This window comes from Cheilinus undulatus, linkage group 9 (genome assembly GCF_018320785.1).
Source record: "Cheilinus undulatus linkage group 9, ASM1832078v1, whole genome shotgun sequence".
Classification (NCBI taxonomy): Eukaryota; Metazoa; Chordata; class Actinopteri; order Labriformes; family Labridae; genus Cheilinus; species Cheilinus undulatus.
This window is the reverse complement of record NC_054873.1, coordinates 6,124,349-6,185,296: the sequence shown is the minus strand read 5'-3', so window position 1 is coordinate 6,185,296 and position 60,948 is coordinate 6,124,349. Positions and strand designations below refer to the sequence as shown.

General features: G+C 38.7%; 2 protein-coding genes across 3 annotated transcripts in view; one reads left to right on the top strand and one right to left on the bottom strand.

The window, feature by feature from the left end:
* Positions 1–315: 315 nt before the first annotated feature.
* Positions 316–37,623, top strand: LOC121515500 (GRAM domain-containing protein 4-like). The gene is made up of 19 exons (XM_041796302.1): positions 316–561; positions 10,216–10,451; positions 11,914–12,019; positions 18,041–18,161; positions 18,248–18,315; positions 18,656–18,788; positions 18,925–18,950; positions 19,117–19,208; positions 21,390–21,481; positions 22,848–22,896; positions 23,725–23,796; positions 23,885–23,928; positions 25,097–25,206; positions 25,797–25,951; positions 30,254–30,401; positions 31,413–31,506; positions 32,454–32,544; positions 33,217–33,285; positions 35,017–37,623. Exons 2-19 carry the CDS (start codon positions 10,266–10,268, stop codon positions 35,122–35,124), a joined length of 1,764 nt encoding a protein of 587 aa, XP_041652236.1. The 5' UTR covers positions 316–561; positions 10,216–10,265; the 3' UTR covers positions 35,125–37,623.
* Positions 37,624–46,735: 9,112 nt separating this feature from the next.
* LOC121515435 (cadherin-related family member 5-like) overlaps positions 46,736–60,948 on the bottom strand; it is a 17,564-nt gene continuing 3,351 nt past the window's right edge. Inside the window, exons 5-15 of one of the 2 annotated variants that reach the window (XM_041796203.1) lie at positions 60,373–60,465; positions 59,824–59,931; positions 56,868–57,047; positions 56,664–56,754; positions 56,469–56,569; positions 54,229–54,432; positions 53,764–53,874; positions 53,621–53,687; positions 50,650–50,898; positions 47,998–48,167; positions 46,736–47,633 (exon numbers count right to left, since the gene is read on the bottom strand). In XM_041796203.1, coding sequence (XP_041652137.1) covers positions 47,121–47,633; positions 47,998–48,167; positions 50,650–50,898; positions 53,621–53,687; positions 53,764–53,874; positions 54,229–54,432; positions 56,469–56,569; positions 56,664–56,754; positions 56,868–57,047; positions 59,824–59,931; positions 60,373–60,465 — 1,887 coding nt within the window. In that variant the 3' untranslated portion in view covers positions 46,736–47,120. The remainder of the gene's footprint in view (positions 47,634–47,997; positions 48,168–50,649; positions 50,899–53,620; positions 53,688–53,763; positions 53,875–54,228; positions 54,433–56,468; positions 56,570–56,663; positions 56,755–56,867; positions 57,048–59,823; positions 59,932–60,372; positions 60,466–60,948) is intronic. The other variant, XM_041796204.1, reaches the window with a different exon arrangement.

The window sequence follows — 60,948 nt, the reverse complement described above, 5'->3', positions numbered from 1 at the left end:
CCTTAACTTTAACTTCCACCTATGTACATTTGAACAAAAACTATACTTTACAGTTTACAATGTATGCTGGAATGTATGTTTTATATGCACAGATACATAACATTGCTAAATTTGACTAATATAATTATGCGAGTAAGAACTGGTTTTAAAACGAGGCAAAAGAACCAACTCGTATTACTGCGCCGAGTCAAATGATTCGATTCATTAGAACGAAACGAATTTCTCATCCGTAGTTCCGCCTTCCTGAACCGAGACGTTCGTTTTAGAACGTAGCGTGATAGCGTCACTTCCTTGTTTGTCCGTCGCTAACAACCCCGCCCACAGCAGTGATTATTGTGTCAGGTAGCGAAACTCGGTCGGGTTTACCCCCTGTTACCCCCTTTAACCCCGAAGATCTTTGTGAATCGTTGGGACAGAGCGAGAAGGCGGGTCTGGAGAGGATCTGAAAGGGGGCCTGACCCGGTTTGAGGCGGATTTGACCCGGTTTGAAGCGGGTTTATAACGGAGCTGTACCGCTGGGGGAACAGAAGGAGGGAAAGTTTGCTTCAGCTTATGATCACGGTGAGAAATCCTTCCTCCCTTCACTTTCTTCAGTCCTTATATTACACTCAGTTCACGTTGGTCGTCTGAGGTGTGTTCAACCTGAACCCCGCGGACTTGTTGGGTTCCCGTTAATCCTCCTTCGGGTCTGCAGGTGATCAGCATGCCATTGGCTGTAACTGGCACAGGTTGCTAACAGAAGCTGGTGGGGACTATTTTCTGTCAACAGCCCCAAATCAGACGGGCAGTCTGGAAAACAGCAAGTTAGCAGCCAACCGGAAGGCAAGCAATCATTCCATTAATCAGTCAGTCAGAAACAGACTATTTGTCTGGCTCTCTTCATACAGTTGAATTCATTGCCAAATTATTTACCTCAGATAACCCTTACACATCTAGAGACATGTGTAACCAGCCTAAAACACACCTAGAAATAACAGTCATAAATGCAATGAAAGCAGCTCATGTAAAATAGTTAATCGGTGAGGAATAGCTGTTTTTACACTCATTGTTAGGGCTGTACTTATAGTCTCAACTCACAATACTGCAGATATTACTTGTCCATATCACTGCCAATATAGAATGTGTGTTTGATTTTAATTTAGTCAATTATTTATCAATTGAAAAATGTTGACTATTGGTTGTTTGCAATCATGTGATCCCGATTCCCTTGGGGCATGGGCCTGGTGCAGGCAGGAGGCCGGGACAGTACAGGACCAACGTTGAAGGCGAAGTACGCAACTGGGATATGTTCCCGAATGTCCGTTGGGGGTCAGAAAGTGGGAGAAAACAATTAGGAATGAATGAGAATGCAGGAAAGTTAGTACTTTACAGCTCTAAATGTACCTGTGCACTGCAGTTATTATCAGAAAATAAATACGATCCCTGCACATTTGGAAAAAAATGATTTTTACCACAGTTTAACCGATCTACCTGGTGTGGAGGCAACCAGTAGCACAGTTTACTCAGTCCTGAAGACCTTCAGGTGTCTGGTCTCATCTAGACAGATGAAGGTAGGAGTCTAGAGGAGTCTTGTACTGACTGAGAGGCTAGCTGAGATCCTTTAACATAGAAAAATACCCACTTTGTCACAAACATGCTTTAATTTTATTTATTTTTAAGATATACTTTGGGGCTTTTCTCTTTATTAGAGAGAGAAAGAGACAGTGGATAGGGTCAGAAATGAGTATAGGAGAGTGAGGAGTGACATGTGGTGAAACAGCCACAGGCTGGCCTTGAACCCTGGCCGCCTGCGTACATGGGACGTGACCTAACCACTAGGCCATCTGCGCCCCACGCAAACATGCTTTTCATTGATATGGTGGTGCGCTATCAACCAAATAAACCTTGTGGGGTGAGTGATCGAGCAGTGATGTGCCATTCACAAATGAGCCTGCTCTAACAAGCAGCTTTTAAAAGTGAGCGACGGTAGCTAGGTCCTGTTTGAGTGCCAGTTTCCTTTCCTCCATATTTTGTCGTTATTTAATCCACATTTAAAAAATGAAGAGCCAGTTTGGAGCCAAACTACCAGCCTTACTGGGCTGAGCCAACTGATCTGGATCTCTTAAAAAAGATGGATTTCCCATCAAAATGAACAAAGGTGTTTGAACATCAGCTGAAGAAACAAAAGAGCGAGATCAGAGTTTAAGTGTGCTAAACCATGGCGATCTGTACTGAAGCAAACCAGACCATACACCATTGTTGTGTGACATGTAATTATGTTTAGGTGGAGCCTTTTTTATTTCTTGCCAGCTGCCATTGCCTAGATATTTCACTACTTTTGGGGCACAAAGGTAGCTTAAGAATATAGATTTTTCTTATTTTCGTACTTGGCGTAGTTGCTCAAAACATGGGCTTTTTTGTGGCGTTTCCACTGCTGTGTAACAGCATCTGCAAAAAACCTATATTCTTTTATTTCTTAAACAATAAAATGTAAAATAATCTTTATTTTTAAATAAATTTAAATAGTACTTTCTAATTTTGAGGTTGCACACTAGTGTTATTGCACTAATGCTGATGCAATTAAGACATACATTTGTAAAGCACATTTGTGCTATTTAGCCATTTTAGGGGCATCAGGTGATCCAGTAGTAGTTTATTTAATATTCAAGTTTGCAAAGCACGACTGCAGCTGAATATTACTTGACGTAATATCTTTTGGTCTAGCTCCTTTGAACAGCTTAATTCATGTTAAAAAAACTCTCAGCTCAGTCAACAAGTGAAAAGTGATCTGCACCCTGTGATACCAAACATTTAACTTTTTCCCTTCCACTTTGAATATTTTCATTATCTTTTCTATCCGTAGCAAGTTCTTTTTCCTTGGTTTAGCTAATTTCATAATATTTCATAATATAAAGATGATTTTCAGAATGTGGCTAACATTATTAGCGCTAGCACAGCAGGCCTTTGATACTCTTTACAGGTTAATATCCATGTTCCTGGGCTGAATACCGTCACTCAATGCTTCGGTTATATGTGAGTGTAACCTGACAGCCTATGGACAACTATATCCTCATTTTCTAGAACAAACCTGCAAGCTGAACCTTGCTTTCCTCCAAGATTTTATTGGAGCCATAGTAGTTAGTGGTTGTTGACATCTGGTTACAGAATACTAGTGGTGGGCAGCTGTTTTATAGTCTACTCTACAACTCTGACCGACTTGTAATTCTGGTGCTCACTACAAAAGGATCTAAATTTCCACACATCCCTATTTTCAATCTGACAGAAGTTGCTTCTTTTCTTTAAAAATTAGAACAGATTTTTATCTAATTAGGAAGAAAGTCGCCCTTAGCTGAATTACATCATGAATTACAAAGTATTAACAAAGAACAATTTATTGAGAAAATCTCTTAAAATACTGTAATTGTGAACAGTTGTTAGCTACACAGAGAAAGCAACTCAATGAAAACTCCTGAAAAGTGTTAATTGTATGACATTAACCAGGGATCAGTGGACATCAGTGAGTCATTTTGTACATGCACTCCTGCATATTTCTAAAGCCTAGTTCTGACTAAAGCCTGATGACGTGACGCTGTCGTTGACCATTCGAAGTTCTGCGTCAAGGGAACGTGTCGCTTTGCAATTCACCGCCATGCCGCTAGGGGGTGTGGCTGTGTGTGTGTATGTGTGGTTTCATCCGAATCCTTGTTTATCTTCGGGTCACAGTAAACAATGGCCACCAAGGTGGAGTGGGTGTGTTTGGAGTCGGAGCTCATCGATATCGATGAACAAATTCTTTTGTTGCAAATGTTGAAGCGCAGGCGTCAGGGAAGACGTTTGCAGAGGTGGTCTGTACGACCACTAAACGAGTCGAGGCTGAGAACGGGTGAATTTACCACGCTGGTTCGCTCACTGAGGGACCTGGATGAAGAAATGACATTTTGGGCGGACCAATCACAGCCCTTGCGGTCTGCATTGCTGTGATGTGTAGTTAGGATTTTTTTGGAGGTGCGCATTAGACATTGGCGTCGGGGTCTGCGTCGATGCAGAGGGCTACGCGTAGCTATGTCGTCGACGCGACACAGAAGCATAGGCTATATCAGGCTTAAGGATGTTGCTAGGTGTCTGTTTCCCCATTCGGCTAAAGGCACCATTAAACTGTGTCTAACCGACTTGTCTAAAGAGGAGAAAATCTTTAGAAAACAGTCAAATTCATCACAGGGTCATTGTGTTAATGGGTGTGATGTGTGCCTGATATACTCTGTAGGGTGTGGCTAACATTAGCAGCTAGCTTAGTTCCTCTGTGCACATTCATATCATGCTTTGATAGGTGTTTTCACTTTGGTACAGTAGTTTTAAGTTCAACCCTCGACAGCCTACAGACAACTTTATAACCATGTACTACTTAAAAAACTGTTATACCGCACTGTTCCTACTACAGGCTAACCGCTAAGCTACCGCTAAGCTTCTCATATTTATGTCTGGTGAAGTGCTGTGGCAAAGCTTAGACAGGAAGGCAGCAGCTGTTTACTGAAGCTACAGTGACCTCTAGTGGTGGGAGGTTAGTTACAGTTTAAAGGAGCATTATAGATCGATCGATTTCAAGCCCATGTTCATAAAAAGTCATTGGTAATTAGTTTAACTGACTTGTAAATCTTGTGTCAGCTAATTTGATACATAAATTTAACTGTTTACCACGTGTGCCCCTTGATCAGACCAAAGTAAGTGACAAGACAAGATGAAACTCTCAGCTGCTCGCGGGGGGCCACTCTGCAACATTCTGAAATTCTGTCAGTTCACACCGCTGCGACTGGAGGACACAATACATCCCTTACAAAGAAACATCCCTCACAGGTTCTAAAAAGTCTTGCAGTTTTTTTTTTTCACAAATCAATGTAAATCGTCCATACTTGTAATGATTTCTAAATGCTTTTCAAGGTTTTGTTGGATCCCAGTGAAAGAAATTGGATTAATGAAAAGGACCATGACTAAGATTTTTTGAACTTGTTAAAGGACTTTTAAAGAAATTCTGAAGTGATGAGTAGCCAAAACTTGAACTTAAAAGCTGGGGTAAGGTGTGATTTGTTTGGCATTAACACACCTCCAGCTGAGATTTGAAGTGATATCATTGAGCCGTGGAGCGCTGCAGTTGTAAATCCTGCAGGTAATAAAAGGCAAACATCAGTGTCTCTGTAGCGACTACAGACGCAGAAAAATCCCTCTCTCATTCTCTCAGTGAACTCTCAGTGGTTCAGTGAGTAAGAAACATCCTCTCTGTCTCCTCTCGCTCCGTGAACTGTCAGTCAGACTCATCAGTGTGTCTTACTCTCAGACAGTGATCTAGGAGGCAGACACACCAGTGGTTCTCTTTGTTTGTCAGTCAGTCAGTAAAGGCTGTATGATTATCTTTGGCTTTATCAGGTAAACAGTTAGTCCAGCTCATTCAGACAACGTGGGAGAACCCGACTAAAATCATTAGAGGCAGTCAGACCAGTCTGTCCGCTCAGTGATGATCAGAGTAAACGCCACCTTCATTCATTCCATCAGCAGGCCTGCGCTAAAGCTATCGCTATATATTGGTCTTACTCAACGTGTGGCTCTTTCAGGTCTTAATTTGAAATATTATTCCCCCAGAAAACCTTAAAAAAAGGGAAGCTTTTACCTCAGAAATGATCCATTGCAAGCCACATTAATCGGTTTGTTTCCAACGCTTGTACAGTAGGCTTTGATTGGCAACTGTTCATCAAAAAGCCCATTTTAGCCCATTTTTACCACTTTTGTCCTGCTTTTTTGCTTTTTACTATTTTTTTCTCCTTCTTATGCCATTTTCCCCCCATATCGGCTACCTTTTGCCATTAAATGCCATATTTTTCCAAGTTTTGCCATCTTTTTACAGCTTTTTGCCCATTTTGCCACCTTTGAGTTGCTTTTAGCCCATTTTAGTCACCTTTCACTGATTTTGCCATTGTCTGCCACTTTTTGCCCATATAAGCTGTCTTTTGTCATTAAATGCCACTTTTCCCCCTTTTTGCTCTTTTTTTCACCACCTTTATGCTGCTTTTTGCCTGTATTTGTCACTTTTCACTGATTTTTGGCTATGTCTTTGCAGCTTTTGACCATATTTTGCCACCTGTTACACATTTTTTTTGTCACTTCTCACTCATTTTGCCCATTTCTGCCCATTTTCCCTACTTTTTCTACCCATTTTTAACCCTTTTCACCCATTTTTGCCACTTCTTTTTGCCACTTTTTGCCTGTTTTTGCCTCTTTTGTCCTGCTTTTTTGCTTTTTACTAATTTTTTCTCCATCTTGTGCCATTTTTCCCCCATATCTGCTGCCTTTTGCAATTAAATGCCATTTTTTCCAAGTTTTGCCAACCTTTTTTTGCAGCTTTTTGCCCATTTTGCCACCTCTATGTTGCTTTTAGCGCATTTTAGTCACTTTTAACTGATTTAGGCCGCTTCTGACCTGTTTTGCCACCTGTAACTCATTTTTTTTGTCACTTCTCACACATTTTGCCCATTTCTGCCCATTTTCCCTATCTTTTCTCCCCCTTTCTGCCCCTTTTCATCCATTTTTGCCACTTCTTTTTGCCACTTTTCACCTGTTTTTGCCACTTTTGTCCTGCCTTTTGCTGCCCCCCCTCTTTGTCATTTTCTGCCACTTTTTGCCCATATAAGATGCCTTTTGTCATTAAGGGCCACTTTATCCCCATTTTTGCTCTTTTTTAAACCACCTTTATTCTGCTTTTTGCCTGTATTAGTCACTTTTCACTGATTTTTAGCTATGTTTTTGCAGCTTTTGATCATTTTTTGCCACCTGTTACTAATTTTGTGTCACTTCTCACACATTTTGCCTCTTTCTGCTCGTTTTTGCTATTTCTCCTCCCCATTTTTCCATTTTTTTGCTGCTTTTTGCCCATTTTGCCACCATTATGTTGCTTTTAGCGCATTTTAGTCACTTTTAACTGATTTAGGCCGCTTCTGACCTGTTTTGCCACCTGTAACTCATTTTTTTTGTCACTTCTCACACATTTTGCCCATTTCTGCCCATTTTCCCTATCTTTTCTCCCCCTTTCTGCCCCTTTTCATCCATTTTTGCCACTTCTTTTTGCCACTTTCACCTGTTTTTGCCACTTTTGTCCTGCCTTTTGCTATTTGCTATTTTCCCCCCTTTTTTGTACTTGTCTGCCACTTTTTACCCATGTAAGCTGCCTTTTGTCATTAAATGCCACTTCTTCACGTTCATCCCTTGGTTTTGCATTCAATATCTTATGAGGGATCTTTGAGGGATGTCATTGAAACTCAGCTCAAATATCAGTTCTGGCTCAAGGATGAACTCAATAGATTTTGGAGGCACTAGGCTGAGGTCATTGGGCCTTGCCTGTAACATTTCTGTGAATCCCTCCACCAGAAAAACACCACAGCCCTTCTCCTTGACCCTCCACTGTACTTTCCCCGTCCTGCAATCGGATACGACGTGGGGGCATATCACCCCCAGACAGTAGTTCTAGTCTTACAGCTGGGCTCAGACAGACGGATCATAGGACCTGATGAAACATCTCCTCCGCCCTGAACAAACACTATTTTGACATCACAGAGGATCATCTGATTGGCTGCTTCACCTGTTTGCATGAGGGGCAAAGGTGTCGACGTTCTCTGTATAAATAAAGCTTATTATGAAGTGTTGAAAGTGAGTTTTCTCACTGTCAGATTGCTGCTGAAGTCTCTGAGGACGTTCATGTGTGGAATCATGTCAAAGGATTTAAATGAACTGTGGCTTAGAGCTGGTGAATAATACAAAAAGGAAAAGAATCTTGGTGTAATTCGATTTTTGGTTGGTGCTATGGGCGTCGCTCAGTCTTTATAGATCTTCAGTCAAACTGAAATATATGAGAGACTGCCGGGGGGATTGACAGCAATTTATTCTTAAAGCACTGGTGGCCCCCAGAGGATAAAACACCATGAAAAGCACCAGTATCAGATCAATGTATGAATGCACTTTAAAGGTTTATAATGTTTAGAGTGGTGGGAACTTAAAGATTGCCAGTTATGCCTCTTTCTTTCATAAACATCCCTTTTTAAACAAGATTTACAGATATGTTCCCATTTCAGTACCTGTACCTGTGTTGATCTCTGATCATGTTTACATTTTGCATTCGCAAAGCATTATGGGCATTCAGATACTGTGTGACTGCACTTTGATGTGTGCATCTATACTATGCTTTAACGATGTGTCTTCAGTGACAACCGGGTGTCAGAACTTTATGCAAACAACTAGACAGAAACAGATCGGCGGATACCGATTATTAGTAGTTCATGAGACCATTTACTGATATTTGGGAAAAGTGAATTTGCATGAGGAAAAAGGAATACTAGGACTGCAACAGCACTGAAGGGCCCTTGCAATTGCTCGCCAATAAAGAAATGGCCCAAGTGTGCTACTTTCTGTTACAAGTAGGGGTGCTACATCAAAACAATGACATTAACCTCTGATTATGGGCAGACCTTGATCCTACATGTAAAATTTGAATGCAATCAGATGTTTGGTATGAGATACTTCCTGTCAAATTGTCGAGATATTGAAAAGCTCTCCATCACCAGTAAGACATCCTTCAACGAAGCATATCTGTGCTGTGGCCAATTATTGAAGCTTTTTTTTTTTTTTTTCCAAAAATCAGCTCAGCTGGTTAAACACAATAAGAGGAATGAAGATATAACCCGTTTGTGTCACTTCCTGTTGCGTAGGGGGGCGCTTTAAGAGATGTTTGCATGTGGGCGTGTTCAGTGTGATACTGTTGTTTTGCAAGAAAGAGCATCTATGTTCACAGAATATTGTTTACTAAAGTTATAATAGGTTGAAGTCATTTAGTACCATCAAAAATGCCTTATTTTGAGATTGAGGTGAAGCTGGTGGACTTCCTTTTTGCATTTGGGCATGGCTCCAAGAGGCTTTTTTGTAGGTTTTATGATGACCCATATGCAGACCAAAAAACATCAGCCTAGGCTGAATGGTGTGTCGGGGCTGAATATTTAGAGGAAAACTTAACAAAACAGAGGCAGAAATGTTCCATTGCTAGGAAAGGTCACTTTGACAAAGTAATGACATTGATGTATGAATGTATTCAGGATCAGTGTGTGTTTATTCCTATAAAGTTTGGTGATGATTGACACGAGCATTAAATAGGTAGAAGGCATTATTGGTGTATTTTCACAGCAAAAATGGACAAAAAAGTAGTTTATGTTTGGGCTCTGGTCACGGCACGACCCTATGATAGAAACTCAAAGTTAGCACTGCTTTAGATTTCACGGTTGTCTAGTAGGAGCAGAAAAAATCTGGAGTCAATTGGCTTTAACCTCGTGGACTAGTTCGTTAAAATATGAAACGTGAATCCCCCTAAAATGCCAAATTTGCCACTTAACTGTTTGTTGTGCACTTCCTGTACATTTAAGAAGACGGCCCCAAGAGACTTTTTTTTCATCTAGTCCTGATACATATGTGTGCCAATTTTCATGCACATAGTTCTTACCAAGTCCCCTATCTCCTGCGCAATGGACTTGCACAATTCAACCAAAACACCAAAATTTCCACTGGGGGACAATTTTCTGCAAAGTTTTGTGAGTTTTTGAGCATTTTAAGGCCTCCAAATTAGCGATTCTTCTGACAGAAAAATAAGGCATACAGATACAATAGGGTCCTCGCTGACCCTAGGTTGGTGCTCAGGCCCGAATACACAATTTATACCTCACTTTGTCAGCGTGAGAAATGGCACAAAGCAACACGGAAGCAAGAAAACAGGAGATGATACCATACGGTTACTGTGCCAGGTGTACCCAGGCTTGAGTGCTGATTGGCTGGTACTTATGGGACTTCTAGCCAATCAGATGTGCTGTGTAAAGGACATTCGTTGTGGCTGTGGAGAGAGGAAATCGAGCAAGAGGGGACGGCTTGGAACCAATTAACTTTATCAATTAAAAAATTAAAATAAAATGCTGAAAGCCAAATGCCAAAAATTGGCATCAATAATCGGTCAGGACGATAATCAGTCAACCCCTACAAAGGCAATACATTTCTCACAAGATACAAAAATGTGAATTTATAAGTCAAAATAGTACTTTAGTCTGGCCCAAGCAGAGCTGCAGGTTCAAATAACTGTGCATGTTCATTTTTCAAAAAAGAAATTACTCAGTTTTTTTTTGCTCAGTTTTTAGATTTCCTCTCTGCTCTTTGTCTTTGCAGTTCCGTCGTCAGCCATGTTGAGGTAGAGATCGACTCCACGGCGCCCAACCATGCGGAGGCATCTGGAAAGAATCCGGTTCCGAGGCCAGAGACGGGACGAGTTCCTGGATCTGGCCGAGTCGCCAAACACGTCGGACACGGAGAGCACCGAGGATGGCGGGCTCAAGCCTCGGGTCTCTGTTAGAGAGTCAGAGGAGCTGAGGGAGGTGGAGGGCGAGCAGCAGAGTGAAGCTCAGGTACATAAACTCACCTGGTGGGGAAATTTAGAGAACAGAATCAGACATGGGCTTAAAGAGGAAATGTTACTGATCCTGAACACAGCACAGGCTTACTGGTTTCCTGAAGATGCCTGCTGCTGCAGGGACCTTTGATGAAGCTGCTGATTAAAATGTCACCATTAAGTCAAGGCAATCACAGAGAAAAGGTGCAGAACAGGCAGTTAAAGAAAGCAGGGAGTGTCCTGTAAGAACTTCACGTCCTTCAGAGAACTTCTGGTTGAGACGTTTCCTGCTTCCTGAACCCCACTGTTTCTGTTAATTCAGTCTCTTTCCTGTTGACCTTGTCTCTTTGTGTGACCACTGATAGTTTTCCAGCTGCTGTCTGCATCGTCTTAAACCTTCAGCACAGAAATGTTTAGACTTTCCTAATTTTACAGGAGTATTTAAATTCGATTTGAACAACAAAGCGGTGTAATGACAGTAAATGTAGTCCAGAAACTGTGCCTCAAAGTTGCTCTTGTTGTTTAGATATTCAGACATTAATCCTGGCCAGATACTGGCATTCAGTCATGGAGTTTTCAGTATTTTTGACTTTGGTTATGTTTTTCGCATATTTACTACTGGTAATTGAATATTTCTCATCTTATATGACCTTAAAATAGGTTTTGCTGGCATGATCTTGATTTTCAGTGAGTCTGAACTCTCTGTAAGCATTTGCTGTTCTTCTTAAATGCTAAACTTTTACTTCAAATACACAATCCTAATGATGTCAGGAAATCCAGGGTCAGTATTTTGATTTGTCATCATGTCTCAGAAAATAAATTCTCTTGAGGTTCTTGACACCTTAATCCTCTTATTGTGTATTTATACATTATGTGGGCATGTAGCTGTAGCAACATGCAGGCTCTGAGACTCTGGCGGTTGCGTCTCTGCATTTTTATGAACCACATTTGGATCAAACGTCAGAAAAATATTCATGTCAAGTGTTTTATTCATTTTCTATTTAAGCATTTCTATTCACCATGTCACCCAAATTTAACACTTACTTAATCAAAGCTTAATCATATAAAGAAACTTAATTCTGTCCTGAAATACTGCATCTCATTTTTAAAGAGGCATGGTGGAGCGCAGTGGCTAGGTCGCCCCATGTGTGCAGCCTGTGGCTCCTTTCCCACATGTCTGTCCCCACTCTCTCATCCCTGTTTCTGATTATCTCCTGTCCTCCAAAAATACCTTATAAGAGACTACTGTCAACCTTTATAAAGTTTCCCTGTTCAATTTAAATATAAGTTACAGTGAAAAAGTGGAGGACTCAGGGTTGAACCCTGTGGATCTCCACTTTGAAGAAGAACAGTGACCCTAGTCTTCAAACTGGAACAGATGATACTTTTTGTTCCCTTTGTTTATTTAGTTGTTTTTATAATAGTTTTTCTTTTCTGCCCGTTTTTAATGTTCCTCTATGTTTGTGTTTGTCTCTCAGGCTGGTCCGAGCTCATTTTCTGCATCTCTCCAGGATGAGGCCAAGACGGATCTCAATGAGGTGAAAGGTCACCTAGAGATCGCTTTGTTAGAGAAGCATTTCCTACGTGAGTATTCAGACCTGAGCTGCAGGCTAGTCTTTGTTTCTCTGTGTTGTTTTTGTTTTTCGTAAACCAGAAGACTTTTAAATAAGCACTTGTGATGATTAAAACTGTTTAGTTCTTCTTGCTTAGTTTGGTTTTAGTTGATTGTAAAAATTATCACATGCTTTTGGAAGAAAAGGATTTTCTTCTTTTGATATTTTATAGACACAAATTTGTTTATGATCATTTGAATTTTGGATGTTTTATGGTTGGGTTTCTTTACAAAATCTTGAAATAATCAATTATCTAATAGCTGTGATCAAGTTTGAAGTTGATTAAAATATTTTACCTCAAAAAAGAGAGACAAATAAATTCTTTAATGTTTTTATTGCAGTTATTGGAAATGCCAGTTTTGTCCCTAATGGCCTCATTGTGCCAAAAAATGATATCTGACTGCATAAAATCAAATACTGAATCTAAATTAATCTGAATGCTAATCTTTGACATATCTAAAACTGTAAATAAAAATATCCCTCAGCATGCCAACATTTATTAATAGGGAAAAAGTTATAGTTTCTGTCAAAAACAAACAAATAAACAAACAACAAAACAGTGACACACTAAACCAAACTGGTATTTAAAGGGTTAGAATCATTAAAATGTTTGAATAATTGTTAAATTAAATTAAATTTTGACCCGTGCCAAAGTTTTTGAGAGATTTTACCCAAAAAATTGGGAGAAAAAAAAACTACATTTAAACATTTTTTTTAATCTACCCTCTATAATAACCTAAGTTAACCCACAACCAAATTATTTAAAAATCATGTCCACAAATGAGTGATTAGTTTAAAGAGTAAGAAAAAGAATTTTCTTCACTTAAGGTCATGTACCCCCCATATTTAATTTCCTTATTTCTTGTTATATTTATCTATGTTTAGTTTTTTTTTTACATTTGAAATTACACTTATTCAGAAAGTTGTCAGACTACCTTCACTTTTTTATTTTTATGTTGCAGCCTGATGTTAAAGTCAACAAAATTCTCATTGATCTACACTACAAGTAACAACATAATTTGAGAAATTTTTGCTATTTTTAAAAAAAAAAAAAAAAACCCTGAAATATCACATTGACATTTAAGTATTCAAACCCTTTGTAAAACTACTGTAAATGTAGCTCAGTTTCCTCCCATTTCTCTGATCTTTGCTGAGATGTTTCTACACCTTGATTGGAGTCCACCTGTGGTAAAATAAACTAATTGGACATACAACACAATGCGATACAATGGGAACATTTGTCTTGGACTCCAAGTGCTGCGCACATTCACCATCACAGTCATAATAGTAAATTGGAACAATAAACACAACAATCCTTCTGTATACACAAGATCCACAAGTACATGGATTAACACAAACCAATGAAGAAGCACGTACCAATGAGAACCAACAGTTCACATATATTGCACAAGATAGGATAGAAATATGTATATTTAAAAAACAGTAATGCAGTAATGTCAAGTCACAATAACGAACAAAAATAAAATATAAAACGATAAAGGAAAACACAACATTAAGATATTGCATGATTTAGAAAGGTACAAACCTCTCTGTAGAAGACCTCACAGCTGACAAAGATATCAAAGCAAAAACCAAGCCATGAGGTCAGAGAGCTCGGAGACAGGATTGTTGACAGGCACAGATCTGGGGAAGGCTACAAAAACATTTCTGCTACACTGAAGGTTTCCAAGAACACAGCAGCCTCCAGAATTTTCAGATCTAAGAAGTTTGGCACAACCAGGACTCTTGCCAGAGCCGGTCGCCCGAGGTGACCAAGAACCTGATGGTCACTGAGCTCCAGAGATCCTGTATGGAGATGGGACAAAGCTCCAGAAGCTCTCAGAAGTTTAAGTGGACTTTTAGTCAACGAAGACTCGAAACCATTTTAGTCTTTGTAAATAAAAGGTCTTCATATTTTATACATTACTTTTAATTAAACAGTTATTTTCTTTGAAATGCCATATTATAAAATGAATATAAATATAAAACAGTCGTATTTATGTTCTATTTATGCTTTAATTTCTATAGAATTTACTGAAGGAAATACTGAAAAGGTTTGAATACTCTTCCCCATTTCCACAGTGGAGAAATATTATGGATTTTGAACATCCAACATTCCAGCACAAACATTTTAGTCTCATTTTAAAACTACACATCAGCGTTCCTGCAGATCCATAAAAATTCATAAATTCACTTGACAAATTTAAGGCCAAAGAAAGTCTTAAAAATCTTGTTTTTACCAATGAGTGCTTTTAAATTTTACTTTAACTTAGGGATGTGTCTTTTTCCAATATTTATCCACTATACCTACATTTATTCAATTTTAATCAGTCTTTTTAAAGTATATTCTTGTTGCGTATGTTATGGTAAATATCGCTATACTATACATTGATTAAAAAGAGGCATAGAGTTACCAAAAATAATCAAATTTAGGTGTTTTTGACAAAAAAGGTCTCTTTTTTCTCTATCACGTGACATTTCATTTACAGTGAATAAAACCAGATAATTGATCTCTGTCTGGTGTACCAGGAAATCTCACATGCCTTTCATTTTGAAACATTTGCAGCACAAACTATAGTTGAATATTACTCAGGTCCTAAAAAAGTGTAAAGCACAAAGTGTGCAGGAACACTGAAACACAAAGATCTATTTTTAGCTCGTTCTAGTGTCGTCTTCCTCATAGAAAAAGAGGTAGTCAGCAATCATTTTTAAAGACCCTGTAAAGTGAAATCCAAAATTTGTGTCTTAATACTCTAATCTGGTTGCTGTAAACATGTGAAAACACTGAGATCTACATGTGACTGAATTCTGGATTTAGACAGTTCCTTTCCTGGCTTGGTTTCGTGTGGGCGGGGCAAATATGTGGACTGGTGATGTCACTAGTCCACAGAGAGGAATGACCCCGCCCCTCTAACACTACAATATAAAATCACAGAGCAGTTCATCTCAGTCCAGTCTGTTGTTAGCTGATGTCACTGCCTTTATTGAAAGTTAACAGACAGTTAAATGCTGGTTTTTTTTTTTTTTTTGTTCATTGTGAGGTAAATTAGCCAAATCTATCAGCCACAGTGGTCAATGGATCATTTAAAGCATCAAAATAGAGATTTAAGACAGAAAACTGACTTTGTCTCTGTTCTGGCACAGAGCCAGACAGCTGCGCTCTGGTGACAAGCATTTTTATTTAACCTGAGAGGATTATATTTCTCCTGAGTGGGCGTGGCTTCAGCTCATTCAACAGACACGCCCACACCATCCTGGAGCAGATTTTGCTGCCTCATTTTTCATGATTTTGAAGCTTAATTTATACAATTTGAGATGTTTTATTTGACTGAATTTGACTTGGTGGTTCAAAACACAGTGGTCTGTCATACAACAACCCTAAAATAAAGATTTATTGTCACAATACAGGCTCTTTAATCATAGTTGTAGTCGATGAAATTAACACTGAAGGAAATTAGGTTTTTGTGAGACTTATGAAAATACAGCTGTTTATGGGTGAAATCTTGTATGCATTTATTTTATAAAAATCTTCTCCTGTAGCTGATAGGAAATAATCAGGAGAGAAATCTTGTTGTCGGGGTGTAAACAGTAACTATGTAAGATTCATGGACTTGGCTGACCTTGAAAGTGAAATATTTTTAGATCTGAGAGGATGCCAGTCTTAATCCTTTTAAAAAGTCTTTTTTACTTCTTTAGAGAATCACAGGCGTTTGACAAATCAGTAAAAATGTTATCTTCTGGAACAAAATCTCTCCGGTCCTCAGGTTTGATTTAGCTCTGAGCATCGCCATGGCTGTTGAAATAAAATGTGAATTTGATTTTTATTTTCAATTATTTGAAAAGTTAGTGTTTGTCTCTGAGGTTGTGCCCTAAAGAATAAAAATCTGTGGTCATTACTTTAGTGTATTTCCGTCTTCTGTCCTCTCTGTGTCAGCTGATCAGACGAGTTAAAGCCAGCGGGACCCTGAGTTAATTTTCTGGCTCTAAAATAGAAATTATTCATCAAAAAAGAAAAGGGTCTCTTCTAATCTGTGCTGTAAGAGATTATGTCGATTGGGTCATTGTAGCTCCTCTCATTAATGTGGAGTAAAACGTCCCACAGCACAGCAGCATGCTGGGTAATCCATCAATATCTGCCTGTCAGCTTTATGTAACACAAACACACATGGAGCTATTAATAACCCTGTTGAACTCAGCAGACACTCGCATACATAATGATTCAATTAGGAATGTGTTTCCTTAAATACATTTATGTCTCTCCACTCTTAGATGTCATAATCCAGGCAGCTGATTTCCTCCAGTTTGTTATGAGACTGAAATGTTCAACACTCATGATGCTCAGGGACATTTTATTATCCCAGCAAAGATTCTCTCATGTCTGTTTCAGAAAATCTGGCACATTTACATACTAAGATTTAAATTTAATTCATTCACATTAAGAAATCAATATAATTCATGAAAAAAGTAAACATTCTGTTTTTCACACCACTGGTTAACATTTTTATAGTTATTTGTAATCATGAATGGTGTTAATAATAATTAAAAAAATTCTAAAAAAATCCCACTCAACCTATGGGATGAATTTCTGCTATGACTTCAGTTTATTGTCTTTATAAATAAATAGTTTTATAGTTAATCCATTCAGAGAAATCCAAACAAAAGTGGATATTACACTACCAGTTTTCAATTAAAGAAATTTGATATTAAATACTTAAATCTATTATATTAGAGATATAAAAATGTTATTTCAATTTAGGCTTTTGTCTTTTTTACTTCTTTTCTTTTAATTAATAATTCACATATATTAATGTATGTTAATTGTTCAATTATCTTTCAGCTATTTTGATCTCAGCAACAAATCCTAAATCAAAGCTTTAATGATTTAGATTTATATGCAGTTATCTTGACATTTAATTCTAATATTTATTTTTTATTTTGACATTTTTTTATTAATCTATCTTAAAGTTTTAAAATGAGAAAAGTGAGAAAATACATAAATAATAAATCTAAGTATTTGCTGTTGTTAAAGTTGGTTAGATTTGGTCTCAGTGTACAAAAATGTAACATTAAATATGAAAAATAAATAAAAGGACAAATGTACGAAAATGTAGCTGCATTAACATGAATAATAATAATAATAATAATTATTATTATTATTATTATTATTATTATTAGCAGCAGAGATGTTATACATTAAACAAAAGTCCTACTTTTTTGTTGTTTTTCTTCTTAAATATGAGAATGACATAATAATTATAACTCCCTTCAATACACCAATTCCTATCCAATTTGCAATATGAGTCAAAATCATCAAGATTAGATATTTTTCAAAATTGTTCACCTCTGGTTTGATCTAATATTGTTTTGGTTATGATATAGAATGATTTATTGCTTGTGTTTTTTGGTAGAAAACAGAAAATAACGAACTAAAGAAATAATCACAAGTGAAATACTGGGAAAAAAAATTGCAGTTAGATTATTTTCACAAATCGTTCAGTCCTAATTCAGACAAGAGGGAAAGAAAAGAATGTGAACACTTCTGACATTTAAGAGAGGAAGTGAAAAGAATTTGATTTCTGTGATAGGAAAAATGATTTAAGAAATGGAAGAGAGATTTGAGTATTTATGTTTATTAGATATTAGCATTATTTTCAAACTTGACATTTAAATAAGAAAAGTGTATCTTAAATTTGAGTTAACAAATTTAAGTAAAGAGACAAACACAAATTAGTTTGCCATTCAGACTAACACAATAAAGCTATGCACCGCCCGATGCATTAAAAGTGAAATAAATTGTGCTATGCAGGTACATACGTCTTGTCGCCCAGTCTGCATGTATGTTATTTAACAAGAAGAAGTGAATCCAGACTAAGACCTGGGGCCCCGACTCCTCCAGATGCCACACCTAACATAAAAACTTAGAGGAAACTCTGCTGGTGAACTTCATCGTCAGTTCATCTCCTCTCATCAGCCGTCCTCTGTTTGTTTTCAGAGGAGGAGCTGAGGAAACTCAAAGAGGAGTCAAACATAGAAGCACTGAGACAGGAGCTAGAGAAGGAGCGCAGCAGGTGTCTGGAGCTGGAGCAGAAGGTCAACGAAGTCCTGAGATCCAGGTGATTATTTGGGGAATAAATGAAGATCCGACTGGGTTTTCTGTGGTTTTGTTTCCTGACTCAGGTGTTTTTGTTTCCTTCTGCAGCCTTGAAGACTCCCCCTCTCTGTCACCCAGAGCCCCGCCCCCTCCTGCATCTGCTGCCAGTGGCACAGGTATGTTTACCTCTAACCTCTATTTTCGTAAATACTCAAACTACAGAGTTTTATAATTACTAGGAAGGTTGGAGCACTCATTCTGACAACCCATTCATTTTTTGATATTAGAATAAGATATCCTGAGTAAATACTGAGAAATATTCCTCCATAAATCAGACTAGGTCGATCATTTCCAGCTACAACAGAAACAATCTTTGTGAGCAGATATCTGCAGGTGATTTTACAGTTTGTTGATATGCAGTGGTTTTTTGTTTTATAGATTTTGGTCAGAGTTAAATTGAACATTGGCGTTCAAGCAGGCTTTAAAATTTGTCTTGTTGTTTGCTCTTATCTCTAGAGAAACAGAAGGACACTCTGTTTGACAGCTTCCTGAAATGGCTCTACGATCGCTTTGGCGTTTATATCGAGGACTTTCGCTTCCAGCCGGAGGAGCATAAGGTGGAGACGGAGGAGCCGCTGAGTGCCAAGAGGTGAGGAGGAAAGCCCAGATTTTTTCATTGTTATAATGCCTTCCAAAAACAGTCTTTAGACTTTTGTATATTCATATTATCATTTCAAAGTTGTATTTATGCAATTTCTGAATAAAATCTGTTTTCTAAACCACAGGTTGACTGAAAACATGAGACGTCTTAGTGAGTACAAACCAACTAAAAACATCCCATTCACACCTCTGATGAAGCAAATATCTCAAACTAGGGTGTCCACAAATTTTTGGCTGCTTTAGTAATAACAGTTCCCTGTCATGATAAGCTCATGGTTGTTCGTGATTGGTCAGTTGTTTTGTCCTCATCTTTCCAGAACGAGGATTCAAACCTGTGACAAACTTCATGAGGAACCTCTCTGCCTTATCCAGCTGGTACTCCGTCTACACGTCAGCCATCGCCTTCATTGTGAGAAAACACACAAACTGTCTGCAGCTTTTCAGTGAAATATGAGTTCAAGGCTTTTTTTTTTTATCAAACCTATTTCTTTTCTGAAGTAAACAGAATAGTAATAGTCACACAAAGAGGGAGAGAAGCTGTTGAATGTGGCCTTCCTGGTTTGTCCTTCCAGTTACCCACAAAGCATTCTGGGATTGATTAATCCACTCTCAGTACCTCATGATGACAAAGTGAAATCAGGATTTGAGAAATTTTGCAAATTGATGAAAAATAAAAAACTGAAATATCACATCGACAAAAGTATTTAGACCCTTTGCAACAATGCTAAATTTAGCTCAGGCTCCTCCCATTTCTCTTGATCGTCAACCTTGACTTGAGTCCACCTGTGGTAACTTTAACTGATTGGACTTGATTTGGAAAAGCACACACCTCTCTATAGAGGGCCTCACGGCTGATGATGATATCAGAGCAAAAACCAAGCCATGAGGTCAAAGGAACTACCTGCAGAGCTCAGAGACAGGATAGTTGACAGGCACAGATCTGGGGGAGGCTACAAAAACATTTCTGCTACACTGAAGGTTCCCAAGAGCACAGTGGCACCCAAAATTCTCAAATGGAAGAAGTTTGGCACAACCAGGACTCTTCAAAGAACTGGCTGCCTGGCCAGTCTGAGTAGTCAGGGAGAAGGGCATTAGCAAGAGAGGTGACCATGGCCACTCTGAGCTCCAGAGATCCTGTGTGGAGATGGGACAAAGTTCCAGGAGGACAACCATCACTGCAGCCCTCCACTGATCTGGGCTTTATGGCAGAGTGGCTAGATGGTAGTGTAAAACACATGAAAGCCTGCGTGGAGTTTGGAAAAAGCACCTGAAGGACTCTCAGACTGTGAGAAACAAGATTTTCTGCTTTGATGAATCCAAGATTGAACTGTTTGGCCTCAGTTCTAAATGTTATGTCTGGAGGAAACCAGGTGCCACACATCACCTGCCCAATACCATCCCAACAGTGAAGCATGGTGGTGGCAGCATCATGCTGTGGAGGTGTTTTTTAGCAGAGACTGGGAGACTGGTCAGGGTTGAGCAAACGCTGAATGGAGCAAAGTATAGAGGTATCCTTAATGAAAACCTGTTCTGCAGCACCCAGGTTCTCAGACTAGGCCAAAGGTTCACCTTCCAATGTGACAATAGCCCTAAGCACACAGCCAAGACAGCATGGGAGGGACAAGTCTGTGAATGTCCTAGAGTGGCCCAGCCAGAGCCCAGACTTGAACCTTGTCAGTCATCAAGTGTCCCTCCACCAACAGTCCACATTTAGTCTGACTGATCTTGAGAGGATTCAGAAAGAAGAGTGGCAGAAAACCCCCCAATCCAGGTGTGCAAAGCCTGTTGCTTCATGTTCAGAAAGACTCCAGGCTGTAATCACTACCAAATGTGCTTCAACTAAGTACTGAGTAAGGGTCTGAATACTGATGTCAATGTGATATTTCAGTTTTTTTATTTTCAATAAGATTTAAAAAATCTAAAATTCTGTCTCCACTTTGTCCTTGTGAGGTACTGAGAGTAGATTAATGACAGAAAATTGAAATGAATCGATTGTATTATCAGGCTGGAACAAGTGAAGAGGTCTGAATACTTGATGAATGCTCTGTAGATTTTAGGGAGTTGCAGATTTGCTGACTAGAGTCCCCAAGTCCCAGAATGCACCAGGTTTTATAGAAACATAAACCAAACAGTATTAGCCTGTTTTCAATATTTTTCCCAGAGAGATTTTGTGGGAACTGACTCTTCTTCAGGAGTTATTTTAAAAAAGATTTCAGTTTGAAAGTTTCCTTTTGCTCTTATTATAGATTAGATTAACTACTACTGATGGCAGCCTTCACCATCAGTGAGTGAATACAGAGTGACTGGTTGTTAATGGTTAAATGTGGCCTGTGGTTTAAAGCATTAAGCTGTCAGACCGGTAGAAAAGCGCAATACAAACTCAAGCTCATTTACCATTTAGCAGTTACCATGCTTCATTATCATTATGATAATGTGTAAGAAGTTGTGACGCCACCCCCCAGAGTAAAACATATAAATACAAAAAATACAAGCCATAGTAAAGTCTTGATAAATGATAAAAATCTCTTTATTTACACGTTGATATCAGTTATCTGTGAAACGTTCTACATGTATGTTTGTTTCTGCACAGGTCTACATGTACGCCGCTTATAACGGCTGGGTCATACCCATGTTCCTGTTCCTCGCCATCCTCCGCCTCTCCCTTAATTACCTTATTGCCAGGTCAGTGCAAGCCCCTCCCTCTTTCTTTGTCAGCCAATCACAAGGCTCGAATCAGAAAATGTCCTAGCTGATGCTGCAGCAGATTGAAATCTTCTGTTCTTTTACTGAGTGTTTAAAGTTCCCTATTTTGCCCTGTTTTCTCATCAGTGTAAAGTGCAGTGGTTCCTAAGTGTTTTTTTGTTTAAAATACTAAAAAAAAGTGTGTACTTTGTTTCCTTTTTTTGTATAATTTTACTGTGTAGTGACAGTGTTGGTGGTAGGTACATTTTTATTGAAAAAGTTGGGAATAGTGAGTTTAAGCTTCAGCCTACAGCAGGGGTCGTCCACTAAATTCAACAAGGGCCAGCTTATGTCTATGCAGACACCGTTTGTGCTGTTAATACTGTTAAATAAATTAAGATGAAGAGAAATTTTTGTTCATTCAATATACCATTGTTTAGATATTTTGAAATATACCTTATTTCCAGCCTTTTGCTCAGTCCTTATCACCTATACTCCAGCCAGCAGCAAGGGAGCATCTGAGATATTTAAGCCACATATTTCTGGGGCTGCCATGAAGTTCCAAGCAGGAAACCGCTCTTTTGTTTTCTTTCTTAGCCAGTGAAAAATACACTCTGCTATTAATGGCTGGCAGATGGATATTTGTCAAACTGATAGAAGATTAAGGCAATCTTACAAACATTTGTTTAGATTTTACTTATTTTGGAAAGTAATTTGATATCTGTGATGATTTTATAAAGTAAGAAAGAAAAGATTGTTAAATTTAACTTGAATAATCTCTTGATTGTGCTAGAATGCCAAAATGTGTGTTTTTTTTTTTATTGAAGGCTGCATTAGAGACAAATAAATGATTTTTTAATGACATTTTAAATAGTGATAAACAAGGCAGTGTCAGAGCTACACTAACAAAACAACTGATTTAATGGGTAATATCTAGTTGGAAATGTTGAATATTTAAACAAAATTTATTCACTCGATACTGAAAAGTATTGTCTTTGTTTGCCGGAAGTTTTTGTTTAGTCATTTTGCACATAAACACATAAACATGTTGCTATCCACACTAAAACCTTTCTCACAGAGGTATTTTGTGGTAGAAGGAGTGTGGCTCTCTCCACCTTTTAACAGGTTAGAGTAGAGAGCGACGTATGTCTCATCGTATTTTCATGACTGTTTCTGGTGTAGACCCACTGCTAGCTACATTTTCCTGGAAGTCCTCTCACCATCCTTTGCCACCAGTCCAGAACAGCCCCCATAACAGCTTCAGGCTCCCCCTCAGGAGTCATGGGAACCACCGCGCTAACAGATGTTTGTCTTGTTAAATAATCTCCTTTCTTCCCGTGTGTTTCCCATGATGCTCTGCTCTCAGAGGCTGGAGGATCCAGTGGAGTATCGTACCTGAAGTCTCCGAGCCTGTGGTGAGAAAACTCTACTTGCATTCACTCCTGTCAGAAAGGGGATAACATGAAAGAGATCATTGCAAAAAAAGATTCTGACACCACGCATGGAGCAGTTTTTATATACCTAGTATTTCGCATACTGGGAGTTTTTCTTCCCTGTGATATTTTCAGCTATTATAGGCCTGTAGACATCAGCACAATCACAGAATATTCAAATATGTTGCTCTATGAGAACTTTTTTAACTGAAAAGATTGCAGAAAAAATGCTTGACGGTGATTGAGAGCGGTGGAAATTAACTGGTCTAGCCTCAGGACTCACTACAACAACCTAAATGACAGATTGTGACCCACATTTCTTACATTTTTTGATGAAAAGGAGGCGCTTTGGACTTGAGAGGGAGCAAAACATGAAAAAGCAAGGAGATTGAGGCATTTCCTTTAAAATAGAAACACATCATAGACTTTTTCACACATTTTCTTTAAGGCACAGATCTCTGACCCACTGAAAAAGGCTTTAGCTAAGGATTAAGAGAGAGTATGACTGCCAATCCTCAGCACAGCTATTATGAATATGATAATGCTTAATGATTTTTAAAAAGTTATCTAATGATTTTGGCATCATCTTTTTAATTGTATAAGAATTACATGGTCATCATTTATGTTTTATTTCCATGACATCGCATAAATTTATAATGCCTGCTACCATTGTGGTAACTGTTGAATTATTCAACTTGGAAAATGGTTTTGGTACGGACTGTGAAAGTCCCGTATCTGCAAGGGTCTGTTTATGATGGTGTGCAGATAATGTTGGGTGTGTTCAACATCGTTTCCTCCTGTGTTTGTCAGGAGCCGCCTAAAGAGGATCTGACTGTGTCTGAGAAGTTCCAGCTGGTTCTGGACGTTGCTCAGAAAGCTCAGGTGAGAAATGATGGACAGTCAGAGGCTGAGACGCCCTCCTGGCAGGTTTCAAAACAATAATAATAATTTTTTTTTTTGTTCCTTACAGAATTTATTTGGGAAGATGGCAAACATCCTGGAAAAAATAAAGAAGTGAGTTTCCATTGCTCATGATTTGTTTAATGTCAGAGACAGTCAATGATCCATTTATGTACAGTGCCTATAAAAATATTCATCTTTTACTGATACTATAAATCAATCATGGTCAACATAGTGCTGGTAGTCTCACAGTTAGTGAGAAGAGGATCACCTGTGTGCAGTGACTGTAGAACAAAGACACCTGTGTTTGGAAGGTCCAGTCACTGGTTAATCAGTATTCCTGGCTACCATTACACCAGGAAGACAAAAGAACACTCCAAGCCGCTCAGAGAGGCACTGAACATCCCCCAGAGTTCAGTTAAATCCATCATCATCAAATGAAGGAATATGGCACATGTATAAATCTGCCTAGATCCGGCCGTCCTCACAAACTGAGTGAGCGTGCAAGAAGGAGACTAGTGAAAGAGGACACCAAGACACCTATGACTACTCTGAAGGAGTTCCAAGCTTCAGCAGCTGGGATGGGAGAGACTCTGCAGACAACAAGTACTGGTCGGGTTCTTCACCAGTCAAAGCTTTATGGGAGAGTGGCAAAGAAAAAGACACTGTTGAAGAAAACTCAGATTCAATCTGCACATAAGCACAAAGACACCATCCCCACTGTGGAACACGGCGGTGGCAGCATCATGCTGTGGGGTTGCTTCTCAGCAGCCAGCCCTGGAAGGCTTGTAAAGTTAAAGAGTAAAATGAATGCGACAAAAACTAAGATAATGTTGGAGGATGATCTTGTTCAGTTTGCAAGAGAACTACAGCTTTGAAGAAGACCATGTATTTTCCAGCAAGACAAAGAGCCGAACCATGCAGAGAAAAATACACAGAAATGGTTTAAAGACGACAAGGGAATGTTGTGGAGTGGCCAAGTCACAGCCCAGACCTCAGTCCAATAGATTCTGCCCAGTCAGGCCTGATTAAGACCTATCGACACAGACTCAGAGCTGTGATTGCAGCCAAAGGTGACTCTACTAAATACTGACAAGAAGGGGGTGAATATTTATACAGTCACTTATTTAACATTAATGTTTGAAAAACACATTATTTTGACCATGATTAATTCATAAAATCAATAAAAGGGTAAAACATTTAAGGGGATGAATAGTTTTCATAGGCACTCTACATAAAGAATATGCCTTTAATACTATGTGTTGTATTTTTGTGTTTTTAGTCTCTTTATGTGGGTTCGGCCTGAGTTAACTCAGAAGTTGTACGTTGGTCTGTGGGTGGCCTTCATCTCTTCCTGTCTGCTGCCGTACCAACTGCTGGGATTCATCATAGGTACGTCATAAATACACTCTCTTCTGTAAACGGTAGAAGTAAGAATAGTAGAAGTGAATTACTGTGGTCCTGTGTGAAATGTTTTGCAAAATTAAAAGAAAGACTTTAATTCAAAGAAAGTTGAAAATTGACCAAAAAAGTGTAGTTAAAAAATAGGGACAGGGGAGGGGGTGATCACAGCAAAAATGTCCTCTATGGTAAATAAACACAATAAAAAGCCCCCTTTATTGCCCTATCAGTGGAAAAAAATTAACTAAACGCCCTCGAAATGAACATCACTTGACTTAGTGTCCTCTAAATGGGCATTACTTTAGAAAGTGCCCTACTTAGCGGTTGTTTGCTAGCACACTGCCATAACGTCCCTCTGAAATCTGCCGCAATAGTTCAGTTTTTTTCAACATACTCGCAGCACGTTCCAGACAAAAATGTAACAGAGACATCAGACATCACAGAGATTCCCATAGGAATGAACAGACTTCCTATAGACTTACCTCCGTGGAAACAAGGCATAACTTCACTAAAACAAGACACAGCTGTTAAACCTAAACTCACTGAGTATCTCTGAATACTGTCTTACTTGTCTTTCTCAGGTGTTTACGCAGGTATAAAGTTCTTCATCATAGACTTCATCTTTAAGAGCTGTCCGAAACTGAGGCAGCGCTACGACACCCCCTACATCATCTGGACCAACTTACCCACGGACATGCAGCTGAAGGAGCGCAGCAGCAGCACCATGAGCAGACGGGTCAGTTCAAAAGATAGCTCTGATCTGGAATCAGTTTGATATAAAAGTTCATTAAAAATGTTCAGTAGCATTTTAAAACCAAGCTCCTTTACATTCGTCAGACTCATCACTGACAGTTTAAACAGAGAAAAATCAATGTAGCTGAACCAGATAGTCTTTTTTTAATTCTTTTCAATTAAACCCTGAGCCTAATCTACCCACAATGCAATTCTATCACTGTCACTTGTTTTAGAGATACCAATGGTTGCTAGTATTATCACAATACCACAACTTTAAACTTCAATACTATTATCCTCCGAGTTTCCTGAGTTGAGAGACCTGAGTTTTCATTTGGAAAGCATTTTTAGTTTTTCCCACTTATCTGAGATAAGTAGGACCTGATAACTTCAAAAATCAGCCAATGAACCAGAATTTTTGAACTTTTTCATTTTCCAAATTACAAACATGTTACCTAAAATTTTAAAGAAATTACCTAAAATTTATTTGAAAATTCTTAAATAAATTTTTAAAGTATACCATAAAAAGTGCCCCAAAATTGATTTATATAGTTTTCAAATTGTCCAGTAAGAGTATATCATAAAGCCCAAAATTCCAATTAAGTGTTTTCCTAAAAGAATCGTGCAAATTCCTGAATGCTTTCAAGCAACTTTCCCAAATTTCAAAGAAAAGTTTCCGTAAAATTTTCAAGCAAATTCTTAGGAAAAAATTAAAACAAAAACTTCTCAAATTCCAAGAAAATGATGTAAACATCCAGACAAATTCCCTGAAATATTTATGAAAATTTCAAAGAACAACCCCTACTGCCAAATTGCCCATCCAGTGTACCTGAATTTATGACTAATTTCTCAAATTTCCACGAAATACCAGATGAAATTCTCCATAGAATCATATTCCCTAAATTCCCATGGAAAAAATCTCCAAACAGCAAAACATTTCCCAACATTTCAAGCAAATTACTTGACTTTATTTACGTACTTTTATTTATTAAAAACTGCAGGGAAGCTCAAAACATTGTGAATATTTAATTATTTATATATTTCTGAAGGTTTTTTGCAATGTTCTCCCTCTGTATTTGTTTAACTTGTGGTAGCTGTGAGTAAAAAAAAACAACTTAATATCTGAACTTTTTTAAAGTTTCAGTTCTTTTCATCACTGCTGACCATTGAGGTAACAGAGATTGTATTGATTTATCTGAAGTTATGAAGTATTTAGAAACACGCTTTAGACATCTAGAGGCTCTCTTCTCTTTTACTTCACAGCTCCGTATTTCTTTAAATTTTATTCTAAGACTGTAGTAAATTGATGCTGACTCATCGTGGATAGTCCGTCCTGCCCTGAAGCCACAGCAGCTTCTTGTCTTCTTCTAAAGAGTCTGTCTGGTCCGAGTGCTTCGTCTCTTCTTCATCTGTTTTCAGTTCTTTGTTGTTGTTTTTCTTTCTCAGCTGTCTGAGTGTGAACAGGTAGGATCATGATGTGTGTGTGTGTGTTTTTACAGGTCATTAGTGTGTAGTTACAGTCATAGTTGTGACATCACTGATTGTAACCAATCAGCTGCTGTTATTCTCCTGACTGACAGCAATGATCATAAGTGATTGTGAGATATCCCAGTAAATGTCCCATCCTACTCTCCAGAGGATGAACCCTTTAGATTTATTATTACCCCATTATACTCCTCTAGCGCCCCCTTCAGGACAAAGGTCAGTCAGATCCTGCTGGATTTACCCACATTGTGGAGTTAATACCTAAATTTTCAGGTTGGTATCCAAATATCTAAGTCTGTAACCATGATAAGTCTCTATCTTTGGAAAAATCAAAGTTTTTTCTCTGTGAACTGATCTGAAAATTTGGGTTTTTCTTGCAGTCTTTAACTCCATTTTCATGTTGGATCAATCAACCTTAATGTATTTATCTATGAATACCTTAGGCTTGCAAAGTTTTGTGTTCGAGTGTAGATGATGCAGGTGTTTATAGTCTGTCAAATAGAGGCCAAATTTTAAACTCAAGTTTAGCAAGTCTAACCACCTAATTTCCCTCCATTTTTCAATTTTTTTAATGTTGACAATTAAAAAGTCCATCTGTCCATCAAATAACTATTAGAATATACATACAGCACTTTTTTAGATTTAACATGAATAGTTTTGCTCTTTGGTAAGCAAACATAACATCACATAAATGAAAGAGAACTATAGATAATGAATGGAAATAACATTGGTAATGTGCATTGAAGATTTATATCATAACATCATTCTGGCCCCATCTTGAGGACCAAACTGTCCCCAAACTTCAGGTTTGTATTAGGGCTGAACGATTAGCAAAAATAATGTGTGATTTTTTTTCCCCCAAATATTGCAATTGTGATTCAATATGTGATTATTCTTGGGGTAATTTTCTGTATTTTTGACAAAGTCAAGCAATAAATAATTCCATAAATAAGACCATGTGTATTGAAAACAATGAAGTTATTTCAGAAGCAATTAATCCATAGTGGCATAAATCTGAATATGAGGGTGCAAAAAGCTTTCACCTATAAAAGAGGCAGCTGGGGTGGAGGAGGTGAGGCTGGCCACTAGCCGATCGCAGCTGGGGTATGACTTCTGTAAAGTAAGGCTAGGCTTCATCAGTTTTAAATAGAATGAGATAACTATTTTTGCTCGTATTGCAAATGTGATGTCATTTGCTTTGTTTGAGGGCAATATCATTTTCATGTCACTCATTTTGATTCAGAAAAACGTACATAAAACGCAAAAAGGAGGATTTTTGTAAAACATGATAAAAGAATTGACACTTGAATGTTTGCAAAATGTGCATAAAATCTCTGCCGCTGCAAAAATGGATTTATTAAACTGGTATTTTGACACATTTCAAGTTAGAGAAATATTGCAACTTCTGCTATTTGAAAAATGCACTGGGCCAAATTGCAATTTAATCTAATTTGCAGTTAATTTCCCAGCTCTAGTTTGTATCCCATTTCTTTTCAGTTTTACATAGATTATTAGTCTGTTTTTTTCTGTATTATTTTAAATGTTGCTTTTACCAAATGTTTATGGCTGTTTTTCCTCTAGTGCGACTCTGTGGACAAACTTTAGATTCTCATCTTTGCTTCTAGAATTGATACTGCAGCAAGATTGTCGGCACTTAAGACACATTTAACTAGTGAAAATAGGGATGAAATGATTTAAAGCAGCACATCAAAATAGTTTCAAAGTGAATCAAACTAAACGATCGCTTTCAACAGAGAGAATGACACCTCTACTATTTCTACAGAATAATTGGTTTCCTGCTTTCCAAACTTGCTCTGTCATGAAAAGTGCGTACAACTTTATAGCTCTAGGTCACACCCTAGAAAACAGTTAGCCTGTCTCAGTGCTGTTTGATATAAAGGCTGAGGCTAAAGCCTGATTTATGTGGCTGCATCAAAGCTAAGCTGTAGGTCCTCTTAGCCCTGAACCCTATGCAGAGGTTTATGCACCAAGCTGAAGAACACCTTCTTCAAAAGGTGTACTTATGCCGCAGACTGCCCATCCTTGATTGGTCCACTGGGTAGTACCTGTGATGGCCTGCCTTGAGTACTGTCTACATCAGTGATCATCAACTGGAGGCCCGGGGGCCACATCAGGATCCTCATATCTTCCCATACAGCCCCCAGTACATGATCAGATTCAAAATATGTGTAAAAAATGTGGTATTTTGGGATTTTTTTGTCTTTTTTTTGGTCTTTTTTTAGTATTTTTTAAACAAACTCCCTACAGCTTTTAAACCGACTCCAAAAACAACTGAGATCAAAACTGTTTAATCAGGAATGACTTTATGTTTCATCCATTTTTTGGAGATCCACCTGTAAGCCATTATTAGCTAATATAATATATGTTAAACACATATTTATCAGTTCATTCTTGATAAAAACTGTTGCTTTCTATGGAAACTTTTGGCTTCAATTGTTTTGCAAGTGTAATTTTCCTGCTTGCTGAAATATTTAGCTAAAAGATCTCAGTCGCCCCCTAGTGGCTGGCTGTGATATAAGGACTGATCTCACTGTTGGAGCTTTAAAAAATGCATACATTTGAAAGAAAATAAAAATAAATACACAAAACTATGTTAATTAGACTGTTTTCAGTATTTCTTTAGTGTATTTGAAAGTTTTTCCTCCAAAATGCCTGTTTAGGAAGCCAAATCTACTTGGGTTCATACGTGCAGCAGAGACTGTGTTAGTAGTGCAGACTGGTTCATTTAGTATGGGTGCATCTGCAGGTGTACCTGCTGACTTGTTGATCTGTTATCTGACTCTTCTGTTCACCTGTTCAGGTGACCGCCACAGGGGGTCGGGGAAGCGTAGGCGCCGCGGCTCCTACGGGTGTCAGTCGCGACGAGGATGGAGGGCGAAACTACAGCACCAAGAGAGGAACTTTTCACGAAGTCTTCAGCCTGCCAGAGAGTGAGCGCCCTCTGTCAGGTGAGGACGGAACTACTGATGACTTAAATGTGGTCGTCTCATTATCAGAACTTTGGCTCTAAATCTTCATTGGTGAATAATCTGTTAGCAGATAAATCAAATTAATTAATTTAGTTTACCTGAAACCTGGCTACATCAGGATGAATATGTAAGTTTAAATGAAGCAGCTCCTCCCAGTCATATTAATACTCTTTTACTACAAGACACTGGCTGTGGTGGTGGGGTAGCAGCTATTTTTTATTCCAGTCTCTAAATTCACCCTAAACCAAGGCTAAATTATACTTCTGGCCATTATACTGAGTTTTTATCTGAATTCCTTTCTGACTTAGTCCTCAGCACGAATAGAATAATTCTTGTAGGAGTCTTTAACATCCATGCAGATGTTAAAATGTTAGCTTTAGCATTACAGCAGAGGACAGTCAACATGAGTATAGTTCTGTTTGAGGTTACAAGTTGGTCCCTTTAAAGGGAGGATTTTCTTGACTCTGTAGCGAGACTAAATACTGCTAGCGCTGAGCTCATGGCGATTAAAGCTGGTCTTTATAATTGTTGGCTATATCAGTGAGTACGGTCTAGACCTGCCCTCTTTGTAGAGGGTCTTGAAATACCTTTAGATATGAACTGGCGCTACACAAACAAAGACTGAGTAAAATGTTTTAGTATATATCTAGTCAAGGAATGCACATACTGGGCCTCATTCACCAATTATTCTTGAGAAAAAAAATGTTTTTAAAACCCTACTACGCCGTTCTAAGAAGATTCTGACATTCATTTGATTTTTCTGACCTGTGATTTGATCTTAGCCTATACAAAAAGCTCAGAAACTCTAGAGCACTGTTTCTAACAAACATTTGAGTGTTGGGATGACAGGATTAATAAAATAATTTTGCCCCTATCAGCTCTCATGGCTGTACCTGCAGCCCTGTTCTCTGCTAAAACTCTAACCATGAGCTGCAGCAGCTGAAGATTATTATTTTTGTGACTTTATGGTTCTTTGTGTTTTTGTGTCAGTGTGTGAGAACGGCTGGCGCTGCTGTGTCATCAACAGGGACAGGAAAACACCGACAGACTACATCCGCAATGGAGTCCTCTACGTCACTGAGAAGTAAGTCCCTGTTCCTCTGTCAGCTCCTTTAACATGAATGTAGAGGAGATGTGGTTTCTTAACATTATTTAAACATTTTTGGGGTCTTTTTGCCTTTAATGGACAGGACAGCTGAAGAGAGTCAGGAAATATGGGTAGTGAGAGTGGGGAAGACTTGCACCGTGCCAGGATTGTGGGTCAAACCTGCGACCAGTAATTTTAGGACTCAGTATATGAATGCCTGCTGAGCTAGACCTGCACCCTTAAAACATTATTTATTTATTTATTTATTTTTTACTAAAATGAGGAACCCTTTTCCTGAACTTGCAAAGACATTTGGGCTCCACACCCCTTTATATCTCAAAGGTGCTGCATGTGTGCATTGAAAAGTTATAAAATACACAAGATTTTGAGTTAACAGTGATCTCTCTGCAGCTGTTTAGCTGCTTTACAAAATGTTAGGTCTATTTTCAAATTTGACAAATTTTCCAGTTATGAGATTAATGCACATATATTGAGAAATGAATTGAGTAGGTTTTAGGATCAACAGAACAGTATAGAAAAGAATAGAAAGCTTGTATAAAGAATCAATCAATATGTATTTTTGTTAAAAGTATCACACGGGGGGGGATTAGTGCCCAGAAAAGGTGTTCCATGTTCCAGGAGGGCCATAAGATGTTTGCGTTGGGTTGTTATTAATCAACAAAAAATGCTTTTTCAGCTCTAAATTGAAACAGTTGAAGAATTAAGTGCATAGATTTGTTCCTTTTTTTCTAAGAGCCATATGACAGTTTTTATTCTGTTATTTATCAGCCGGTTGAACATTTAAACCCACTTCTAAAGCAGATTGGTGGATTTTGTCCCACCAGTCCCGACCTACAGTATATTTATATACCTAGGGACAGGGTGTTAGATGTCATGATACACTAACCCTTTATCCGGCTTATCTATCTGCTCCCTCTCCTCAGCTATTTGTGTTTTGAGAGCTCCAGCTCCAGGTCTGGGTCGTCCAAGAGGAACAAAGTCATCAAACTCAGTGAAATCACTGACATCCAGAAGGTACGCAGACACTCCTAGCAGAGTTAAAGAGTCTGAGGCAGAGAAAAAAACTGTACCATTTAGATTATATGTTTAAAAAGAAAAAACAGATTACCCAACCTAAATAAAGAAAAAAACATCCGAGTTATTCAGAATCTCCAGCTTCAAAACATTCCAGTGATTTCATGGCTAACACCATGAAGAGGGAGCGTCTTATTTAAAACCACTTAAAGCTGCAGTCAGAAGTTTTTCTCTGCTTATAAAACAGAGAAATTAAAACATATAAAGCAAATGAGACCATCAGGGACAAGATTCACTTACCTACTGTTACTATAAAGTTATTGTTAGAGGCTGCAGTTGCTGCAAGCAGGAAGGTTTAAGATGTTTTTCTGCATGCTGCAGAAACACTTTCTATATTTTCCACTGTAAGGATTCAAAGTCAGTGATCAATTTAAGCACTAATGAGAAACAGAACATGGAAATGTACAGGAAATAATGAATTAGAGATGGAAATGAGAGAAATCCATTTGTCTACAGGGAAAGTGAATGTTCCTCACAGGAGCTTTAAGTAAAAATTTTAGAGATGGTTAGCAGAAATAAGATGGGAAATAAAACAATAATACAGAGGGATGTAATAGAAATCATAGAATGTGAATGCAGACTTAACTGTGTTGTCTTCTCTGTCCTTCACAGTATAAAGTTTTATCTGTGTTACCTGGATCTGGGATGGGGATCTCCATAGCAACGCCATCGACTCAAAAGGTAAACACCAAAGGGAGGAGCCTCAATGAAGAGCAGAGGATGTGCGCTTCTTTTTCTGAATAGATCTCATGTTCTCTACTGCAAATATTTATGTCTTCTTGGTTTGGTTTCTATTCAACTTTTTTGCTTTTTTTGTTGGTCCAAATGTCCACATTTAAACACAAAGTATTAAAATTCACATTCTGTGTTTGAAAAAAGCATAGTGTCCCTGTACAGCAGTGGATATCAACTTGCAACCATGTCAGGCCCCCCACATCCTTCCATCCGGCCCACAGGACATTCTCAAATTCAGAGCATGTGCCGAGGAAAAATTACGTTGTGGTATTTCAGATTTACTTTTTTGTAAACTCCCTACAGCAATTTAAAAAAACTCCAAAAACAGTTGAGATTGGAACTGTTTTATTGGGAATTACATCAGTTTTTCAGAAATCCCCTGTCAGCCATTACTAGCAAATAGAATGCATGTTAAATACATCTTTATTAGTCCATTCATGATAAAAACTGCTGTTTCCTTTGTCAACTTGTACCTTTAGGTCTATTGGGAGTGTAGTTTTCCTCATCACTACACAGCATAATGGCGTCAAACTCAGTGATGGCCAGCATGACAGCAACAGAAATTATCAGCTAAAATATCTCAGTCGCCCCCTTGTGACTGGCTGCGATATAGGGATGAATCTCCCCGTTGGAGCCTAAAAGTTTTATACATTTAAGAGAAAATAAAAAAAACTAGGGCTGCATGCAGCACTAAAACGCCCGCACACCCTGCATATGTCCTCCTGTTTGTATTTGGCCATGGGTCCAAGAGGCTTTTTTGTACGTCTTTTTGATGACCCATATATGCAGACCAAAAATCATGAAATGAAATGATCACTTGCCAGAAGGGGGGCGCTGTGACAAAGTAATGACCTTGATGTACCAATGTATTTAGGATTAATTTGTGATCATCCCTGTGAAGTCTGGTAATGATTGACAGAAGCATTAAAAACTTACAAGGTATTATCAGTATTTTCCCTGCAAAAAATGTAGAAAAATGTAGTTTAGGCTTGGGCTCCAGTCATTGCCCCACCCTGTGGTGAAGACTCACAGTTTGCACAACTTTAGATCTCTAGATTGTCTAGTTTGAGAAAAAAAAAATCTGAAATCAATCTGATGAAATCCCTTGGCCCAGTTCGTTTAAATGTGCAACGTGTCCTACAGTGAAAAATGCCAAAATTTGACCTTTTGCTGTTTGTAATGCGGGTCCTGTACATTTTAGAGGATGGCCCCAGGAGACTTTTTTTTCCATCTAATGCTGAACATGTGTACCAATTTTCACGCACATAGCAGTTACCCAGTGCCTTATCTCACTTTTGGCGCCCCCCCAGGGGCCACTGTGTGATGCACTTGCACAATTCCACCACCAGATGGCTATTTCTGCAGAGGGACGATTTGGGGGGAAGTTTGGTGAGTTTTGGGGCATGTGAAGGCCCCCAAAACTGGCCACGAACTGCCGAAAAGAGCAGAACCTAGGTCGGTGCTCGGGCCCTAATCAGCAAGAATATATTAGACAACTTTTAAACTTTCTTTAGTTTATTTGAAAGTTCAGCCTGTATACAAAAAGCTGGCCCTTGTACAAATGTAGTTGATGACCCCTGCTGTACAGGTTAAAAACTGGCAACTGGAATTAAATTTTTTGAATTTCAGGCTTCTACCATTCAAGAGTTGATCAGATGTTCTCCTGTTTTTTTGCAGCCGATAGTTTTTGGTGCGATGATCCACAGAGATGAAGCCTTCGAAGCCATCAACACTCAGTACATGAAGGTCAACGCCATCGTGACAGCCATCAGCCCGGAGACATAGTAACAACTCCACAGGATGACTGTTTCCACACAAAACGCTGAAACTTCAATCCTTTAAACTGCTGCTGATTAATCACATCTTCAGTTATCAATGGAGGGCATTAAACCCCTGTTTGATATTGCATCAGTGAATCCAGCAAATCAAGGATTTTATGACAGAATCAACTGAAAAACATCCATTCTGGGGGTAGATTCTTTATTAAATTCAACCTTAATGAACGGCATAATTGCCCCACATTATCCTGCAGAATCAAATAAATCCTGGTTGAAATTACTAACACTGGAAAAATCCACTTTAACGTTAATTCCTGCAGCATTAATTCCCCCCGGTACAAAAATCACGACACATTCACTTCTCTGCAGAAATCCACTTCTACTTTCTGATCTTTTCTCATCGCTCCCACTCTGCCGTTTTGTCACCCTCGTCAAGCACCAATTACTGAAACTTCCTGCACAAATGCTTCACAATAAAAGTCTTCCAAGGGCACAATCCCTCCTCAACTTGGTGGACTTTTATACTACTCTGATGTATTTAAATACACCAGACAGTTTACTGCACAATGTATTAGCCCTCAGATTACTAATGATGAGTAGAAACTTAATCAACAACAATTATTATAATGTATTATTCATTTAAGTAACATACTAATCAAACATCCAAACAGTTAGGATACTGCTTCTTTTCTCTGTTATATCGATTTAAACTGAGTGTTTATGTTTTGGAGAGCTGGTTTGACGAAAAACAAAACATTTTCTTACCAATAATTTTGATCATTACTTATCATATGATTATTATTGAGAGTTTGAGAAAGACATATTTTTTCTAAAATACTTCAGAGCATAAAAACGACACTTGTATCAAACAGTAAAAGGTGTCCAAGTTTCGTGGTGGTTTTTAAGCCTCTATGGAAATTTGTGACTTTAGCACCCCCTAGTGGAGGTATTACATTTGTCAACATTTTCTGCCCGGCAACAAGCAGTCAGACCAAAATTAAACCAGTGCTGGCCTGCATCAAATATTTTTTTCCTTTATTGAATTGACCCTAGGTTTTACAAACTCTCTTTTTACCCATTCCTTCTTATTTTAGACAATTTGAAAAGTCATTTTTTTTAACCTATTTTTGATAATATTTAATAGTTTGGATTTTTTTGGCCTTGGGTAAAGAACAAAGAAAGACACAGTAGGGTGTATGAGGATAACTTGAAATCTCTTTAAACTTATTACAATCATTTAGTTCAGTATCCAAACAGGAAGTCAAGTATCCTGAGTTTGACAGTATGTTTTAAGTCGCACTCTTCTTTACTTAGTACTAAACATTTTGAGTGCACAAGTGAGCATAGTGTAGTCGAGTAAACTCAAATTCAGTTTACCACTGGCTCCCTCAAATCCGTCCAAAAGTTGAGTGTGGAATGATGGACACTTTATACCTTCAGTTAAAGTCACATATTAAACTGTTAGCATGCTAGCACATGAGCTAACGTTAGCATTTGCTCTCTAGCTAACATGCTATTAGCCACGGCAACAGATTTAAATCAAGGAAAAAGGAGATTTCAAAGCAGAATAACTTCATTTTCTGTAAGAGAGTAATGTTAACGCAAAATTAGAGTTACATTGATCCAACAGTGAGTGAAAATAGCTTTCAAAGTTTGATCTGTTTACAGCATTAAATATTCTTAATTCTTAATCTGCATTTGTGTCCTTAAAGTAGTGAAATATTTAGGCAAAAACTAAAGTCTTAAAAAATCATAGAGAAACAGCAGCAGGCGGGAATTTTGGAGAAAAGCCCGAATGAATTATGTTTTGTTTTTTGTTCAAAACTACAAAAATATGCAGTCTAGTTAAAATATAGCAGAGAAAAGAAACAAAACCTTGAAATCATAGATTACATTAACTTGATTTCACAGTGTTTAAAGCAGATCATCATGTTTAAACTTCATTAGTGTCTTCAGGGAAATGTAAAAACGTCATCGTCTGTATTTACTCAGCATTTAAGCCTTACAGTCTGTTAATATTACGATATGTTGTTCTTTATATGGTGGAAAAAATCTTCTATTGAGTATGAATGTCCTAAAACTACTGTGCAACATTTGATGTAGCGTTGAACCACAAAATTTTCCTTTCTTATGGTAGAAAAAAGCTCAAGCTAGCAGAACGGCATCACTTCTTTTGGTTGCACTTTATATTAATGAGCCCTAATTAGCTAGTAATTCTATAGTAATAAAACGTACTTATCTAGTAATGAGTGGACATTTTACCTAGTAATAACTCAGAAATACTTTAATGTTAAGGAAGTTTTTACCTAGTGATAATGTATTTATTATCAAGTAATTCCCTGTAATATTGCATCAGTTCTTTGTAATTATTTGGTATTTTACCAAGTAATTCTTAGAAATGAGATGCTATAAGGTGTTGATAAAGATCATTTGTTTATTTTGGCCCTCTAAATTAAAGTGAATTCTTCCTAAGTGACTTTGAGGGTTGGGGTAAGGGTAAAGGGTTAGGGGGTTAAGATCAGGGGTTAGGGTAAAGGGTTAGGGACTTAGAGTCAGGGGATTAGGGGTTAGGATTAAGGGTTAGGATTAGGGAGTTAGAGTCAGGGGGTTCGGTTTAGGATTAGGGGGACAGGGTAAGTACCACCTAATTATCAGATAAATGTCACAATATTATGAGGAATTATTTGAGAATTAATAGATTATTTCTAGATGAGTACTTCCTTAATTTTACAATATTTCAGAGTATTTATTTGTAAAACGCCATCTTAATACTAGATAAATACTCTTATTATTACACAGGGTAATTAGGGCCCAATAGAATAATTTGCTACCCTTTTTAGTTTAATCTCAGTTAATCCAGCTTCATCTTATGCTCTATTTTCCTACTCAATCCAAGTAGAAGTAGGTAAACTAAGACAGAAGCCACATTGGTGGCTAATACTGGTTTTTATTTCCCACTTTATCTCAACTTTAGCTTTACTTGTAGCTTGAGGCTAACGTAGCTAAAGCTAAGCACTTTAAAACAAAAATGTTACTTAATTTCTTTGCTTTTAGAGCACTTTGACCTTCTAGGCTTTACTCTTGTATTTTTTTCACTGTCAGTCAGATTAGAGAAGTTTTTTTTTGATGAGTTCAGATTTTGTTCAACTATAGCATCTTTTCTCCTTTTTAGCCAAGCTAATCAGCTAAAGCTAAACTCATTAGACAAAAGGAAGAAATGCTTAGAAAAAATATTTTTTGTTTAGCTTTTTAAATTGAAAATTTCCAGAGCTGACAGGCGACTGAAAATAGCTGTTTGGTTCATGGAAATCCCACATTTTTGCTTTTAAATCTAAAATAACTGCTCTCTTTTTGCTGATCTAAATGAGGAATTCAGACTCATCACTTACTCAGCTTTGCTAAGTTTAAAACACAGTTTACCTATAAATTATCATTTGATCGTAACGTACACAAACACCAGTGTGATTGTTTTTTTGATGGTTGATCATCTGTGGAGTCTGGCACTGAATTAGGCAGAAGAGCAGCTACATAGGTTTTAAATATATCTGTTCTTGCTAACAATTTTTCAAGTCTGTAAGTTTGTCTTTTGTGTGTTTCTCACAGAAAATGAGTGTTCTAATGGTTATACCAAAGTACAGAAGCCCTAAGAGGACATACAGTACTGTACAGAAGTTTGAGGCATGTTTGGGCCAATGAGGCTGAATTAAGGCGTAGATGTGGCGAGTAAGCCGCCTGAGGGCACCGTTGGATGGGACGGAGGACTGACGGAACCCCAGCTGTGCTCTGGATCAGGGGGACTCAACTGGTAGGCCGGGACCCAAAACAGAGCTGTTTGCAGTGGGTTGCAAGTTTGTCTTTTTGCATACTTTTTTCTTAAGAAACTTAACCTGAATTTCTCAAAAAGGTTAAGGAGTTTTCCTGACTTTTGGGGGTGAGTTGTCTTTGGATATTTTCTCCAGAAACATTAGATATTCTTCTCTGGGACTTTTCCTCTAAGTCTAAGAAAATTTCACAGGGAATAAGGGGCTTTCAGAACTTTTCACAGAAACTTGAAGCAATCTTCCCCAGTAATCTTTTAAGGAATTTTCAAAGGTAATAGGAATTTTTTGAGAATAAGTTTAATGGATTTTAACTTTGAGGAATCTTTAAAAATACTCCCCAGGGTTTTTTATTCTTTATTCCTGATACTTCCTATTTTCCTCACTATCTTTGCCCTGTCATGTTTCTATCTGAGGGTTGAAATAGCAACATTTTTTTACTAAATAAATCCAAATGGTTGACAACAGAAATTTGGGACACAAATTTCCTGTGATGAGTCCCCTGGCTAGACCAGTTGAGAACCACTGCTCTGGATGCCCTTGCATATTCCCAGGGATAAAGGAGAATAATCTATGGAAAAAATAAAGTCCACACCTTTAGCGTGGAGTAAGGAGATGTGCTGAGTAAGCATGGCCAGTAGGAACAATCCAGGTGGGAAGTAGGGTTGCCACAAGCCCCTGGTCCTGTTGTGGGTGACCCAGGTGCCCGAAAACCACCATTGGTGTCCAGGCATATTTCCACCAGTGGTGATGACTCTTTAGTACCCTATAGGCCTAAAACTTATGAACGGTACATCCATACATTTTATTTACTCCATTTAACCGTTTCTGGTGTTTTCTTAAAATCTCGACTTATTGATTACAACAGCAGTCGTTTTCTGGTGATCCATAATATAAGTCCCCTGGTAAATGAGCTGCAGTTTGTTTTTTTGGAGTCCTACGGGGGGTAAACAAATTTAAACTACCCTCCTGTGCGATGGTGCTTTGACCATATTGTGCAGTGATTTCATACCCAACAGAAAATATCTAACACAGATGAAGCCATTTTAACATTAACGGAGGCATTTCAGTGGGAAAATTCCACATATTTTACCTTCAATCTCAGTGTTTTTCTAGAGATCCAGAGAAATTAACCTGGGAGACCAGCATAGGTAAGGTACACGGTAGACCAGTGGTTCTCAACTGGTGGGTCAGGACCCAAAAGTGGGTCGCGACTCCATGTCTGAAAAAAAAAAAAATGGTGGCAAAAGTCCTGAAATCCTTTTTGGACATGCATCGATACCTTATATTTTAACCCGTTTTACTGTGAAATTTGGTAAATTGAAATGTTTGATCAATATTTCACAAGTTTTCTGGAAAATTGGCAAAAATTGACACATAATGTTAGAGACAGAGGGTATGAAATTTGTCAGTTTTGTCCCTTTTCTTGTTTATATCAGGTGTTTTGGTCCAATCATGCTCTAAACTGCAACATATTCAGTATAAACATGCATTGTTTAAAATTGTTTGGAAACTTGGGTCCTGATCTGTCATAAGACAGACTGGTGGACCAGTTGACAACCGCTGTGCTAGACGATTTTAAGCCCAATTTAAAGCCAGATTTGCCTCCCCTGATGATTGTGGGGCCAACTGTTTTTCAGACTAATCCTCATGTGTGGTGTCAACACGATTTTTGGACTGATCCAAATTTTGTCCTTGCCTCCCAGACCACAATCATAAACACGACTTTACTTTCCTCCCAACCTGGATTTCATCCTGATTCTTTTCCTTGTTTCATGATTTTTGCTGCTCTCAGTCTGTTGAGGAGGGAGGATATTGATAGTCATCCGTGTCTATTTTTACTCTGAAGTCCCGTTTGATCACGCGAGATTCTGTAAAATCCTGCATGTGGGGAATCTTCACTGCGAGGTCGCCGGCACTTAGACGGGTGTGTGGTCTCCACCTGAGTTGTCGAGACACGTTTGAGATTGTCCGCATGTCTCTTAGATTTGAAATTTGTCTATTGTGGGGCCAGCTTTAGTCAAGATCTTGAGAAAAGAATTGAAAAATCAGAGGTATGGCTGTAGGTTTGCTTAGGGCTTCTGTACCAAAGGTCGTCACACCAGCATTTGTCAAAGTGAAATCCCATCAAATTGTCCTTTTCTAAGAAAATGTCACCTCTTTGACATTCTGATCATCAACAGTTTAAAATAGAGAATCCTTTACTGCATAAATAAAAAAACTTCTGTTAAAAATAAAGTCATTTAACTATCATTGGCTCATCCAGCAGCCTATTATTTATAGCTCTGTTCCTCCATTTTTGAATATTCAGTTTTAATAATTAATGTCTTACTGTTCGGATTCTGCCACATGAATCTCTTCTGTTGCCAAATGTTTTGTACTTCATTCAGCTTCTTCTACAAAACTTCTAAATGTTTAAATTTTGCAGTATTGATGCCAGTTGTTAACGCCATGTTGCCTCATTCAGTTTTGTAGTTGTGTGTGAATCCCGACTGTCTCTGATTTTACTCCTAATTCTAATCTCTCTGTTCTAGTGGTTTAAACTCTGTGAGCATCTCTCTGTCCAGCTGTCGTGTTTTTTCGGATGTAAGGGTTTTATAAAACGGTGTCATTGTACAAACAGGTGTAAAATTTTTAACAGAATTGATTTCCGTTGTAAAAATGTGATTTTGATTTTTTATTTAAGTAAAATCAAATGTCAAACACTGATGGTCTCCTGGTGTTGTTTCACTGCAGTACGTCATTCTGCCTGTAGGTGTCAGTGTTTGGTTGATATTTCCTTTCACACTTGGAGAAAAAGTTCATTTCATCTTTTTGAAAAAACGGTAAAATATTCTTGTAGACATGTTAGAAGACAGGACACTGCATTTTAAAAAAATATGAATACACCAACCCTTACTCTTATTGATGGACTACCCCAGTTCCAAAGAGTTGGGGCGCTGTAAAATGTAAATAAAAACAGATTGTCAAATCTCAAAAACCCATATTGTTTCACAATAGAATATAAAATACATGTCAGATGTTGAAAATGAGGTGTTTTACCATTTCATGAAAATATGAACTCATTTTGAATTTGATGGCAGTAATACATCTCAAAATAGTTAGGACAGGGTCATATTTACCATTCTTTTCTTCACAACAGTCTGTAAATGGGAAGTGAGGAGACCAGTTGCTGGAGTTTTAGGAGAGCAGTGTTGTCCCATTCTTGTCTGATGTTGGATTCAAGCTGCTCAACAGTCCTGGCACTTCTTTGCTGGATTTTTATGATGCCCCAAATGTTTTCTATTGGTGAAAGGTCTGGACTGCAGGCGGGCCAGTTCAGCACCTGGGCTCGTCTATTGTGAAGCCATGCTGGCGTGATGGATGTAGTATGTGGTTTGGCATTATCTTAGGCCTTCCTTGAAAGAGACTGGATGGGAGGTTATGTTGCTCTAAAAACCCTATCTCCTTTTTAGCATTGATAGTTCCTTTCCAGATGTGTAAGCTGCCCATGCCATAGTCACTATTGCAACCCAATACCACCAGAGATGCAGGGTTTAGAACTGAGCACTGATAACAAGCTGGATGGTCCCTCTCCTCTTTAGTCTGCAGGACACAGTATTTGTGGTTTCAAAAATAATTTAAATTTTTATTAATCTGACCACAGAACAGTTTTCCATTTTGCCTCAGTCCATTTTAATGAGCTTTGGCCCACAGAAGACGGTAGCGTTTCTGGAATTGTGTTGACATATGGCTTCATCTTTGCATGATCCAGCTTTAACTTGCATTTATGGAAAGCATGACCAATTGTTTCCGGAAGTGTTCCTGAGCCCATGCAGGGATTTCCAGTACAGAATCATGCCTGTTTCATATGCAATGTCGCTAATGTACCCTCTTATTTTTGAAACCCTTGAGCAAGTATCCAACTTCCCTAAGTGTGTACTTCAGCAAATGTGACATCTGAAGTGTACGCTATGTCCACACGGCAGCAGCATCATCTCTTCTTCCTATGTTTCACATTTCACCATGCAAGCTTTCCTCTCTTCTGCACAAGGAGAAGGGTGAAAAAGTGCACAGTAAAACACCTTAGAGGGTACAGTGAGGGTCACCTGAAGGCCTGAAAGTCCCAAGCATCCAATACTGGCTAATGCTAAATAAAAACTAAGCTCTACCAAAAAAATGAAAACTAAATAAAACTGTTTAGTGCGCTTACAAAACTAACTTCAAATAAAATTGAAATAGAGACAAAATATCCTTAGTTTTAGTCTTTGACACAACCATACTGACCGGCACCTAAACCCAATTCTAGAGATTGAAAATGGCCAGATTTGATTGGTTAAGACCTCACACAGTGGCAGCTTTATGTCTGGAGTTGTATTCAAACATCATCATTAAATAAATGACTAAAAAGTGAAGAGCAGCCTGGTTGAATATGTTTTTAAAAATGTATGATGTTCACTCGGCCCTGACACGCAGCCGATAAAACCTAAAACTAACACTAAAACTAATAAAAACTAAACTAAAACGAAGCATTTTTCCAAAATAAAAACTAAACTAACAAACAAGCAGTAAAAACTAATTAAAGCTAAACTTAAATTTAACACAGAAAGTGAAAACGAAATGAAAATAAAAACTAATGAAAAACCCAAAACTATTATAACCTTGCCTCTGCCCATCTTTACTCCTGAGAGGCTCCTTTATACCCAGTCATGTTACTGACCTGTTGCCAATTAGATGCCAAATGCTCCTCCGGGTGTTTTTACATTAGTGTCACTTACTTTTCCAGCCTTTTGTCGTTCTATCCCAACTTTTTGAGACATGTTGGTGCTGTGCCATCAAATACAAAATGAACAAATATTTAGATAAAGTGGTAAAATGTCTCAGTTTCTACATCTGATATGTTATTTATGTTCTATTTTATGTAAAATATGGGTTTCTGAGATTTGAAAATCACATTGTTTTTATTTACATTTTAGAGTGTGCCAACTTTTTTGGATTTGGGGTTACAATAAAGAAAGATTAGGATTCATGTACAATATTCCTTTACATCCAAATGTTTTTATTTACCTTATTTTTCCTTCTCTAAGGATGATGAGTCCTCTAATCCAGAGTGCACACAAACATTTCTGATCACTGCTGTGGATTATTTAAAGGAAGTTCAAAGTTTCAGTCATAATGTTTTACAGTGTTCTGTATCAGCAGGGAGGGTTTTATTGTCACTGTCAGTAACAGAACATTTACTGTTTTTATCACCTGCAGCCTCCCTCTATTTATTTGATTATTTAAATATCAGGACATATACATCTGTCAGCACAGAACAACAAACACATCCAGCAGGTAATCAGCTCAAAGTACCAATTACTCAGTTAAAAGATGAGGTGTTCTTGCTGTTTTGTTTACAATCTACCAGCGCTAAAATTAAAAGGTGAAATAACTAAACGTGGCGCCTCTTCAAAGTTTAAAATCATATCTGCTCATGGTTTACCAGGAGGTTTATAAATGAGACTAAAATAGAACTACACAGGCTGTTTCACTCTGACGTCCCAGCCGGGGTGGAGAGCTCACGTTATCATGTCAGAGTACTTCTCTATTCAAAGTTCAAGCTAAAGATCTGACACATAATTATCACTTCTGTTCTTCTGATTAATCAGCAACCAAATATCCATGAATAGTTAACATCTGGTGTTACTCATGGTCACATTCAAAGTAAAAACAACGTTTTAAAACCCAACTGCTGCCATTATAAAACAACTAACATTTCATGAAACTTCCTTCTACTTTTATAAGGTGCATCATTAAATATGCTCCTGAACACCCGAGTTTCCCCAGTTTAGTGCTTTTCTGCATTTTAAAAGTCAACCTACTTTTCAGTCAGTCAATAAAATAAATCTACTTAGAATATAAAACACTGAGGAAGCAAAGTGTTTATACACTCTAAAATGTAGGTCATTTTAGAGTGTATAAATCATCACTGATTTACCCTCACAAACAAGATTTACGGCATTTTAAAAGTGTGCCGCATTCCCATTACACTGTGGTCTGTGTCTGTTTAGCTGATTCAGGCAGGCGTGCACTCAGGGTCAACTCCTCTAAAAAGGGCCTTCTGATTGTCGTGTGGCATCAATGTTAAAAATGTTTTCATACATTGAGAGTGGAATAGTTTGAAAAATTGGTTGAAAATGACATGTTTGTTATTCTGCCATTAAACCTACTACATCTCTGTAACAGAATCATAAAAACAAACATACAGTTGCTACCTGTTTAGGGTTTATTTTACAAAGATGCTGGGGGATGTCACTGAAAATTATTTAAAAACTAGAAGCTTATGACTTTTTTTAATACTCTCCACTGTTAGACAAATGCCTTTTAGGGTGCACTTTATCAAGTTTCACCCACTCACAGACATTCTATAGGGCACTTTATCAGGGAGGGGCATCCTGAAGGGCACTTTATCTGGTTTCGCCCCCTAAGAGCCCCCCTTAAAGGCACATATTTTGTCAACTTAGAGGCCAACCTAAAGGGACTTTATCAGGTTTCACCCACTCAGAGACATGCTAAAAGGCACTTTATCACATTTTGACCACTTGGAGACACTCTAAAGGGTATGCTTATACTTTCTTCTATGACAGACAAAGAAGTTTTAAGTTCATACGTTTACATTTCGATGGAATGCTTCCGTCTTCGTCAGAAGTGTCACCTGATGGTAGTGTGACGTGTCCTTACAGCTGATGAAGACGGAAGCAGTCTGTCGAAACATGTAAAGGTATGAACTAAAAACTTCTTTGTCTGTTATAGAAGCAAGTATAAGCATATCATTAAGCATAGACATAATGAACCTTTTTGGACTACTCTAAAGGGTACTTTACCAGGTTTCACCCACACAGAGGCACTTTATCCCCTTTTCACCATTTGGAGCCACCCTAATGAGTGCTTTCTTAGATTGTACTCACCCTAAAGGCCACCTAAAGGGCACTTGGATCATAGTTTTCCCACTTAGAGGTCATCCTTCAGAGCACTTTATCAGGTTTTCCCATAAAGAGGCAACCCTTAAAAGCACTTAATTAGCTTTCACTCCTTCTGAGCCATCCTTAAGGGAATCTTATCACGTTTTGACTACTTAGAGTCCAACATACAGGGCAGTTTATCAGATAGAGGCAACCCCTAAGGGCACTTTACCGTATTTTGATCACTTCAGGCCACCCCATAGGGCCCTCTGTCAGGTTTCTCCCACTTTGTGCCCACCCTAAAGGGCACTTTATCACATTTTTACATCTTGGAACCAACCCTGAAGGTTATTTTAATTGTTTTTGCCTACTCAGAGCCCACTCTGAAGGGCAGTTTATTACATTTTCACCACTTAAAAGGGCAACCTGGAAGCACTTTGTCCTTTTGTTTGCTGGGAGACCACACTGGAGGGCACTTATCATTTTGAACTACCGTGGGGGTATCTAGGTAGGCACTTAGTGCAGGTTCTTCAAATATTAGGGCACCAGCGGGTTAAATCCACCCCAGTGTAACAGACATGTATGGGGGTATGTGGACAGTGACAGTTGTATTGTTTGAAACATTCATTTTTTGTATGTAGTAGGACCATTAATGAGGCTTTAAACATCAACTTCAGGGATATAAGCCTTAATTATAGATTTTTAAAATCTCCTTTCTAGGATAAGGGCAAATTCAAAAGACAACTTAATGGGAGACTGACTGAATTGCATCCAAAGAAGAAAAGGTTTCTACTGCTACATTTAAATGTAAAATTAGTCACAAGAAACAATAAATGTAGTTATTTATTGAAAATAGTTTCTGTGAAACCGCCACAATTCTAGCAATGACTACAAGAGATCTGACAAAAATGGCTCTCTATTCTTTGTTTCTCCTCATCAGTTGCAGCAGCCTCGCTTTTTTTCTTATACATAATAAAAATTTCTATAAACATTCTACAGTATATTAATTATGACAGGTAAGTATTTACATATAAAATAAAAGCCATAAATGATTTAATTTAAAATCTGAAAACAGGAAGAGGTTGTTAAATTAATTCAGATTCCTTCAGACTTTGTCTTATCTCCTCTCAGGTGTGTTCAGTCCTCGGTTTGTGCTTCTGGACTTCTGTCCAACTCTGACGTAATTTACAGGACTGATAAAACATCATTACATTTTATTATGGGTGGTTCGTGTAATCTGTATTGTTTCCACTAGGTACCTTTCACAGATTTAGGGTTAAATCATCAACGTCGTCTGAGTCCTCTGCTGGATCCTCCATTTTCACCCCGAGTCCACTGTCTAGATCTGCTTCATTAAAGACCGACCTTGGGGTTTTCATCCCCTCGTTGTTGTCATCGTTCTCCTCTTTGCCGTTGGATGATGCATCCTCTTCTTCCTCCTCGCTGTCGTCCTCTCTGCTGTCTGGGATAATGACCACCTCCTCTTTGGCGTTTGGATCGATGTCCTCCTTAAACCAGACCGACTTGTATCCATCATCCATGCGCCTCTCTTTGGTCAGGATGGGTTTCACCTCCTTATCGTCGCCCTTATCTGACCCTTCCAGGCTGGTGTTGTCAGGGAGGAGGGCGTGGAGCGGCACCGCTGTAGACTTCATGATGGCGTCTTCCAGCTTTAGATCCTCTAAAGATTTGGGATCATCTCCGTCTCCATCGTTGACAAAGGCGTTGTTGGTGTACTGGATGCCCTCCTTTGGCCCGCTTGAACCCTGACCCATCTGTGGAGGAGGACAGAGAGAATAGAAGAGTTAAGTCCCGCTGATGAACACCAAAAAGGTGTAAATAACATACAGAGATCCATGAATCCAAATTCCAAAAAAGTTGTGACATTGTGTAAAAAGTGAATAAAACGAAATATAGTGATTTGAAAATCCTTACCACCTGTACACAATCAAAAACAGCCCAAAGACATAATATTTCATGTTCAAAATGCAAGCTTTATTCATGTTTTACATGTACCCTTTCTTCTGAATTTTTTGCATGTAAAAAAAAAAAAAAAAAAAATCCAAAAAAGTTGAAATGGGCAAGCCGTTCCTGTTCTTAACCAAAGCCCTTTAACAACCTTTTGGACTTGAAGCTTACCGTGCTTCTGAACATGTTGGTTTCGTAGATCTTTTTCCAGTCAGCTTTTCCTCTCCGAAGCTGCAGGGCGAGAACCACGATGACCACCAGACAGATGAAGAGGAGGACACCCAGGGTTGCACCAAGCGCTGCCATGTCTCCTGGTCCGAAGCCTCCAGATGGTACGGTCACTGCAGGAACATTTATTCCCTTTAGACAGATTTCACCAGCAGATAAACCCTAAAACCAGTTTGGTTGTTACTGGTTGTAATTCTTAAATTTGTCTGTGCAGGTTCTCATTCATCCATGTCATGGATTTATGTCCAAATCTTGGTCCGAAAGGGGGGGCAAGAGGACTTGATTAAAGTTCTTGAAGACCTCTCCTCCAAAAGGCATCTTTAATGCTAAAAGTTATTGGGACCAGGTCTCTGTTTACCTTTAATGGGCTGAGAAGACACCTACAAAGACAGAAGGTAAGAGAAGGATTCTGGATATTCAAATGGCCATCATTTCATTTGGAAATCAAGGTCCCAGAGTCTGGAGGAAGATCAGAGAGGTACTTGAAATCCGTGGTCAGTGATGCTACTGTTGGTCCACTGGTCTTTATCAAAGCTGTCAGCCATCTACAAGGAGATTTAGAGACCTTCATTCTTCCATCTGCTGAGAAGTTTTATGAAGATTTCCTTGTCACCTGCCCACAGTGGAGCCAAAACTACCAGAAACTGGTTTGCTGACCATGGTGTTACTATGCTTGACTGGTCAGCCAACTGGTCTGACCTGAACCCCGTAGAGCAGGGGTGTCAAACTCAAAGCCTGGGGGCCAAATCTAGTCTGTGGAACAGTTAAATCTGGCCCCCAAGATTATATCATATTTCTGTCATAACTGGCCCATCAGTATGAGGTCTGCAGATTTCCTCAAGTATAAAAAAGTAAAATTAACCTTGATGATTTAAAATATCCTTGTTAAGTCATAAATCTGAAAAAGTAAGGAGTAAAAAGTATTAGATAAGAAGTCAGGAATGAGGGAAAAGAAATTAATTAGTGTTTTAATTCATATTTTCAATTTTTTTTCTCACAATTAGGACTCAAACTTGGGATTTTGACTCTGTTTTTGTACATTAAGCATTTCAACTCATAATTTGGACTTCTTATATAATATTTTGAGCTTTCAGATTCATACATTTTAAATTTTAAGTCATATTTTGACCTTTTTAACTAATTGTTTTGTATTTCATCTAATTTTTTTTACTTTATAATCCCATAGTTTGGACTTTTACACTCAAAATTAAAAAATTTCAACCATATTTTGACTTTTAATTTCTTGATTACAAATTTTGCTCCATATTTGTTTAAAATACGTTATTTTTCGATTTGATGTTCTGACCTTTTTGAATTAATAAACTGACTTTTCTCAGATAGTGAGCCTTTAAAATTATCTTTTTAACTTTTTAAATTTCAAAATCAGTTATCATGAGTGCTAAGTTTGTTTGTTTTTTTGTTTTGTTTTTTTCATATGTTATTACGGAGTGAAACGAGGTTGACAGTTTCTGGTTGAAACGGTGACCCTGTTAGGCCCTCAGGTTAGACCTGAATCCAGAATACGGCCCCTGCTGTGATTGAGTTTGACACCCCTGCCCTAGAAAATCTCTCAGAGCAACCTGGGCTTCCAAACACCCCAGCAGTGCCACGGACTGATCGGCTCCATGACATGTCACATACATGCAGTAAAAGGAGCTCCAACCAACTACTGAGTGCATATATGAGCGTAATTTTCCAGAAGTTCAACATTTCAATAGAAGACAGGATCATATGACCCAACATCATGCAAGCCTAGAAAACCTAGGGTTTTGCCCTCAGGCCAACTCTGCCAACGACTCTCAGGTGACCCCTCGGATCATTACATCTGGACCCTGTCTCTTTTAGATCTGAAGAAGCCTTTTGGAGGAGTGGCCAAACATCTTCAAGAACCTTAACTCAGTCCAATAGCCCTCCTTTTGAAACAAGATTTGAATAATTATTAAATAACATTAATAAAAATAGAGTGAAACAAAACATCTCTTTGGAACCATTTTAAGATCAGCACGACTGTCAGAAGATTCACAAAAACAGGTGATTGGAGTCTCAGTACTAAACAGACAAAGAGAGATCTTAGACAAAGATGAACTTATTCAGGTCTTAAACCTCACGACAAATAGCTACATCATTCTGCATGCAGTCATACAAGAACGCAACAATGCCAGCCCCATCAGCTCCTTAAAGCTTCTTTAAAGCATTAAATTGTTTTTTAGATTAAGACATAAATACTTTAAGCTTTTGCTAGTTGCTAAAGTTTGTTGAAGACCATCAAAATCAAAGCTCACTGTTAAGAAGCAAAACAGAGTAAGAATAGTGCTCAGAAAATCAGAGTCAAAGCTTAGATAGCAAATTAGTTCGGCTGTAAAGCAAAGCTAAAGCAAAAGCTAGAAGCTAGCATCAACAGTAGGTGCTCATCTTTGCAGACTTTCCTTTAATCCAACCAGTACCTCTGGAACTGGGCGTTTGTTTAACTAACTAAGCTTACTCATCAGTCAGACTCTCCCTTGAACTACGATGGAGAAGAAGCCACCTTCTACATGAACCCTGCTGAAAAATAGAGTACAATGTCCCTATCTGAGGCTACTGGGAGAAAACTACCTGTAAAAGGCTTATCTGTGCTGGCTGGGGTGGCCGTTCCCTCACTGGTCAGACTGGGATCAGTGGTCATACTGGAGGCTGTGGTGGAGCTGGTGCCTTCACCAGTCGTGCTGGGGGCAGTGGTCCTGGTGGATGCAATGGTGGTGGAGGCAGTATCTTTAGTGGTCTGGCTGACTGTGGTTGAGTCCGTTAAAGCCGTTGAGACGGTAACATCTGTAGTGCTCGGAGGCAAACTGGTGGTAGTGAGACCTGGGAGGAGGGCAAACTTTTACATTCCTGCTGTTCCCTAACCCTTTAGGAGCTTGTGGTACGTCCACAAAAAGATCCTGTGTTTGGGTTGGGCAGTCGATGCAACCTTGTGAGTGTCATTAGCTATGTATGCTGATGATGTGACTTTTTATGTAACACTGTGTACCAACAGCATGTGAGCATCAGTTATCACATGACGTTAAGCCCTGCTGGGTAAGAAAAGTAAAACAAGTTCAAAGAATAGTTCCTGCCAGAAACTCCTGATGTCTTGTCACCTACCTCTTTCCTTGTTCCTCTCCTATCTCAGTGTAAGCAACAAAAAGGCAACAGAAACAGGAACAGGGAGATGTGGGAAAATGTTTCATTTAATTGCACCTGTCTGTAGCTTTTTTGGTACTTAGTTTGCACCTATTTGTGTTGTTCTGTGCGCTCTTTTTGCACTTGCGTTATGCTTGTTCTGCAACTACTTGTGCTTGCACTTGGCTTCAGCAGTCTTGCTTCATCCTTGCTCCATGCTTGTTTTGTGCTTGCATTGTGATTGTTATGCACTTATTTTGCATCTGCCTCGTACTTGCAATTCTTACACTTGTTTAACACATGCATCATGCTTTTTTGCACGTGTTTTACACCTGCTTCATGTGAATTTTGCACTCGTGTTTTGCCTGTTTCATGCTTGTTTTGCCCCTGCTTTGTTCTTGCAATTTTTGCTTGTTTAATGCTCCCATCATGCTTGTTTAGCGCCTGTCTCATCTTTGCTTTATGCTTGTTTTGTGCTTGTATTGTGATCGTTTTGCACTTGTTTTACACCTGCCTTGTGCTTGCAATTTTTATGCTTGTTTTGTGCATGCATCATGCTTTTTTGCACTTGTTTTACACCTGCTTCATTCTTGTTTTGCACTTGTTGTGCACCTTCTCAGCTCTTGCTGTTTTGTTCTTGTTCTGTACTTTTATCATGTGTCTTAGTGCTTGTTTTGCCCCTGCTTTGTTCTTGCAATTTCTGCATCTTTAATGCTTGCATCATGCTTTGTTGTGTGTTTTGCGCCTGCTTTGTCCTTGCTTCATGCTTGATTTGTGCTTGCATGATACTTGTTTGGCACTTGTTTAGTGCTTGCTTTGTACCTGCCTTGCACCTACTTTCTGCTTACTACATTAATGCTCAATGCTTGTTTTGTGCTTGTTTTGCACTCTTTTTGCACTTCCATCCCTCTAGCTCCATGCTTGTTTAGTGCTGGTGTTGTGATTGTTTTGGACTTGTTTTTCGCCTGTCTTTTGCTTGCAATTTTTACTATTGTTTGTTCATGCATCATGCTTATTGCACTTGTTTTACACCTGCTTCATGCGAGTTTTGCACTTGTTTTTTGCCTGCTTGATGCTTGTTTTGAACTTGTTGTACACCTGCTCTGTTCTTGCTATTTTATGCTTATTTTGTACTTTCATCATACGTCTTAGCGCTTGTTTTGCCCCTGCTTTGTTCTTGCAATTTCTGCATCTTTAATGCTTGCATCATGCTACTTTGCACTTGTTTTGTGCCACCTTTGCCATTGCTTCATGCTTGATTTGTGCTTGCATGATACTTGTTTGGCACTTGTTTTGTGCTTGCCTTGCACCTACTTTGTGCATACTTCATTCTTTCTCCATGCTTGCATCGTGCTTGTTTTGCACTCCTTTTGTGCTTCTGTCCTTCTAGCTTCATGCTTGTATTTGTTTCCTACTTCTTGTGCACTTGCCTTGTTCTGACTTTATACTTGTTTTTTGCTTGCATTGTGGTTGTTTCAAGCTTATTTCATACTTGTTTTTCCACTTGTGTTGCGCCTGCTTTGTGCTTGCAATTTTGCGCTTGTTTTGTGATTGCATCATGCTTTTTGCACTTGATCTGCATCTGCTTTTTATTTAACTTCATGCTTGGTTTGTTCTTGCATTGTGCTTGCTCCATTCTTGCTTCAAGCTTGTTTTGTGCTTTTCTTTGCTTTTTTGGTGCCTGCTTTTGCTTGCATTACAGTTATGTCATACTTGATTGCCTCTTGCTTTATGCTTGTTGTGGACTTGTTTTACGCCGGCTTCTCTTTTGCTATGTGCTTGCATGGTGCTTGTCTCATGCTGGTTTTGCTTTTTTTTTTTCACTTGCTTGGCGCTTGCTTTTTTTCTTGTGAAACGCTTTTTTAGTTTTGCTAGTACTCTGCTTATTTTGTACTTGTATTTTGCTTGCTTCATTCTGTCTCCATGCTTGTTTTGTGCTTGCATTGTAGTTGTTTCTCACTTGTTTTGTTCTTGTTTAGCATGTTGATTCATGCTTGCTTTGCAATTCTTGTTTAGCTTATTTTGTTCTTGCATCGCGGCTGTTTTGCACTTGCTTTGTACTTGTTTTGTGCCTAATTCGTCCTTCGTGCCTGAACCTTGCTTGTTTCTGGCATGTTTTGTTTGCGTTTTGTGCCTTCTTCACACTTCATGTTAACTTTGTTCTTGCTGAGCTTGCATAAAATCAGGATATTACAATGGGAATCAATGTAATGGAGCAAATTTTGTCACTAGCCGACTTGCACCATGACTTTCTTCTCTTTAATGCCTGGTGTTATTCTTGTAATAGTATGCTAGGTTAATCAGTGCTGAAATTAAAAAGCTTTCTGCACCAATAAAAAAGTTCCTGGCCGAGCAGTGCAGCAGGGAGATTTGATTGATTGAGTGAATTTCAGAGGAAGCAGGGTTGTAAATGAGCTTTTCCTACCTAGTTTCACCTCCACTGAGAGCTCAGCTATGGCTGTGTCGTCGTTGGAAGTGTCAGTTGCCACAACCTGGAAATGAGAAGATTTAAGTTAATACTTTACAACAATAACAAATCATTTAAAGGTTCCCTGGTTGGTAACTCACCTCCAGAGACAATGTGGAGTCTGGGAGGTCCTTTGTCAAGAATAAATATCTGTTAATGATGGAGAAATCACTGTTGCCAGGTATGGAGTAGGTGATGTGGGGGTTTATACCCTATGGGAGCACAAATGAAAAGGTTAGCGTGAACATCCATGAGTTTTTATCTCTCTTTATTCAGAGGTTTGATCTCCAAATCTTCCAATGTGTCCCTTGCATTTTAAAAGGACCATCCTAGCAGTCATTCAGTATGCTGGCACTGATCTCCATCTAATTTTAAGAGATTTAACAGGGAAATTTGCTTTGACAGTCTTGGATAGTGTACTACTATTGATCGTTTGATTCTGTGTCATTAGTTTGATTTTCTGGACATTCCAACGTTTTTTCATCTCATGAAGAAAGAAGCTTTCTGTCTTATAATTTTCATTGTTTGAGTTCAGAAGTGCACAGTGTATGGAATCAGTGTTTTACCTCAGTGGAAAGGTAGTCATCATCTGTGGCGAGGAACTGGAGTGGATCGCCTTCGCTGTCCAGATCTATCGCCATGGCTCCGACCTTAGTGACGACGGCTTCGTACCGAGGCTTCTGAAACTGTGGAAGGTGTAAGCTCTTCTCCCGAACACTTATCGTGACCGTGGTGGTCGCAAACTGATGTCTGTTAATCTTCTGGGCAGCCTGTGAGAGAAAATGGGATTAAACACCCAAAAACAGACTGAAAGGTTTGTTTGTAACCACAAGTGAGAGACGGGAGCAGAACAAACCAGTGAACATGGTCGAATCTGACTGGTCAGTTGTTGCCTATGTGATACTGATGAATGTCAGATATGGGACAGGAAGTGAAGAACACTGGTTATAATTCAACGGGGATGGAATAAAGTTGGTAAACTAAAGCTCTCTGTGGACCCGGATGCTGAAATTAGCATCAAAAATTTTACCTGTGATCAGTCGATTCCTATCAAATGACTCAGTCCTGCAGACTCCCTGCTACACCTCTATCCAGATAAAGGGCGACAAGAGTCTAGAGGTGTTGGAACGTATTTCAACCTTAGTTTCATCAGCGCATTAATCATTTTACCTTTAGTGTTGTGGAGTGTTAAGGTGACCCCTTGGCAAACTTCAGGTGTGCAGGGATGTTTTTTTTTTTTGGAAAGCATCTTGTCATTTGTTGTGCTTTTTGTCGTTTCTGGTTTTGAAGAGCGTTTTGGATTAGGATCGTTTTGAGTGTGGAATTGTTTCTGTATAAGAAGTGAATTTGTTTTTGATTCTTGGAGAGCGTTTTGTCAGTTGCATCGCGTTTCCCCTTTTGAAGTTCGTTTGGACTTTTGATTGCATCTCTACAGTCGATGCGTTTCTCTTATTGAAGTTGTTTTGTTTCATTTAGAGTGTGTCTGGCAATTGCAGACCGTTTGCCCTTAACGGCCACCGTACCTTTCAGTCTTATGCAGGTTAACAATCCTTGATTGAAGGACTTCTGAGATCTCTGTTTAGTGAGGCATGGTTCACATCAGAAGATGCTTCTTGTAAAGAGCAAACTGAAAATGTCTGAGTGTTTTTTGGCTCTACACCTGGCTCAATTCTCATTTAAATAATTGGACTTGTATGCTAACTCCTGACTCCAGTTATCTCTTTTAGGGTTGTTAGCTTAAGGGTTCACTTACTTTTATCAAGTTTTTTTTTTTTTTTTTTGGATATATCAAGGCATTTTCAGGTAAAATATAGGTAGATGCATTGCTTTGATTAGCAGTCAAATTTACATCCTTCACATTGTCTTAATTGCACAAATAAGTTGCAAATATTTTGAAATGTGGGGCGGGTGTTGCTTATATCATAAGCTTTCTCTACTTCAATCACTGTGATTGTGGTCTTACCCATGTTTCTGCAGCAGCTCCGGCTTTGCTCATTGTGACTGGAAACTTGTCTCTTTTAAGAAATCCAGATGATTTGGCTCAGCTCAGTATTGCTGGTTTTTGGCTGCCAAATGGCTCTTCATTTGATAACAGTTTGGCTTTTTAAATATGGACTAAATAACAATAAAGGATGGAGGACAGGAAACTGGCACTCAAACAGGAGCTAGCTAGCAGTTCACATTAAAAAGCTGTTTAGTCACACAGGCTCCTTCATGAATGCTTCATCATCGATCTGATGCTTACCCCACAGTTTCAATGAAGAAGTATATTTGTGACAAAGATATTTTTATAAACTAAAAAAGCTTAGCTAGATGCTAGGAGGTCTGCAGGATGGAGAAACTCGTGATACCCATTGACTCCACACCAGGTAAAACTGTTAAACTGTGGCAAAAATTACTGTCTTGTAGTGATCTTATTCAATGTATGTACAGACATTTTCTAATTATAATTGCAGTGTGGAGGTCCATTTAGAGCTGTAAAGTACTAACTTTCCTCTGTTCCCATCCATTGCTAATGACTGTTCCTCACTTCCTGACCCCAAACAGACATTCAGGATCATGTGATAGCAAAAACCCTGGATCTTTGAGTCGTCTGTGGCCCTGCTTAGACATTTAGGTATCTAAGTCAGACTTGAGCTTTATTCAGTTGATTGTTTGTCTTGGAAATGTCATAAGTGCGTCTCTGTCATCGCTTTAACATCAAGCCTAAGACTTGGTTGCTGTATTTTACAACAAAAAGAGTATGAAATGCCAAAGAAATGAAGAAAACAATGAACAAAGAGTACAAAATAAAGTTTGATTTTACCAGCACGGCTAATGTGATGTTCTCCACCTCAGTGGCTGGTTTCAGCATAGTGATGTTTCCCGTACTTGCACCTATTGCAAAAAGACCGCCTCCATCCTCTCCTGCAAACAAAAGAAAACTGAGCTGTTCCCACCTGCCTACAATCAGCAAAAGCTCAAAAACAAACTTCCATTTATAACCAGAGGGGATTCTTACCGCCCACAAAGGAATATGTGATCTCCTCCTCTATCCCATTGTCTCCATCGATGGCATGAAGCGGTCCTGGTTTCAGAGTTAAAATACCATCCTGCAGAGGAGAAAACACCATAATCATGTTTGGTTTATATTAGTTTATACAGTATGAGGACAGTGATTATTCTAGCTCACTACGAGTTCCTACTATGAGTCAATGAGAGTCACCTCTTGCTCATTTAGATCCACTGAGCCGGAGTAGCCTGCGCTTTGGCAGACCAGAGCCCCGCCGATGTCATACATGGTGCAGGGCTGGAACCACGGCGGTCTGTTATCCACATCCTTGATGGCAACATTGATGGTGGTGGTGGCAGTGTATGGCTGACCAGCCCTTCCTGGTGTCATGTCCTTAGGAAAAAAGAAACAACCAGATTATTTTGGTTAAACCTGTCATAGATGTAGTTTTGTCAAAACCAAAATGTTGTAAAATCTGTTCTGCTAATACACATCCTTATGTCTTGGACATAGGCCTTCACAAAGCCGACTACCACATCTGGTCCTCTCCAGTAGTTAAATGCCCTCCAGATAAGACTATGAGGCATTGAACCAAACTCATTTTCTAAATGTAAAATAGAACATATAACTCCCTATTGTCTACCTTAGCTGCTTGAATCTGAAGTGATATCATGCTAGTGTATTCTGTGTACCCTACAAAACCTGTGACCCCTGCCTTCTGCACTTTTCTGTCTGTTTCTTTCTAGGTGACTAGGATGCCCCTGTGCCACTATACAAAGAAAATATTTCTCTCTACATTTAACAGTGAAATGGTTCTAAACAGGATTTGATCAGAGGACTCCCTCTCCTTGGGAATTTGGATTCCACCTGCTTTACACCAGGTTTAAAGGTCATGCTGACCTTAGCCATCACCACAGAAATCTAAGGCCAACAGGTACACTTGTATGACCCTAGTAAGGGACTCCATTTGGCCCTGGGGCTGAAGAAGGCTTTGCATGTCTTACTACATCTGGCACTTCATTACACCTTTGTAGTCCTACATGCATACTAGACTCTATCACACCTAATGGTGGCATGTCAGATGGCTCTCAGTCTTTGCTCTAATTCATCCGAAAGGTGTTCTATCAGGTTGAGGTCAGAACTCTGTGCAGGCCAGTCAAGTTCATCCACACCAAACTCTCTCATCATGTCTTTATGGACCTTGCTTTGTGCACTGGTGCACAGTCATGTTGGAACAGGAAGGGGCCATCCCCAAACTGTTCCCACAAAGTTGGGAGCATGGAATCGTCCAAAATCTCTTGGTATGCTGAAGCATTCAGAGTTCCTTTCACTGGAACTAAGGGGCCAAGCCCAGCTCCTGAAAAACAACCCCACACCATAATCCCCCCTCCACCAAACTTTACAGTTGACACAATGCAGTCAGATAAGTACCGTTCTCCTGGCAACCACCAACCAAACCCGGACTAGTCCATCAGATTGCCAGATGGGGAAGCGCGATTCGTCACTCCAGAGAACGCGTCTCCACTGCTCTAGAGTCTAGTGGCGGCGTGCTTTACACCACTGCATCCGATGCTTTGCATTGCACTTGGTGACGTATGACTCGGATGCAGCTGCTTGGCCATGGAAACCCATTCCATGAAGCTTTCTACACACTGTTCTTGAGCTAATCTGAAGGCCACATGAAGTTTGGAGGTGAGTAGCGATCGACTCTGCAGAAAGTTGGCGAACTCTGCGCGCTATGCGCCTCAGCATCAGCTGACCCCTTTCTGTCATTTTAAATGGCCTACCACTTGGTGGCTGAGTTGCTGTTGCTCCCAATCTCATCTGCTTTGTTATAATACCACTGACAGTTGACTGTGGAATATTTAGGAGCCAGGAAATTTCACCACTGGACTTGTTGCACAGGCAGCATCCTATCACAGCACCACGCTGGAATTCACTGAGCTCCTGAGAGCGACCCATTCTTTCACAAATGTTTGTAGAAACAGTCTGCATGCCTAGGTGCTTGATTTTATACACCTGTGGCCATGGAAGTGGTTGGAACACCTGATTTCAATTATTTGGATGGGTGAGTGAATACTTTTGGCAATATAGTGTATAATTGCACAAATACATCATACTGTATCTTCTACGCAACCAGGTCTCTCTCTCTCTCTCTTTCTGTCAGCATCAAAATATGCTGAAATTATGATAAAGTAGCTCAAGTTTTTCTTAAAAGGCCTTTTGTTATGATCAATCCTTTGTATTTATGCATGTTTATTCAAAATGATTTATAATTTTCCTCTAGATCTACCTCAGTAGTGTAAACTATTTTTTCTAGCTTACCAGCTAGCTCCTGCGCCACCATACTAATGAAAATTTTTTTCCTCTACATTTAAGAGTGAAACGGTTCTCAAATGGTTAAAATCTGAGAACTCCCTCTCCTTGGGAATTTGTAGTATTGCCTTGAGACACAGGCATATTTGTAACAAAGTGTTATTCTTAAAGTTATTTTGCATTGTTCCAATGGGCCAATCAGGTCAATTTTTCACTCTGAAATCAGTTCAATGACCAAAAATAAAGTACTGTAGCTCACATTCTTTTCTTATCATGTATTGTTTGTTTTTGGTGTCAAGTGTCCAGTTATTCAAAAAAGTCAGTCCTTTCTCATGTTATTCTCAAGCAAGTTTAACTGAAATAAATGCCATAAAATAAAGTGTTCACAATTTTTGTGTTTACAGATTTCAAAAGCACCAAATGTTGAAGAGCTATGTACTCAAATAAATATGAATTATGCATATCAATAAAACAGACATAGTAATCACAAATTTTACCGGCTGCTTGGTGTACCTGGCTGTGTCCAGTTAAGAGGTGGTTTATATGGATGTAAGGATAACAAGGTTATCAAACTCTAATGCCACAAACAGACACAGGACTCGAGCAGACCTCTTCACCAGAGGTGCATTTATTAATGAACGCTTATTCAAAGTGATTCATCTTTTCCCTCTAAATTGTACCTTAATGGTGGCAAGATAGTATGCAAGCAAAGCTCGCTTACTTCTGGACCCCTGGAACCTGCGATTATCAAACAACCTGCTCAACCTTGTAAGTTCATGTTCATTTAAAGTCTGACCTTCAGAGCCTCAAGGAAACAATTTTCTGAGTATAAGAAAAAATAGGCAGTACTCACCTGAGCTTCTAACACCAGTTGGACATTTTTGACTTTGTCGTAATCAAGAAGCGTCTCAACCAGGAGGACGGCTTCACGGCTTGGAGAGGTCTGTATTTTGAAGGCATTCTGCAGAAATCAAACAGGACAATGAACTCTCCCAGTTCTTACTTTTTCAAGCCGTGGAAACCTGACCTGACCTGACTAACATGGAAACTACATCAGTCCATAGACTGCATAAGCAACTGATGTGGCCACCATGATATCCTCTGTTGGTTTTTGACCCCTAATTTCAAAGTTTAGAGTTTAATATTTTGGCTGTGTACATAAGAAGGACTGTATTTGTACAGCAGGGTAGAGCGCATCGATACTTTTACTGATGACACTTCTGCACTGTTGTGAAGTCGAAGACCAAACGGCTACAAGCTTTTCTTTAACAGTCTCTGTGCTGGTAGTAATTCAGATTATATGAGGAATTATAAGACAGATTTGAAAGAAAAAAGCTAAAATTGATTTTAAAAAAATCTGAACAGAGTGGACAGACATTCAAAATTAACCACAAGGTCTTACCTCTACAGAGCTCGATGTCAGTGTGAAATAAAACGTGGTAGAGTCGACGTCTGTTGGAATGAAGGTGTCCACAACTGTGTCTACAGGAGCCAACTTAAAAAAGAGAAACAGAACTGTCAGAGTCTTTGACAAAATCCAGATACATGAATAAAGAGTACAAAAGTATTAGTCAGGTCATAAAAGAATGGAAGAGGATTAGGGATGCTGATTTTTATCAATTTATTTATTTTAGAGCCAGTCTTTTGCGATTCGGAGAACAAAGTCTGAATTCTGAGATTTAAGTCAGAATTTTGACTTTTTCCTTAATTTTTCCTTATTTTTCAAAGACTGAGCACAGCAATCTGCACATGAAACATGCACCACTCCACTCTTGTCTTTAACATCATTAACCTCTTTATCTGCCATTTATAATTTGTTCTCTCCCCCTTTGCATGAAATATCACCCAAAATTTAATGTCCTAAATTCAAGATGATGAGTGCTAATCCACCTCAGTCAAAGAAGGCTGGTGTTTAATTTTCATCTTATAATAGTTCATGTTTACATGGTTTAATGAATCAATGTTTAAATAAAAATGT

What these genes read in the sequence shown, in the direction of transcription:
- LOC121515500 (XM_041796302.1), top strand. Translation starts at nt 10,266, where the DNA reads ATGCGGAGGCATCTGGAAAGAATCCGGTTCCGAGGCCAGAGACGGGAC. An exon ending in TGAAAACATGAGACGTCTTA is followed by an intron (nt 18,951 to 19,116) that starts GTGAGTACAAAC and finishes TCATCTTTCCAG; the next exon opens with AACGAGGATTCAAACCTGTG. An exon ending in CTGAAGTCTCCGAGCCTGTG is followed by an intron (nt 22,897 to 23,724) that starts GTGAGAAAACTC and finishes TGTGTTTGTCAG; the next exon opens with GAGCCGCCTAAAGAGGATCT.